Source organism: Sphaeramia orbicularis, unplaced genomic scaffold (genome assembly GCF_902148855.1).
Source record: "Sphaeramia orbicularis unplaced genomic scaffold, fSphaOr1.1, whole genome shotgun sequence".
NCBI classification, from domain to species: domain Eukaryota; kingdom Metazoa; phylum Chordata; class Actinopteri; order Kurtiformes; family Apogonidae; genus Sphaeramia; species Sphaeramia orbicularis.
Window position 1 is genome coordinate 279,148 of NW_021941558.1, and position 72,089 is coordinate 351,236.

The 72,089-nt window shown below is 40.2% G+C and overlaps 1 protein-coding gene across 2 annotated transcripts; it reads right to left on the minus strand.

Moving 5' to 3' along the window:
- Window positions 1-7,464: 7,464 nt before the first annotated feature.
- Window positions 7,465-41,487, minus strand: LOC115416089 (protein FAM83C-like). 2 transcript variants are annotated; one of them, XM_030129796.1, is made up of 5 exons: window positions 40,106-41,487; window positions 30,086-30,253; window positions 22,589-22,713; window positions 9,330-9,572; window positions 7,465-8,376 (listed from the first exon to the last, which is right to left on the minus strand). In XM_030129796.1, exons 1-5 carry the CDS (start codon window positions 40,613-40,615, stop codon window positions 7,551-7,553), a joined length of 1,872 nt encoding a protein of 623 aa, XP_029985656.1. In that variant the 5' UTR covers window positions 40,616-41,487; the 3' UTR covers window positions 7,465-7,550. The 2 variants fall into 2 exon arrangements, with proteins under 2 accessions (XP_029985656.1, XP_029985657.1); XM_030129797.1 differs by having other exon boundaries at window positions 7,551-8,373; window positions 40,106-40,615.
- Between the last annotated feature and the right edge of the window lie 30,602 nt (window positions 41,488-72,089).

Here is a 72,089-nt window from a genome sequence, read left to right on the forward strand (position 1 = left end):
CGACATTTCTACTGTTAGCAGACCATGCTAACATGTGAAGGCTGCACGACCTGATCCCAGTCCAGGGGACCAGAAAAGGTGCACATACAGAAAAGAAATAATACTGCTCTATCCAGAAATCAGACAGGCCATTTTATTTGTCTGATATTTGTCTTTTAAAGTCCTAAATCTGTGTGTATTCTGGTGTCTCCTCTAAATGTGTCAGGCTTGTACCCCTGTCAGATCACACATTCTTGGCTGTACGGACACTCCAGCCTAACAGCCTCCATATTTAATGCCTACACACAGATACAAATGTTTCAGACCTCAGCAGAATCATGCATTGTTTCTTGCATAGATGTGGTGTCCAAAGCATGCCTGCTGAAAAATGCCATATATTGACAGAAACAGTCAAATCAGAGCCACATATTTAGAATGTGGTGTACGGACACTACTGGTGTACGGACTCTAGCAGATGTGAATGGAAATGTGTCTGAGCACATGGTGGCATCTGTGTTCCATCTGGAACTAAGTCTTCTGGTACAGGAGGACACAAACATGTGGAACCAGTGAGAACAGTAGATCTGTAAGGCATAGAGTCCAGATTAGTGATGGAAGTATATTGGTGTACGGACACTCCAGGAATTTGGGTGAACAACGCACCATTGAAAACATGCGCTTCCACGTAAACATCCGTTTGACACATTGTTCCAAATGTTGTGCAGCATACCAGGGAGCAGAGCCACATCTGTCTAGTTGTGCAGATTTAGTCCTAATAATACTGAAAGAACAGGTTCCCATTCTATTATTCCAATTAAAGGGCTGGAAAAGAAGGGGTTAACAACAAAATGGTGGATTGTCTTAAACCTGAAAAGAAGAATTGATAATCAAACAGCTGTTCAACAAAAAGGATCAATAAATGAAAAGCAATGGGATGTGTGTGTTTGGAATAAAACAGACACAGGAGTTGAGGAGGAATTCTTTATTGTGTTCCAAACATTCTGGACAATCATTCTGCTCTGTTATAACAGTCAAACTGTGCCCATGTTTTCCCGCTCATTGAGTCGACATTTTATTAGTTTTTATCTGATTTTCTTCAAATTTGGAGGATTGACAGATCTAGTAATAAGATGGACAAAGAAACATTTAGGGAATGGTTTTGGAGGATCTGTTTGAATACTGATTAAGAACTGATGCACATATACGTGTACAGCTGGACTGGGATCAGGCTGTGCAGTTCACCACCGCTGGGTGAATGGAGTCAGACTCAGACCAAACACATACATGCTCTTCCCATCATGCCTCACATGTTGGCTCAGATTATCACCTGCACAACACAGGATTACATGGTGCTTTACAAACGGACGGTGGTGGCAGACTACTTCTACTGATCATACTGTTGTACATGACATTTCCATAAGCTGGTGGCCATCACCTGTACTGCTGTAAAGCAGCCAGTGTGTGCTGGTGTTCAGTCCCTGTTCTGTTCACCATGGGATGCTGACACTTGAGTCAGCAGTGTGTGTGTATTTATCACCAGATCCAGACAGGTCAAGTGCCAGCTGATATTCACTGGTGGACTCTCACTGAAAATCTGTCCTTTACAAAAATGTAGAGGCACTTCTCACACAGTGGCACCACGGGTACAATGCTGCTAGTGAACAAGAAACAGAAGAAAACAAGGGGTGGGCTTATCATTTTTTCTGCGACTAGGAGTGTAATTTTCCTGAGGTAGGTAAAATGTGGACCTCTGCTGATCCACATTTATCCTGGAAAACATTCATTGTTCATCCAAACCTGGGTGGACACTGTCCTCCATAATAATGTAGTTTTTTTTGTTTTTCCAGGTTTTGTGACTGGATGATGGGTTTCCACTGTGCACTGACCTCAGTCCAGTCCAGGCTGGGCTCTGTTTGTCTACACGTTCATAGATGCTCCATTGTTCATATTTGTGTCCTTGGGGGTGGGGGTTATTGGGCCTAATTGTTCATGCGGGGGCCGCTGACCCACAGCCTGGGCTGCATTTCCTGACAGGAACACATACAGAGGCTGAGAGTTCCTGTTCTACTGACCCACAAGAACCCACAGGAACAGTGTGGACAACAAACACAGATGGACCTCCACTGTGGACGCCTGATGTCTTCTGGAACCACTGAAGAGTTACAGCTTTGAGGGAGGAGGAGTTCAGCTTTTATTCATATCTGCTAGGATAAGGTGGAAATGGTATTATCATATTAGTGTATGTTGGAAAAAGGATGTGTGATACTGTTATACTAGTATTATCATTGTTATTGTATTTTGTTGGTTGATTTTTGTTTTGATTTCACTGTCTACATGTTCGAAATAAAGATTTCATTCATTCACTCATTCTGTACTGTAATCACAGCTGTTTATTATTCACATAATGTTTAATATTTAATTATTTATTGCGTTCATAGTAAATCAGTGCAGCAGGTTTTAGGTTTTCTGTGGAGGTACACTGTAAAAATCTAAATCTGTCCCAGTGGATTTGTGTCATTTCTGTTCCAAATATCTGATCCCACTGAAAATCTGACAGAATCACCTGCAGAGAACTGTACACTGAGACAGAAGAAGTGATTTATACCTCTGCCAAGGAACAGCACAGGGTGTGTTTGCATCTGGGTTTGTTTGTTTGTTTGTTTGTTTGTTTGTTTGTTTGTTTGTGTGCAAGATAACTCAAAAAGTTCTGGACAGATTTGGATGAAATTTTCAGTAAGTGTTGATACTGGCACAAGGAACAAATGATTACATTTTGGTGGTGATGGGGGGGTGACCTGCCTTGGCGGAGGTCTGTGCTGTTTATTATTCACATAATGTTTAATACATTTTGATGCATTTGATTATTTCTTGCATTTATGACAAGTCAGTGCAGCAGGTTTTAGGTTTTCTGTGGAGGTACACTGCAAAAATCTAAATCTGACCAAATCTATTTGTCTCATTTCTGTTCCGAATATCTCGTCACACAGACAGTCTGACACACACTGAAACATGAACCAGGCTCCAGGAAATAAACTGATGATGTCACAAAACTGACCCATGAAAAACAAGAAGAACGCAAAACGTGTTTAATTCTGAGGAACTGAGTTCACTTCATGACAGATGGGTTTGGTTTTTCACTACTGTCATATACAGGGAATACTAATACTAATACTAATAGAAATACTAATACTAATAGAAATACTAATACTAATACTAATACTAATACTAATAGAAATACTAATACTAATAGAAATACTAATACTAATACTAATACTAATACTAATAGAAATAGAAATACTAATACTAATAGAAATAGAAATACTAATACTAATAGAAATACTAATACTAATAGAAATACTAATACTAATACTAATAGAAATACTAATACTAATAGAAATACTATACTAATACTAATACTGATAGAAATACTAATACTAATAGACATACTAATACTAATACTAATACTAATAGAAATACTAATACTAATACTAATAGAAATACTAATACTAACAGAAATAGAAATACTAATACTAACACTAATACTAATAGAAATAGAAATACTAATACTAATAGAAATACTAATACTAGTACTAATACTAATAGAAATACTAATACTAATACTAATAGAAATACTAATACTAACACTAATACTAATAGAAATACTAATACTAATACCAATAGAAATACTAATACTAGTACAAATAGAAATACTAATACTAATACTAATAGAAATACTAATACTAGTACAAATAGAAATACTAATACTAATACTAATAGAAATACTAATACTAACACTAATACTAATAGAAATAGAAATACTAATACTAATACCAATAGAAATACTAATACTAGTACAAATAGAAATACTAATACTAATACTAATAGAAATACTAATACTAGTACAAATAGAAATACTAATACTAATAGAAATACTAATACTAATAGAAATACTAATACTAATAGAAATACTAACACTAATACTAATAGAAATACTAATACTAATACTAATAGAAATACTAATACTAGTACAAATAGAAATACTAATACTAATACTAATAGAAATACTAATACTAGTACAAATAGAAATACTAATACTAATAGAAATACTAATACTAATACTAATAGAAATACTAATACTAATACTAATAGAGATACTAATACTAATACTAATAGAAATACTAATACTAATAGAAATACTAATACTAATACTAATAGAAATACTTATACTAATAGAGATACTAATACTAATATAAAGAATCAACACAGTCAGATTTAAAGAAATAAAAAGGAGCCTTTTAAAGGCCACATGAGGCTGTTGGTGTGTGTGTCCTCCCTTCAGGACATTTACAGCCCCCGTCTCAGCCCAAAGACCTCCAGAAGTGACCCCACCCACCTGTCTGACAGACAGCTGCAGTCTGTTACCAGGACCAGGACCAGGACCCAGACCTGGACCAGGACCAGCAGACTGTAGGACAGTTTCATCCAGTCTGTCTGGAAGCTGAACCCCCCCCCCCCCCCCCCCTTGGTTCTTCAATTACAGTTTTTTCATGTTCTTTTCCATTTGACATGTACAATCAGTCTGTTTTTGTCATTTCATTGATATTTTCCTGGATCTTGAAAATGCAGGAAAAATCTGTCAAATAAACAATGAAAATTCTGTTAAATTGCAGATTTTTTTACAGTGTATATTCTGTCTATCATTATAAGTGTTTATAGGTTATAGTTCTATTCTATTTTTTGATATTTTTTTCTGTGTTCATTTACACTGTGCAGTCTTAGACTTGTAATTTCAGTTTTCTGTATTTGATGCACATTTGCCAAAAACTTTGACAGATGATATTAAAGTGTTTATGTCTGTGTATTTTTGATAAAGACAATAATGCGTTTTTAACTTAATCGTTTGGTTTTTATTAAATCCTTAACTGTTCATCCTACAAATTGGGACCAACTTGAACACAGATATTCAACTTTACATTCACATTCTCAACTGAAGTAACATCATGTAAAAATAACAGCAGTGTTTCTTCAACATTAACCCAAGTTCCTCAAAGGCAGTTCACAAAACATTACACAATATACAATATGTACATTATCAGCGTATGTCAAACAAATAGAAAGTTCAATCTGTCTGCGAAATGCCGGGCAGATTTCAGTAGTAAGAACAAAAACAAATGCCCACAACACCAAAAACAGCAACAACCTGCTTCAGAAACGAGCAGGAACACACGAACCAAAAGGATTTGCATCCAAATAGTGACGGTCTGTGTTTATTGCTTCGGTTGAACAGGAGGGGGAGAAAAATAACTAGGTATTAAAAACGGGTAATAAAATCCATTATCCTATTACAAATTTATTCAAACAGTTGATACATGTTCTTTATTCCATGGAAAATGAACGTTAATCTTCATATCAGAATCAAATATCGTACTTATCTCTGAACACATGGACTGAATAAACTGTCTTGGTTAATTCAACAGATGTTTTTAGCTCAGTAGTTCTTATTTTTCTACTTCTTTCCATGTCTAGTTTGCTACTGGACGAATTGGCATAATATCAATAGGTATAATCAACAGGCATAAATAAGCTGCTGCTATAGCTTACGCCTTTTCACCCATTTTAATATAGAAATCCAAACTGTATGTATGGACATATGTTCTGTTAAATGGACAAATAACTTACTACTGCCACTCCTACTAAACACTCAGTTTATTTAAATCCAGGTTAAAGACCCGCCTGTTCTCAGCAGCATTTGAAAAGAGTGTTTATTCTTCTAAGCTTCAAGTTTTTATCTGTTTTATCCGTTTTATCTGTTTATCTGATTTGTTTTTCTCATGCCTATACTTCTTAGTGCTTCTGCTGTAATGCTTTTAATGTTTTTTGTACTGCACTTTGAATTGTCTTGTACATGAAAAGTGCTCTAGAAATAAACCTGCCTCACCTGGCCTGCCTACTTTCATTTTTCCATGGAATAAAGAACATGTATTATTTGTTTCAGTACATTTCTAATAAGGATATGGATTTAACTACCAGTTTTTAAAGCTTAGTTCCTTCTGACCACCCTGTAAAGGTTTCAAACATGCCTCTGATGGTTTCTCTGAGCTGAGGTGAAGCCCTGGAGTGAAGATGAGAACTGATGAAGTGCATCAGAAGGCACTGGAGGCCTCCAGCAACAACAACTATCACTAAAAAGTACGACAAACACACATTTTTTGGTCCTGTACAAAAATTACGACTTTTTGGAAAGCTGTTGGTACAAAAATAGAGCAGATTTTGGGTTTGGGACTGCAGCAACCCATTTTTCTGCTTCTGCCTGGAGATTTCCCCGACGGCTCGACGGTGAATGACAGGTACCTCCTGAGGAGTTTTGGCGGCTGCATGAACCTCCCTGCAGCAGCAGCGGCAGCACGAGCCTCCGTTTCCCACAATGCACATCGCGACAAAAAAATTCCGAAGATGCCCGAGTTCCCTCCCGGCTCTGAATGTAAACACACGGGTTTGTTTCTGGTGGATGGCACTTCGAAATAGTTCACCGTAATGCACGAGATTCAGGTGAGTAATGACAGAAAGACCTACAGGTTCATGATACTGAGGACATAACTGAGGTTCACATCTGATGAAAAATTCCTCATGAAAGTCTCCTGCACCTTTAGTTGGTTTGGTTCCACTGGCGCCGTTGAGGCGAGCACCTGTGGAGCGCTTCTCTTTCGCTCCTCCTCCTCCAGCGATGCCAGCGTCTAGAGCGCACACGTCGGGGCGCGCATCTGCTCCACTCCCTAACCCTAACCCCCCCAACACACACACCCCCCCACTCCCTAACCCTAACCCCCCACTCCCGTCCACTCCACCCCCCCACCCCCACCCCACTCCACACAGGTTGCTGCACACCAGCGTGGCTTTTTGTTAGCCTTTTGTTAGCCTTCCTTTTTTGTTTGTCCAGGTGGATCTGGACGTCCTGTTTTCACTTTTTCTTTGGTTAGGACTTATTTTGTGGTTTGTTTTTTTTTGACAGGCTAGCGGTGCGCTGGCAGCTCCTGCGGCCCTGTACGGGGTTGGCCTGTCCAGCCCTTATGGTTAGTTTGCCAGTCCACTCTGGTCTTTTCTTTTGTTACTTTGGGAACAGGGTTCTAAATGGGTTTGGATTCTGCTTCATTAAAAGCAGCGTGTTTTCAACAGGAAAAAGAAGTAAATCAACGAAGAACGAAACAGAATAAATCAAATACAATAAAAAACGTTCTTTTGAATTATACCCTTTTGACTCTGGTGTCCTTTGTAAATATGTTTCACCTTCAGGTGGTAACAACATTACAAATGTACAGTGTCATCACATGATAAGAGGCATTAAGGTTTAACAGATAATAAGTAAAAGTCAAAAGGGCTGGAATGACTCCACTTTGTAAAATCGTAGAAGAAGACGAGAACCCACCACTGCAGAAAAACTGAACTTTTTGGAAAACAGTCCACAGAGTCTTTTTTTTTGTTTGTTTGTTTTCAGCTGAGAACATTTAAAGGAGTCCGGTCAAATAAACCCCAGCCTGTTTTCTTTGGCGTGCCCCCCACCCCCACCCCCCAGCTCAGTTGGTGCTCTTCAGCTCAAAGCGGCTGTACACCTGCTTGGACTTCATCTTGTTGTACTGGTTGACCAGGTCCAGTTTACTGTGGCCCAGCGTCATGCGCTTCTGGTCCTGACGGTTCATCAGAGTGACCGGAGACGGCGGCGGGGGCGGGCTCTGCTGGCTCTCCGGTTCGGCCTGGGACAGGTCGGGTCCTCCCCACGGCGAGGTGCCGTGGGGGGAGGGTGACCTGCGGAAGTTGTAGGTGTCCTTGTCTTTGGACGGAGGCAGGAAGAGGTCGGACAGCTTGTTGAGGAACTGGTTGGAAGTAGTCCTCTGCTTGGAGTTGAGTTTGCTCTCGTTGATGGGGGAGGGGATCTGGGGCTTTGGGTTCAGGTTGGAGTTTGGAGCTCCAGGAACGAACCCAGAGGTGTGGAACATACTGGGTTTGTGGTCGTACAAACCCAGCGCCTGGAACTTGGAGGCGGTGCCACCGATGTTGGAGCGCATCACGTCCATGGCGCTGGGCTTGTTCCACTCGATGCCCATTGGCTGACCGTAGGTCTGAGACGGCCTATCGGGGACAGGGCTGTGATTGTTGACCCGAGGGCCCGGTGTTATCTGGGTCTGGGGCGTGGGGGTTTGGCCCCCTCCCCTCTCTATGGCTCCGCCCCTCCTCTCGGGGCTCAGGTGGGAGTTGCTGTTGTTGTTGGGCTCCTTCTTGTCCAGACCTTGGGTGACTTTGTAGACGGTGTTGGAGCTCATTCCAGGCGCCGCTTTCACACTGGACACGCTGTTACTGGATTGGCTGCTGGAGTTTTCAGAGCACACCCTGTCCCTCTGTCTGCTGGAGGACGGACACACAGCAAACATCAGCACAACGGGTACTTATTTAAACAAAAGCGTGGACAAATATGTGAAAGATTCATTCATTCATTCTCTTTCTCTTTCTCCAGGGCCGGGTCGCGGGGGTAACAGTCTAAGCAGGGACGCCCAGACTTCCCTCTCCCCAGACTCCTCCTCCAGCTCTACTGTGGGGACCCCGAGGCGTTCCCAGGCCAGCCGAGAGACATAGTCTCTCCAACGTGTCCTAGGTCTTCCCTGAGGTCTCCTCCCGGCGGGACATGCCCGGAACACCTCCCCAGGGAGGCGTCCAGGAGGCATCCGAAACAGATGCCCGAGCCACCTCAGCTGGCCCCTCTGGATGTGGAGGAGCAGCGGCTGGGTTCCAGAGCCTCAGCTGTGTGTGGAGATGAGCCCCACTAGATCTAGACTGTATCTCTCAACCTCCCTCACAAGCTCCGGCTCCCTCCCCCCCAGTGAAGTGACATTCCATGTCCCAAGAGCCAGAGTCTGTGTCCGGGGATCGAGTCGTCGAGCCCCCTGCCGTTGACTGACACCCAATCCACATTGCACCTGGCCCCTACGGCTCCCTTGGTGGGTGGTGGGTCCACCGGAGATGTGTGAAAGACAGTATTGGTTTGGATTTACACACATTTTATTGTAAATGTAGTAGTGGGAAATCCGATTCTTTTTACTAACTCGATTCTTTTGGTTCGTTCTTCTGTTATGAATCGATTCCGAAATGATCCAAACCAGTACTGTTGATTAGAAAATGTAATTCTGAAGTTGTAGCATTAAAGTAACAGCTTATTTTAGATTTATCGACACAATTACTTTGGATTTATTCGTAGGTTATCTTTGCAATTAACTGCAGCATCTTTTTACATTTAAAAAACCATAAATCCAACAAATTCCAACCTTTTCTTTCTTGGAGTGTGTGTTTGGTTTGGTTGGTACCTGTCCGACAGTAGATCCAGACCCAGGACTGGACCCAGGCCCATGTTGAGGCCCATCCCTGGGCCCATCATGGCCTGGTACGCTGGGTAGTAGGGCATCCCCTCCTCGTCCGGGTTGAAGAAGCACTCGATGATCTGCGAGTCGGCGTACAGACAGCGGAACTCCCGGTCGAAGCTGTCCGTGATGCGACCGGAGAAATGCATCACCATGTTACTGTGGACCTGAGCCGACAACCAGGTGAAACTGGAAGGGACACAAGACAGAGGAGGGTCAACTGGGAACACTGGGAAAGGCACACTTCTGCTCTAATTAAACATGTATTCTTAAAGGAAGTGTCTAAATATGGGTTCTTCTATAAACTGGTCCTAAAAACAGGACAGAAGGTTAAACATTCAAACCAGATATAGACCAATGTTCTGAAGCAGATTTGGAAGAACTTTGGGTCCATTTAAAAAAAAAAAAAAAAAATTTACTCAGATAAAAGACGAACTATTTTTCAGATAAAACACATTTTTATGTTATTTTGCATCATATTTTATATATAAATCCACATGTAACACAGTCAAAAGGACACAAAAATTACACACTACTATTATTGTGAATATCTCTTTATTCTCTAACAGGTGCATTTTGGGAACCGTAGTAAATATTCAAGGCAGAGTGTTTGACAAAAATGACAGCTGTTGTAAAATCACTGGTGATTTCTATGTGTTTAAATGTTCAGGTTCTATATGTAACCCCAGTGGACACGATGGGTTCCAGCCTAAACCTGGAATGAGACTCAGATTGAACCAAACCCATGTGTGGATTAGAAAACCCACTGGGATCCACACATTGAACACAGTGTCTGTATTTAGAGTCTATAGAAGAGCATTTACACACATGTTTACACAGCTAATGCACTGACACCGAGGCACATTTAACTGTCTTTTTTTTGGTTACTTATTTTATTTACTTGCACATACAGTATAACATAAGACAAATACACATACATATCTGTCTTAATAGAGAGAGGGGTACAAAAATGTGCAGGTGAGGTGGGAAACCCAAAAGGCTCACAGAATGTCCTCAGCTTGACTTAGTTCTATTTTAAACAAAATAAAAGAATGTCATTTGCATACCTTCCGTGAAGTAGAGGGAGAAATAAAAATGATATAAAAGTAAAAGAAATGATGGTTATATATCTATAAACATCATTTCTTTCAATAACACAAAGAGTAAAAAGACATGAATAATAATGATGATGCAATAATACTAGTTTTAACAGAAACACTCAATACATAGATAAATAATAAATAGATGGATGGGAAGAAGTGAAATTCCAAAGGGAAAGGAACCCTAATACAGCTAAATTAGGTTAAAATAATGTCCATATTTGGGTCCTATTTTTGGACCCAATATTTGATTATAACTTCATTAATTATGGGATGGATCACAGTAAGAGGATAATTTATTTTTGGTGCATTTATCTGAGGCAGGGCTGTCAAACCTGTCAAACCCCCCAAAGGTTCCAGTCCCACCCCTGGGATGAATTTACACAGTGTCTAAACTCCACAGTCCAGGCTGTGGAACTCATGTTAGTGTGGGTTCCACATCCAGACCAATCTGATCTACAGTCCAATAAGAACAGCAGAAGAACCCACACAGAAGAAGGACTGCAGATTTACTACTGGGTTTGATGGAAAAAATAATATGACATTATGTCTGTAAATAATGACAACTGCAAATGTTTGTCTTTGTTTTAGTGAAAAAAATCACATTAAATTGTGAAACTCTTTCCATTTCCAAACTCTCCTGTACCAATAAACTGTGACTAACCTGAACAAATGTGTCCAACCTGAAATGTCTGTATTAAATTCAGTCCAGTTTGAACTCTTTTCTTCCTGTTCCTCAGTGTTTAGTGTCTTTGCAGATCTGATCCAGAATGCACATGGACTAATGAGAAGTGGAGGAAGAAGACTGAGAACATTACACTGATTTTACTGAAGAAATGTCAGTTTTTTCAGGTTCTTCACATCTGTTTTATTTGGATAGTTTATAAACGTAAGTATTTTCATAATTTAATTTTTTAATTTTTTTTTTTTTTTTACTAAAACACAGACATAAATTTGGAGTTGTCATTTATCGGTTCTTCTGTTCTTCTTTTCCTGGTTGGGTCCACTGCAGATCAGATCAGACTGAATGTGGAACCTGAAAGAACAGGAGTTTAGAACCCTGGTTTGAGGTCATCATTAGGTCCATCCTGGGGTAAATCTGTCTACATTTACCTTTTATTATTGGGTCTAAAAAGATGGAAAAACGACGGATACTGAAATAAACCCAGTTTCATATACAAATGTGTTGATGATGGTGTTAATTTCCCATAATACACCCACAGTAAGTGTTAAAATGAGTGGATCAGAAGGAAATTGTCGGATGCAAAATGTGGAACAGGCCAACATTTCCGTCATCTATTTTTAAATTGTCTATACAAAGACTCATATGTGCCAAAGCTGACAGTTGACAAACTTCCACAGCGTCACAGAACACAGAAAACCCCAGGTCTGAGTCAGCTGTGGGCTTTATCTGTGTCCAACTCCAGCTGATAAAATAAATGCACACCGGCCTGAACTCTGATGACTCACAGTGTGACTCATCATCTTAACTGTCAGCTGCAGAACAGGTACACCAACACCCAAGACGTCTGCAAAAGCACCTCACACGCCTTCACCACGAACGTATCGTACGAGTCTGTGGGCGTGAGACGAGTGAAATAACCCAGTGACCCCCCGATAAAACCACGAAAAAGGAGACGCAGCGGTGACGCACAAACCAATAAGTGAAGGGAGGACACAGAGGGAGGACCAGGTCTAGTCTGAAACACATTCAGCCACGACTGGATCCGAGTAAAACATTTATCACATTTAACATCAACAAGATATTCATGTAGAAAAGTCCAGATGTAGGAACCTTCTACTTTTCTATGAGCAGCTATAGAATGAGTTTTATTATAATAAAGACACTGACGGATACTTTGACTATAGATAGAACTACTGAAACAAACAACTTTATGTAACAGAATAAGTGCATTCTCTGTGCACACATAACTGCTCTGCTCTGCTCTGACGCTGGCGTTTAAAGGTGTCATTTAGAGCGTGCAGGAAGCTGCTGTTTAAAGGTCAAATGAGCTCCATTTGTCACTGAAGTCATTAATCTAGAACATGGACTGTCATATTAAAGATCAGCTTTAATCATCTGTACTTCCTCCCTGAACTAATAACACTTATATAAATGCAGTCAGATCACTGACCTAAAAAGACTGTATGGGTTTGGATTAGCAGTGCAGGAGCTGAGTGGATGAAATATAAAGGGTCTGAATTAGGGAAGCACCCATACTGATACCAGTATCAGGTATCAGGTCCGATACTCAGCATGTGTACTTGTACTTGTAAAAGTACTCCGATACAAGTACTCCGAAGTGTACGGTCTTCGAATGACACAAAATCATGTCATTTTTTTCACACAGGCCTCAAGTTGCTCTTACGATTTAAACGGCAACCGTATGAACTACAGAAGACGGCCGTAAGAAACTACTGTTCCCTCCACGAAAGTCTACGAAGTCCAGATTTCACAGGAACCAGGAGATTCGAACCAGAACCCACTGTTCATAAGAATCTTTGTGACTTTGGCACTAGAGCTCATTCCTTGAAAATGACAACAGCTGGTCTCAGAAAATGTGAAAAAAAAAACAAACAAAAAACAAAACAGGTGTCTCTGGTCTGTACTTCCATTTCTGTCAGGTAGTAACTTTAGTTTGTATAAGGATGCACCGATACTGATACCAGCATCAGGTCTGATACTCAGTGTGTGTACTTGTACTTAAGTGATTCCAGGCCCAAACCCCGCCCCTTGTGCGTATTGTATCTTATTTTGGCATCAATCCAGCTGATGTCATCACCTCTATGAATCAGTTGTCTCTATATTTGTGCCAAGTTTGAAGGAAACTGAAACTAAATTAATGTTTTTATAGACATTTGAAATTTCGCCCATTATAAATAAATGGAAGAAAAAAAGATTTTAAAAAATTCATTAAAAATGTGAACTTTGACCTACTTTTACCAAAATGTAACCACATCTATTCTGGGTCACTGGTAAACTACAAACCCAATTAGGTTATAGACCCCACCCCTGGTGGGGGGTGGGGTTGAAATATGAGACCGGGATGCTCAGCAATATATATATATATATATATATATATATATATATATATATATATATATATATGTATATATACACACATATTTATTTATTTATTTTTAACATGTATGTTTTGTAACTTAAAACTTTATTGAGTTTTATATAGAATTGTCACAGTATCCCAAAAGAAAAAAAGATAAACAAAAGAGACCCCACAAAACAGGAGAAAAAAAATTTAAAAACCAATAAAAAGAACAAACAAGATCACAAATAACTAGGGCTGTTAGAAAATATCAGTTCTGCAATGTATCGTGATATTTCATTTCACAATACTGTATCGATATTAAAAAGTACTGTATGGATATTTTTAGGTATTTATTCAAATGCAGATATTGTGGAGGTTCATTTTTGGTTTTTTGTTCCTATTTTATTATTCTTATTTCACACTCTTTAATTCAATAATGTTGGTTCCTTTGTTGGGATTAAACTCAAATCCTGTTCTGATGTTAGTTGTGAACTAATAGAATCTGAACATTTGAACAGGATCTGAAACTAACGTCTGTTAAACAGAATTTCAGTTTGAACACAGTTTGAACATTTGATGATAGAACATTAGATCCTGTTGGGATCAAATACAAATGTGTTTAGGATTTGTGCAGATTTCTACTGGAATTCAGTTCTTCAAGGAAATAATCATTTACTAAAAAAAGAAAAACAAAAAATTGCCTTTTTAACAGTATCATGATATATTGTGATATATTGTATTATGATCCTAGTGTTGGGATTTGTATCATATTGCCAGATTCTCGCCGATACACAGCCGTATAAATAAGTACAAAAGAACACAGTGTGCCCGTGCAGTAACAGTAGGTCTACTGATTTAGTGTAAATATAGTCCATTTATTCCACTTTTTATCCACTTGTCTCAGTCTGTGGCTTCATTTTTCCATTAGAAATATTTCTGCATTTGTGGATATCCACTGGTCCTTCGATTTTTTTTACATCAAAGGAAACAACAGATAATGTTAGTTGAGTCTCCGCCCCCTCTGCGCTGTCATCAGCACTAATGATCACATGATCCAATCCACCGTCCACCTGTGTATAAGTACACACTGGGATTCATACAGACTGAAGTTAAGACACAAGATGGACATGGATGTGATGTACTAGTGCCTTTAACCCTTTCATGTACACTGGTCACTCCAGTGGTCACTCCAGTGGTCAGTTCTTCTCCAGCTGTTCTATTCCTGGGTTTTGTTGTTTTAGTTCCATATCAGCCAACACAGAGGACACTAATGCACCATCCCATAATAATACACTGACATTCATATAATTACTGTAACTTTGCTGTTCTTCATGAACCTGATCTGCACTGACATGTTTGAGTGGAAATCAATTGCTTGTTATTGTTATTAGACTGTAATTATCATTATTATTATTATTTTTTTAAACTAAAAGGTTTCTTCTTTCACATATTCTATCCATGGAATGAGTAATGACCAGTATTAGAGTCTGTTAAAATGTGAGAAAACATCAGATTAGCTGCATTAAAAATGGTTTTATTTCATAGTTTTCACAGTTTATCAGTAAAGATGTTTCTTCGCTTCAAAAATTTAATGTATGATGTCCAGCTGAACGGACATTTCTGCAACTCCATGAAAAAGGTTCATAAAAAAAATGTCAATCCCATAGTTTTTTTTTAATGCCTAGACGAATAAACACACTCAGTAAAAAAAATAAAATAAAATCTTTATCAAGGCTTTCATAATTCATGCATGAAAGGGTTAAAATGAACAGATAAATGTTGGTTTTATCTGTTAAATATCACTGACTCAGTTTCCTATCTGCCTTTTCATCCAGCTAACCTTTCTCAGATATATTTCAAAGAGAACTCCCAGGTAAGGAACTCCTGGAGGTGTACTCCAGTGTTTACAGCAGTTTAACACCAGTGTTTTAAGATGGTTTAACTCTGGCGTTACAGCCAGTTTAACTCCAGTGTTTTCAGCTGTTTAACTCAAGCGTTTACAGCTGTTTAACTCCGGCGTTTACAGCCGGTTTAACTCCGGCGTTTACAGCTGTTTAACTCTGGCATTTTAAGCTGGTTTAACTCCGGTGTTTACAGCCAGTTTAACTCCAGTGTTTTCAGCTGTTTAACTCAAGCGTTTACAGCTGTTTAACTCCAGTGTTTTCAGCTGGTTTAACTCCAGTGTTTTCAGCTGTTTAACTCCAGTGTTTTCAGCTGGTTTAACTCCAGTGTTTTCAGCTGTTTAACTCCAGTGTTTTCAGCTGTTTAACTCCAGTGTTTTCAGCTGTTAAACTCAAGCGTTTACAGCTGTTTAACTCCAGTGTTTTCAGCTGGTTTAACTCCAGTGTTTTCAGCTGTTTAACTCCAGTGTTTTCAGCTGTTTAACTCCAGTGTTTTCAGCTGTTTAACTCCAGTGTTTTCAGCTGTTTAACTCCAGTGTTTTCAGCTGTTTAACTCCAGTGTTTTCAGCTGTTTAACTCCAGTGTTTTCAGCTGTTTAACTCCAGTGTTACAGACACATTAGACCACAGTCCTGTGCAGTTCAGTGCTGTGCTGATAAAACTATATTTGCCTTTCCAGCAGTGTTTGGCTGGTGTCCAGAACCTCACCCTTCATTCCTTTTTTTTTCCCTCACCTTTCATTCCTGTCAGCTTAATGGTTTGATGCCTGTCAGAGCGACCTGCACAACAGGCTCCGCCCACACACCTAACACCATACTTTAAATATCAGCGCACCCACAGAACTGTTTAGGATTAAGACACAAATGATACACAGGTAATAGTATGAGTAATTCTGAAATGTTAAGGGTAAACAGAACAGGACGCTCACGTACACATGTGCAGTATCAGGTTGGAACTGAAACACCGACTGGAGTTGAACAGGATTATCTAAGGTTCAAGCACAACAAGACTAACACCAATAACTATATGACAGGGAAGTTTTATGAAGCACATTAAATGTAATGCTTAGAGTTATTTTTAATCCTGTCCTCCAATGTGATAATGAAAGTCTTAAAGTCTTCTGTGGTTCCAAGAAGCCAAAGGGTGGAGTCACCACCAAGAAATTATGTTGTCCATGTGTTTATTATTGTCTCTTAACAAACACAAAAAATCCTAAAGCACTGCAATATGTACAAAGGAAAGAACTAGGTAATCATCTCCTTGGTTGGTAAAAAATAAAAACAACTACACTGATGAGAAAAAAAATGCATATTCAACTGACAGAATCTGAGTTTGAACAGTATTACTGTTGTTGACTGTTTCCTTCACACTCACAGAACAGCCTCTAGAATCAGACTGATTTAAGAACATGACAGAAGCATTAAAGGTGTCGTCTGTAGGACTGTGGCCCAAACTGGTTCTGCAGTCCCATTTACATACTGTAGTGAGGTATCCTCTGCCCCCCCCAGACTAGGGGTGGACAGACCCAGCATGAGCGTCTACTACTAGTGTTTCCACTAATGCTGTCCACCACAGCAGAAATGTATACAAAAAACCACCAGACTGATCCTGCATCAGTCTGATACAGAACAAACGGCCTGAACACTGATGAAAGTTCACACACATTCAGGACAGAGAAAAGGAAATGAGCCGCAAGTTTACCTTTGACTTCTGTGAAGTACAAGCAGCACGGACCGCTACTGTACAACCCCCCCGACCAACCCCTGACCGAACCACGGACACCGGACTATACAGTTTCTCAGGCCACCATATATTTGTAGATCTGGCTCTGAAAGAGTCAGTGCCTCCCTAGCCATGAACCCCACTGCACGTCACTGCTACAGACTGCACCTTTAACCCTCTACAGACTGTACCTTTAACCCTCTACAGACTGCACCTTTAACCCTCTACAGACTGTACCTTTAACCCTCTACAGACTGTACCTTTAACCCTCTACAGACTGCACCTTTAACCCTCTACAGACTGTACCTTTAACCCTCTACAGACTGCACCTTTAACCCTCTACAGACTGCACCTTTAACCCTCTACAGACTGTACCTTTAACCCTCTACAGACTGCACCTTTAACCCTCTACAGACTGCACCTTTAACCCTCTATAGACTGCACCTTTAACCCTCTACAGACTGTACCTTTAACCCTCTACAGACTGCACCTTTAACCCTCTACAGACTGCACCTTTAACCCTCTACAGACTGTACCTTTAACCCTCTACAGACTGCACCTTTAACCCTCTATAGACTGCACCTTTAACTGAACTGAAGAACACAAATCCTGCTGTTGTGCACACTGTGTCCTTTTCCTCTTCACATCTGTTTCTGAACCAGTGTAAAGCTTCAGTCAGTGTGAGTGCAGACGTCTGACAGAGCTGACACTGACATGTCCTTCAGACTGGAAAACTAACCCTGACCACGTGGACTCAACTGTTCTAAATACAGCCTAAGATGGAGAACAGACACAGAACACAGGCACTATGCACACTGAGGCCTTCTACAGGGACACTGGAGTGTTAAAACCCCCAGAGTGTTAGTCTAGCAGCTTCACTGGTACAGTACATTCACACACACACACACACACACACACACTTCCCAGTGGGACTAAAGAACAAACAGAAAAAACAAAATGGAGTCGAGGTTGAGAACAGGATGAGTCAGTGTGAACAGAAGTGAATCCACAGTAGTGTGTGTGTGTGTGTGTGCGTGTGTGTGTTTCATTTCTGTTCTCAGTACAGACGGTCACAATGAGAACATATTATCACATTATTAATGAGTGGATTTCTATTTGGAGTAAATATTTAAAGTGCATATAAATATTATAGTTAATATTTAAAAAAAGCTTGAATATGCATGTACACTGAACAAAAATATAAACGCACCACTTTTGTTTTTGCTCCCATTTTTCATGAGCTGAACTCAAAGATCTAAAACTTTTTCTCTGTACACAAAAGGCCTATTTCTCTCAAATATTGTTCATAAATGTGTCTAAATCTGTGTTAGTGAGCACTTCTCCTTTGTCCTTTGCTGAGATAATCCATCCACCTCACAGCCGTGGCAGATCCAGATGCTGATTAGACAGCAGGATTATTGCACAGGTGTGATTTAGGCTGGCCACAATAAAAGGCCACTCTAAAATGTGCACTTTTACTGTATTGGGTGGTCCAGGGGGGTCAGAAAACCAGTCAGTATTTGGTGTGACCACCATTTTCCTCACACAGTCTTCTTCATGAATTCTCTGAAACAGCTTTGGAGATGGCTTATGGTAGAGAAATGAACATTCAATTCACAGGCAGAAGCTCTGGTGGAGATTCCTGAAGTCACATGACCAGTGCATATTCCCTCAAAACTTGTGACATCTGTGGTATTGTGCTGTGTGATAAAACTGCACATTTTGGAGTGGCCTTTTATTGTGGCCAGCCTAAGGCACACCTGTGCAAAAATCCTGCTGTCTAATCAGCATCTTGATCTGCCACAGCTGTGAGGTGGATGGATTATCTCAGCAAAGAACAAGTGTTCACTAACACAAATTTAGACAGATTTGTGAACAATATTTGAGAGAAATAAACCTTGTGTGTACACAGAAAAAGTTTTAGATCTTTGAGTTCAGCTCATGAAAAATGGAGCAAAAACAAAAGTGGTGCGTTTCTATTTTTGTTCAGTGTATTATATGTGTATGTGATCAGTGAGGTTCATTACTAAGATCAGATCTAATGGACTTTATTTTTCATATATTCTGCTGATAAAAGTTAAAGGATAGACTGTCGTGTGGAGAAGGGGTGGGGTTAAACAAGTTCTACTTCCTCCTGCTGCTTTTCAAATGTGTAAATGAAGTCATGCATCCTACTCTATAATCCACGTCCTGTGTCCCATCGCTGTTCCACCACAGGAGTTCGTTTGTACGGTTCTCCTCAGCCTTCACAGGCCCCATCACCACCAAACTCACCAAATGAATACAAACATGACCTGACTATGTACTAGGCACAATTTTATGTCTGTATTCAAATGTTGTGAGGTATGCTGGGAGATTTGAGCCTCTGTCTACTTTGAATTCTTCATCCTTGCTGTTATACTCCATTTTCAGAAGTGCTTCTGCTGCCGTTCATGACATTTCTACTGTTAGCAGACCATGCTAACATGTGAAGGCTGCAGTTCACTACCGCTGGATGAATGGAATCCTGCTGGACAAGACAATATTATAAATTGATGCGACTGAAATAAGCAAACTGCCTAAATGCAGAATTGTGTCTTGAAAATATTCCTTAAATATCCACTCCCAAATAATGTGAACAAATAACATCACGACAATTTTTTACAAAATTGCTGCTGCTCTTGCTGTGTCCATTTACAATCATCTACAGGCACTTTTCACACACGACGGCACCACAGGTGCAATGCTGCTAGTATGTATACATTGTGTTTTGTTGTTTTTTTTCCATGACTTCTTCCTACCTATTTTATTTCTAAGGATTAACACAGATTACTTTGTTTTGTTGCATATTCAAAATAAACTAAATTTTAAAAAAAATTAAATAAAATAAATAGTCTGACTGTGTGTGAGGTGACTTAAAAGTATATGCAAGAAGAAGAAGAAGAAGAAGAGGATCATTAATACCAAATATGGCGATAACAGAGGAGGTTTTCCTAACGTGGATACTACTGTTCATGTTAGAAGGGTAGGTGAAGGGTCTGGGCTCTGCCACTTCCAGCTCTGCTCCATAATGCTGTAGCTGGGCTCCTTGTCCGGCTCCAACCAATGGCAGTACAGTTCCTTAAGTCAGTCGACTTGCAAAGCTCTAATATAAATACGAGTTGTCCTGAAATGTAATTTGAAAACAACAAAAGAGCAGTACCGCGGTACATGCTCATACCGAACCGTGAGGAGCGTATCCAACGGTACAACGGTATGTGTACCGTCGTACCGTTGTACCCCTAAAAACTAAACTATCTAATCTGCTCTTACTGACTGCTTCCACCTACTTCCCCCTCAGTGTGAAATCAGTGTAAAACAAACAAACACCAGGTAGAAAACGCTCTAAAAGCCTTGTGTACAGTGTCTGAACCTGTGCTTGGACTCAACCTGCTCCTGTAGCTGCTGTTCTTCTCACCGTTCATTCTCCATCAGATATTGAACTCATATCTGAGGTTTTTCCCAGAACACATTTAAATACCAGCAGCAGTCTATGACACCAGCGCTGACACACAAAGCTCTTCCTCACAGACACATTTGCAAACGTTTCTGTTCTCCATGTCTTCCTGCTGGGTGTCACACTAGGCCGACTGATCCGGAAGGACACAAAGGAAATGTCAAACTGACTCTGTGTTCATTCCAACAGTCTGAGCCTCTTTATTTCTGCACCAGGAGTCATTTAAGCCTCCTGAAACTGATGCAAAATCTGTCTAACAACATTACGCTTTAAACCAGAACATGTGCCCTTTAACCCTTACAGACCCAAACGTACACCATCTAGCAAATTCATCCACTGATCTAAACTGTGGAATTCCTGTTGATCCACTAATCCTATCAATCCATGTCAATAATTGGTGTCAAATACAGTTCTTCATCTTTTCATGGTCATCAGATATGACCATATTTGGACGTTCAGAGGCTTCGTAGTTACTGTGGAAACACTGTCATCTTAAAAGAGGCAAAGCGATAAATAAAATGAACAAAAAATAATAAGAAATCAACAAAATAATAAGTAATATTAAGAAACTAAGCCACAAACTGAACAAAATTGAAAAAAAAAAAAATAAAACAGACAATAAATGTCATCTTCTCCAACACTGATTCTCCGGTTAAACCCATGCAGTTGGATCAGTGCCAGTGGACGGACACACTGGGTTTATGTTCAGTTCAGAACAGACTGGACTGAAAAAGACACTGTTTATTCAGTTGGATCTGTTTCTGATAGAAGAACCATCAACTGAGCTTTGATGAACATCTACAGGAACAGGGAATTAAAAATAGAAAAATACAGGATTTACACTGAAAAAACCTGAAGATAAAACCACTTAAGGACGGTTAAATCTAGACAGGTTTATGTGTGAACTGTCACAGATGTGCCAGGGGGTCCTTGTGGGTTCAGACCGGTCTGTTTTGCCCTCAGCAGTCAGACGTTAACTGCCTTTACAGGTAAGTGTGTGAAGTCATTTGGTCTGCTCTGCTGCACAGACGGTCTGCAGCCTGTACACTATTAGAACTGCAAAGGTTCACCTAACAACCAGAGTGTGTGCAGAGTAGACGCCCACTGTGAAGGAACCTGGACCAAACATCTGGAGTGTTCAGAAAACTGCAGCCTCTAAAGTACAGCCTGACTGCACAAAGAACTACAGCCATCTGTCATTAACTCTGTATAACAGGGCACCTTAGTGTTATAGGAGGACCTAACTACACTTTATTATGTTTGTCAAATATTTCAACATTTTTTATGGTTATGTAGAAAATTAAGGTCAGTGAAGTTACCATATTTGGTTCCTTACCCATAAGTGATAAAAAAAACGATAAGTATGTATGAAAATACAAGAAAACACATGTAAGGTAAGAAGAAGATCAGTTTTAGAACATTAGAACGTAAGTGCTGGGGTTGACCTGTCAACATCCACATTAGGGCATGGTCCAGCAGGTACATAAGGTAAAAAAAATAATTCAGATGATACTGAGTGGGCCTGCATTTACCTGGAGTATAAGTGGAATACATGGATGGAAAGGGTGTTTCTAGTACTTTGAGGCCATGCAAACATATTTATACAGTTTCAGCCATTTTCACTGAATTTTTTATGAAAAACATCTTGGATACAGAGGGTAAAAAAAAAAAAAAACTACATTAAAAAAACTGGCAAATTTTTATGATATGTTGTCATTAATACAAATGGAAAAGCTTTTTTCAGAGTAGTTCTTATGTAACTGACAGACGTATGAGGACTCATCCATCTGAAGGAGGATCATAAATCTGTAAATGTCACCAGAGGCACACAAGTGTCATCTGATCCTAAATCACACACGTCAGCAGAGGTGGATTTAAGAGGAACGCTGCTGGGGGGTCATGTACAGTACATGTTCAAGAATGTGCCCCCTCACCCCACCCCCCGTGCCCCGCCCCCTTACCTGTACGACCCTGCGATGACCTCTTCACAGTCGATGATCATAAACTTCTCCTGGACCTGACCGCTGAACTTTTTCCCACTTTTGGTGCAGTATGTGTCCCCACTGACGCTGCGAATACGCATGTTCTGCACAAACACACAAACACACACTGTTAGACAAAATACAGACAAAAACACACACACACACACACACACACACACTGTTAGACAAAATACAGACAAAAACACACACACACACACACACACACACACTGTTAGACAAAATACAGACAAAAACACACACACACACACACACACACACTGTTAGACAAAATACAGACAAAAACACACACACACACACACACACACACACTGTTAGACAAAATACAGACAAAAACACACACACACACACACACACTGTTAGACAAAATACAGACAAAAACACACACACACACCACACTGTTAGACAAAATACAGACAAAAACACACACACACACACACTGTTAGACAAATACAGACAAAAACACACACACACACACACACTGTTAGACAAAATACAGACAAAAACACACACACACACCACACTGTTAGACAAAATACAGACAAAAACACACACACACACACCATGTTAGACAAAATACAGACAAAAACCACACACACACACACTGTTAGACAAAATACAGACAAAAACACACACACACACACACTGTTAGACAAAATACAGACAAAAACACACACACACACACACTGTTAGACAAAATACAGACAAAAACACAACACACAACACACACACTGTTAGACAAAATACAGACAAAACACACACACACACACACACACACTGTTAGACAAAATACAGACAAAAACACACACACACCACACACACTGTTAGACAAAATACAGACAAAACACACACACACACACACACTGTTAGACAAAATACAGACAAAAACAAACACACACACACACACACTGTTAGACAAAATACAGACAAAAACACACACACACACACACACACACACTGTTAGACAAAATACAGACAAAAAACACACACACACACACACACACACTGTTAGACAAAATACAGACAAAAACACACACACACACACACACACACACACTGTTAGACAAAATACAGACAAAAACACACACACACACACACACTGTTAGACAAAATACAGACAAAACACACACACACACACACTGTTAGACAAAATACAGACAAAAACACACACACACACACTGTTAGACAAAATACAGACAAAAACACACACACACACACACTGTTAGACAAAATACAGACAAACACACACACACACACACACTGTTAGACAAAATACAGACAAACACACACACACACACTGTTAGACAAAATACAGACAAAAACACACACACACACACTGTTAGACAAAATACAGACAAACACACACACACACACACACTGTTAGACAAAATACAGACAAACACACACACACACACACACACACACTGTTAGACAAAATACAGACAAAAACACACACACACACACACACTGTTAGACAAAATACAGACAAACACACACACACACACACACTGTTAGACAAAATACAGACAAAAACACACACACACACACACTGTTAGACAAAATACAGACAAACACACACACACACACACACACACACACACACACACACACACTGTTAGACAAAATACAGACAAACACACACACACACACACTGTTAGACAAAATACAGACAAACACACACACACACACACACACACACACTGTTAGACAAAATACAGACAAACACACACACACACACACACACACTGTTAGACAAAATACAGACAAAAACACACACACACACACACACACTGTTAGACAAAATACAGACAAAAACACACACACACACACACTGTTAGACAAATACAGACAAACACACACACACACAGTTAGACAAAATACAGACAAACACACACACACACACTGTTAGACAAAATACAGACAAACACACACACACACACTGTTAGACAAATACAGACAAAAACACACACACACACACACTGTTAGACAAAATACAGACAAAAACACACACACACACACACACACTGTTAGACAAAATACAGACAAAAACACACACACACACACTGTTAGACAAAATACAGACAAACACACACACACACACACACACACTGTTAGACAAAATACAGACAAAAACACACACACACACACACACACACACACTGTTAGACAAAATACAGACAAACACACACACACACACACTGTTAGACAAAATACAGACAAAAACACACACACACACACTGTTAGACAAAATACAGACAAACACACACACACACACTGTTAGACAAAATACAGACAAACACACACACACACACACTGTTAGACAAAATACAGACAAACACACACACACACACTGTTAGACAAAATACAGACAAACACACACACACACACTGTTAGACAAAATACAGACAACACACACACACACACACTGTTAGACAAAATACAGACAAACACACACACACACACACACACACTGTCAGACAAAATACAGACAAAAACACACACACACACACACTGTTAGACAAAATACAGACAAAAACACACACACACACACACACACTGTTAGACAAAATACAGACAAAAACACACACACACACACACACACTGTTAGACAAAATACAGACAAAAACACACACACACACACACACTGTTAGACAAAATACAGACAAAAACACACACACACACACACACACACTGTTAGACAAAATACAGACAAAAACACACACACACACACACACACACTGTTAGACAAAATACAGACAAACACACACACACACACACTGTTAGACAAAATACAGACAAAAACACACACACACACTGTTAGACAAAATACAGACAAACACACACACACACACACACACACACACACTGTTAGACAAAATACAGACAAAAACACACACACACACACACACACACTGTTAGACAAAATACAGACAAAAACACACACACACACACACTGTTAGACAAAATACAGACAAACACACACACACACACACACACACTGTTAGACAAAATACAGACAAAAACACACACACACACACACACTGTTAGACAAAATACAGACAAAAACACACACACACACACACACACACAGTGTTAGACAAAATACAGACAAAAACACACACACACACACACACACACACACAGTGTTAGATAAAATACAGACAAAAACAAAGGCAGTTGGAAGGTGTGAACCAACAAACATATGAACTTTTGAACACTGTAAATATGAGGAAGGAAACAGTTTGGAACACAACATATGTGACTCCACATAAGTACGGAAAATAAAACACCTCCACAAACGAACAGAAACAACACAGTCATTTAATTTAATGTCCTCTTAAGTGTTTCTGTCGCTTTAACAGAAAACTATACTATAAAAGAATATGTGGAACCGTTTGATGAGCATACATAACTTGGAAAACATGCAAATATGGGATTATAAAAACAAACGCACAAGTTTCATAAATGTAGACAAATATGAAAAGAACTGGATCTAACAGGATGTGAAGGCGGTTCGCAGAGGCTTACACTCAAGGTTCTTATCATTAACGAAAATTAACGAAATGACAAAAACTAGAATTAAAAAAACATTTGCATTAACTGAAATAAATAAAAACTATAATTAAAATTAAAAAAACATAACTAACTGAAACTGTATTGTGTGTTTACAAAACTAACTAAAACGGATAAAAATGATGGCTAAAATTCCCTTCGTTTTCGTCATTGTCAATGTCAGATTGATGTTAAATCGATTTATTTCCCTCAAGCAATTTAGCTGCTGGCTTCATACGACACTTCATAGAGTCCTGTCTGGGATTAATTTGAAAACGACGGAGAAGAAGAGAAAAGAGACGACAGAACTAAAACTAAACTAAAACTAAACATTTAGCAAAAAATGAAAACTAATAAAAACTATCAAACCTGCTCTAAAATCTAATTAAAATGAACTGAATTAGAGAAAAAAGTCCAAACTAAATAAAACTAAACTAGAATGAAAAACCCAAAACTATTCGAACCTTGCTTACACTTAGAAAAAATGAATTCATGTCATATTATTGTTGAACGTTTCTGTTTTTCCTGACGGTTATTTGCAGATTTCCTACAGTAACTATTATTACACTATTATCAGAACATGCACTGATATTAATCCGTTTTTCTGTTAAAACTCTAACTAATCCTGTGTTGCTAAAAGAAACTTTAGCACAACGAATTAGGGATGTGGGATCGGATTAAGTCGTAAAATCGGGCTGATCGGACCAATCAGGGCCCAATTCTGGGGGGGGGGGTGTTAACAAACGTCCTGCCCCCTCAAACGAAAGTTTCTAAAGGTGTGGAAAAGGAAAATTAGCTGCACAACAAGGAGAGGCTTAAAGGAAATAGAAAAGAGTCTTTAAGTTTGACTTGAAGGTCTGTGTGCACTTATGACGTATGTACGGTAGTGATGTGTGTCGGGTTTTTTCAACCAGTGGGGCTTTTGTGGAATTACCCCCCCACCCCCCAACTAGGGCTGTTAGAAAATATCTGTACTGCAATATATTGCAATATCTCATTTCACAATACTGTATCAATATTAAAAAGTACTGTATGGATACTTTTATGTATTTATTCAAATGTTGATATTAAGGATTTTCATTTTTGTTTTTTGTTTTTCTTTATTGTTTATATGTTATTTATTATTATTTAACACTGTTTTATTAAATAATGGTTAATTGAATCCTCCTAAAAGCACTTTTTTCTGTCTGAGAGGCAGATGGGAGTTCCTTTAGAAACCAGGAGATTTAGAAACATGTTGTGATAGAACATTAGATCCTGTTCTGATCAAATAAAAATCTGTTTAGTATTTGTGCAGATTTCTGCTGTAATTCAGTTCTTCCAGGAAATAATCTTTAAAAACAAAAAAAAAGAAAAACAAAAAATTGCCTTTTTTTTCCAGTATCATGATATACCATGATATATTGTAGTGTGATCCTAGTATTGTGATTTGTATCGTATCACCAGATTCTTGTCGATACACAGACCTAGCCCCAACCCTCCCCATGAGTAACCCTCTGATCCAATCATCACTAGTGAACGGTGTAGACCACACCCCCATAGAACACCTGGACAGACCTGTCCACAGACACACTACAGCAGTGGTAAACATACGGCCCACAGACCAAAACCAGCCCACCACAGGGTCTAATGTGTCCACAGTCTGAATTTGGAAAGAGTACAAAGGATCCCAAAGTTCTTTGGAGTCAAAGGTGTCACAGTTGTTTTAGTTCAGGTTCCACATTCAGACCGACTGGGATCTACAGACAAATAATAGAACCAGTGTTCAGAACTCACAGCTCCTCCTTCTCCCTCAACGCTGTGCGTGTGTGGATCCACTCGTTCTGTTTCAATCCAACAGTTTCCAGGTTGTTCCATACACAGAAACAGTTGAATCTGGTCCCAGTCATGTGTCTGTCCAATTAGATTCAATTCACATCAATATTAGTTGAGTTCTAATTTTAAATGTGTGGGAAATGGGATTTTCAATGTTCAGTGGAAATGGCCACAGAGTCCACATTGGAGGAGAATCGGAGTCGTTTGGAATTTTGGATGAATTTCTGAAAATGTCTCAGTGATGACAGATGGAAAACTGTAGATGTTGTGACCTTGCTGTGACCTTGAACTTTGTCCTACTGGGACCAAAATGGACTGGGTTGGTCCCAGGGCCTAGGCCTATCTGTGGGGAAGATCTGGGAAAGATGGGTGGAAGAGTTTTACACTGAAGATGAGAACAAACAAACAAACAAACAAACACACACACACACAAAGCAAAGTGATCACAATCCCTCCTGGTGGAGGGAACAATAACCTAGAAATAATGACTCCAAATTTAAATCAGAATTTCATTGTAAAAAGTCGGTATTGGATCGGTATCAGCAAAACTATTCCAAAAAATAAATAAATAAACTGGATTGAAAGCAAAAAAATCCAGATGAGGACATGACTAGAACACACACCTATAAATGTGTCCCTGCACTTGAATATTCTCCACCAAATGTTCCATTCATCTGTCCATCCAGCAGACAGTAGGTCCTGTTCCCAGCGTCACTAAAACAGAGGGTTTTCCTGCAGATGATTCCACCGTCTCCAGCCCCTCAGTCTGACACTGAGGTTTGACTTCTAACACAGAACCTTCGACTGCTGACGTTACATAACAGCCTCCACAGTGGAACAAATACATCTGTCTATAACGTCCATGTTCTAGACCAGTTCTGTCAAAGTCCTGTCAGTTCAGTTCCACATTCAGCTCAATCTGATCTGCAGTGGGCCGAACCAGTACATAATAACAGAATAATACAGAAATAGGGTCAACTCCAAACTTTTCTCTATGTTTAAGAGCAAAAAAGTACATTTACACTATGAAAATGTTTCCATCTACAAACTATCCTTTCAAAAGATGTGAATAACATGAACAAACTGAAAAAATAAGTGGCTTTTTTTTAACCTTCTGTTTATTGGTTTTTGTTATTTTTTAACATATAAAAAAATATATAGTTCCATCGTATGATACAAAAGTCCAACACACAGACAAACAACAAGTGGAACAACCCCCCGGCACACATCCCCTCCAAATCGCAGGAAAGATAAAAATAAACAAATAAATAAACAGTAAATAAATACAAAACAGAAGTACAAAATTCCCACTTTAAATGTTACGAAAAAAAAACTGTATAACAAAATAGTCAGTCAACAGACACATGACAGATTGCACTATTAACATCGACCAGAAAAGGAGTCCATGTCTTTTCAAAAGTGCTGGAGGCTCCAGCTAACATCAAATGGATTTTTTCCAGTTTGAGAAAATAAAGTACTTCCTTGATCCATTTTGAGAAGGTTGGAATCAGTGTAATCTGAACACTATTCTGCCTCAGTTTATCACATACACATGTTCATTATAACTTACAGATCACAGTGGATCTACAAACACACAAAACATTTAATAACAGACAAAATATTGTTAAAAATAAACTTATTTCTCTTACGACATTTCAGGTTGTTCATATTTGTTCAGATTATTCACATTTTTTTGCAAAATTATGCTTTGTTTTTGTGTAAATCCATGAAAATATTTACATTTACAAAGAGAAAAATGTGGAGTTGTCATTATTTCTGTTATTCTGATAGTATTTGACTGATCTGACCCACTTTACATTGAATTGGTTTGAATGCAGAACCTGAACTAAAAGGATTGTTAATATCATACACTGTAAAAAAAAAAAAAAAAACATCTGTAATTTTAACAGAATTTTCACTGTTTGAGAGATTTTTCCTGTATTTTTAAGGAAAATATCAATGAAATGACAAAAACAGACTGTGATTTTACATGTCAAATGTAAAATGTTTTCTCCTCTTCAGTGTAAATTAACCCTTTTTTTTTTTTCAGTGCATGGATGTAAAGGTGAGGACAGAAGGTTGTGGACTTACACTCAGGTGTGAGTTCTGGATGCTGAGCGCCGAACACATGTCTGTGAAGTAGCTGAGGTTCTTCTCGTCCAACAGGATGTAGACGGGGACCTTCCGTTTGTTGGACGCCTCCATCAGATCACACATCAGATCCACATCCGTAAACACATCCATCACCAACGCGATCACCTGGAGAGGCGGGGAGACACGGGAGACGTTAGCATCAAGCATTCCATCAACATTTGATGAGCGTGGGCCTCCGCAGCACACAACTGATACTGAACAAGAGTTACAGGTTGAAACAACGAGCACTGAGACAGGAAATAAAATAAAATAAAACAGAAAATAAGAATAATAACAAACACAACTGATACCAACTGAAGGGTTACAGGTTTAAACCAAGAGCACTGAGAACAGACAGACAGGAAATAAAATAAAATAAAATACATGAAATAAAACAAAATAAAATTATTATTATTATTATTATTATTATTATTATTATTATTATTATTAATAATAATAATAATAATAATAATAATAATAATAATAATAATAATAAAATGAAATAAATAAATGAAATAAAATCACACTGTTATGACTAGGGCTGTAAATTGGTTAAGAATCAGGTGATACGATACAAATCACAAAACTAGGATCACGATATATCATGATACTGTAAAAAAGGCAATTTTTTGTTTGTTTCTTTTTTTAAATGATTATTTCCTTGAAGAATTGAATTCCAGCAGAAATCTGCACAAATATTAAACACATTTGTATTTGATCCTAACAGGATCTAATGTTCTATCAGCAAATGTTCAAACTGTGTTCAAACTGAAATTCTGTTTTACAGACATTCCAGTTTCAGATCCTGTTCAAATGTTCAGATTCAATTAGTTCACAACTAACATCAGAACAGGATTTGAGTTCAATCCCAACAAAGGAACCAACATTATTGAAAAAAAGAGTGTGAAATAAGAATTTAAAAAAAGAAACAAAAAACTAAAATGAACCTCCGCAATATCTGCATTTGAATAAATACCTAAAAATATCCATACAGTATTTTTTAATATTGATGCAGTATTGTGAAATGGAATATCACGATATATTGCAGAACAGATATTTTCTAACAGCCCTAGTTGTGAACATATGAACGGATGGGGCCAATATTAAAGGTCTGAAGCAAATACACAAGAGTGGAGAACTGGGACATGTGGTGTCTCTGTTAGTGACTGGAAACAAAAGAAAAATAATTGTAATAATAATAATAAAAAAAGACAAAAAAACTAGTGCTTCATTGACTTTCCTTTTAAAATAGAAGAATTTAAATTTAATTTCAAGACGTTTTTCTTTTTCAGTCTGAAAACAGATAAACCAAATTTAATGAATGGATTGATTTTCATTTTTTCTGTCTACAAAAAATTAGGGATGCACCCATACCACTTTTTTCCAGACCGTGTACAAGTACAAGTACTTTCATTTGAGTACTTGCTGATACTGAGTACTGATCCTAGTCCTTAGTAATCCCATTCCAGTTGTTAGTTCCTTTTGTAAATGTGCTTTATTGTCGTTGTCATTAGTCTGACTGGAACAAAGTGCTGCTACTGACATTTAATGTGTTGGAATGAGCGTTTGTCAATTAATCCACCAGGGGGCGCCGCTCTGAATTAACCATACTGGACAAATACCACGAAGAAGAGGAAAGTTTAATGAGAAGAAGAAGAAGAAGGTCAGTAATAATAAGTGTTCATTGAACTCAGAGCTCCTCCTTCAGCCTGAACTCTGTGCATGTGTGGATCCACTCTGTCTGTTTAAATCCAACAGTTTCCAGGTTGTTCCATACACACAAACAGTTGAATCTGGTCCCAGTCATGTGTCTGTCCAATTAGATTCAATTCACATCAATATTAGTTGAGTTCTAATTTTAAATGTGTGGGAAATGGGATTTTCAATGTTCAGTGTAAATGTCCACAGAGTCCACATTCCACAGTGGATGTGGACAATTTAGTTCCACATACAAGAGATTGTTCTAAGCAAGGTGATTATCATTAATGAAAACTAACAAAATGATGAAAACTAGAACTGAAAAAACATTTTCATTAACTGAAATAAATAAAAACTATAATTCAAAGAATAAAACCATAACTAACTGAAACTGTATTGTGTGTTTACTAAACTGACTGAAACAGATACAAATTCTGGATCAAATTCCCTTGGTTTTGGTCTTTGTCAATGTCAGATTGATGTTAAATGGATTTCTTTGTCTCTCTCAGTTTTCTGTGCTGTCTCCATACGACACTTTTTGCTCCGTCACTTGTGTTCACTGTGGTTTCCAGTCGTCTTCTGGTCCCCACTCTACCTGGAAACATGGAGACTAAAGCAGCAGAGTCCTGTCTGGGATTGATTTGAATAGGAGCACAGAGAAGAAGAGAAAAGAGACCACTGAACTACAACTGAACTACAACTAAACTACAACTGAACTACAACTAAACTACAACTGAACTACAACTGAACTACAACTAAACTAAACTACAACTGAACTACAACTAAACTACAACTGAACTACAACTAAACTACAACTGAACTACAACTGAACTACAACTAAACTACAACTAAACTACAACTAAACTACAACTGAACTACAACTAAACTACAACTGAACTACAACTGAAATACAATTAAACTAAAACTAAGCATTTAGAAAAAAAATGAAAACTAATAAAAACTATCAAACCTGCTCTAAAAGCGAATTAAAACGAACTGAATTAGAGAAAAAAAAGTCCAAACTAAATAAAACTAAACTCGAATGAAAAATCCAAAACTATTAGAACCTTGGTTCTAAGCTACAGGTGGATCCAACTGGAGGAGAATCAGAGTCATTTGGAATTTTGGATGAATTTCTGAAAATGTCTCAGTGATGACAGATGGAAAACTGTAGATGTTGTGACCTTGCTGTGACCTTGAACTTTGTCCTACTGGGACCAAAATGGACTGGGCTGGTCCCAGGGCCTAGGCCTATCTGTGGGGAAGATCTGGGAAAGATGGGTGGAAGAGTTTTACACTGAAGATGAGAACAAACAAACAAACACACAAACACACACACAAACAAACAAACAAACAAACACACAAAGCAAAGTATACCACTATACCTCCTGGAGGAGGGAATTATCCACATGACATCATTCTAACTCTTAATAAACCTTTTTAACACTGACACTTGTTCTGAGCAGAAAAACTCCATAAAACTGTCGGTGTTATGTAACATGAACGACATTAACACACAACAGTAAATGTTACTGTGCAAAAGGTGAAATGAAAATACACCTGCACAGGTACAGACGTGTTCACACTCACAAACATATGCATGAATGTATCTGAGTCTGTTTCTGAAACTGGGTTTATTTCAGTTTCTGTCACTGTTCCATCTGTTTAGACCCAATAATCAAAGGTAAATGTCGACAGATTGACCCCAGGATGGACCTAATGATGACCTCGGAGAAATGATCCATCCCATAATTAATGAATTTAGAATTAAATATTGGGTCCAAAAATAGGACCCAAATATGGACATTAAATCTGCCTCGGTGTCAGTGCATTAGCTGTGTAAACATGTGTAAACGCTCTTCTATAGACTCTAAATACAGACACTGTGTTCAATGTGTGGATCCCAGTGGGTTTTCTAATCCACACATGTGGGTTTGGTTCAATCTGAGTCTCATTCCAGGTTTGGGCTGGAACCCATCGTGTCCACTGGGGTTACATACGGAACCAGAACATTTAAACACATAAATCGCAAATGGTTTTTCAACAGCGGTCATTTTTGTCAAACACTCGGCCTTGAATATTTCCTACGATTCCCAAAATGCACCTGTGAGAGAATAAAGAGATATTCAATAAAATAGCAAAGTGTAATTTTTGTGTCCTTTTGACTGTGTTGCATGTGGATTTTTGTATTAAAACACATTTTATATTATTTTATATTATATTATCTGTAAAATAGTTTGTCTTTTATCTCAGTGAATATTTATTTTTTAAACAGACCCACAGTTCTTCCAAACCTGCTTCAGAACATTCGTCTACATCTGGGTTGAATGTTGAACCCTCTGTCCTGTTTTTAGGAGCAGTTTCAGAAAAACACTCATCTGTATAAATGCAAAAGACTATTAGAAAAACCATCTCAGCCCAGGGCTGAATATGAGTGACTAAAGAGAGTGAAAACATCAGAACATGTGTGTTTCTCTGCTGCAGAGGAAGTAAACCCTCTTCAGTTACAAACACATGCCTTTATCGGCCTGAATGTGTAACTTCAAACAGAGGTCAAAGTTCATTTAGCCTTGAAACAATGGCACCAACGCCCACAGTTATCGATCACCTCTGTTCACTGACTGATGAGCAGCAGACAGACAGACAGAGGGTCATGTGACCTACACCAGCTGACTGCAAACACATGAGAAACAGGTCAGATATATACGGCTAAGACAGGACGGCTCCTGTGGTTTGGTGCACTTCTGCCTTTAGTTTCATAAATGACGCTGAGACGCTTTACATTTGAGTTCTCCTGTGTAAAGGTATTTGAATTAGTCATTAGAGTCACACTTTAAACACAGATGGAAGTAAACCTTTGAAGACAAACAGGAAGTGTCTGAGCAGCACCGAGTCATGAGTGGAGGTCTGGACCGTCTGCCTCTGCAACTGTGGAGCCAATACTGCGTTTACACCACGTAGTACCGACTCGACTCAACTCAGCCTTTTTCTGTTTCCATTACATAAAAGGACCTGGACTCTGGTACCTGGTACTAGTTTTTTGAATCCGATACCTGGTCCTACTTTTTTGAATCTGGTACCTGGTACTAATTTTTTGGTCTCTCCTCCGCTGAGGTTCCAGGACTGGGGACCAGGTACTAAAGGTGACACTGTGTAAACACTGCAGACCTCTGATTGCTCAGAGTGGTGTGTGTGCCCCGCCCTTTTCCAGTAAATCTGTCAGTAGGTGAATCCACATGATGACAGTCTGTAAAACTACACCATGGTTTGTCCAGGAGGTTCAGACGCAAACATTCAGCAGGAGTTTGACCAGACAACAGGCAACCAGTGAGTTTATCAGCAACTGTGAGCAGAGCACACAGAAGGAACGCACCGCATCGCTATGACGACCAGGTACTGGAAAGAGGGAGGATCTGGAATGGAAAGGGTCTGGAATAGGACCTGGTACCAGAGTGGAAAGGGTCTGGAATAGGACCTGGTACCAGAGTGGAAAGGGTCTGGAATAGGACCTGGTACCAGAGTGGACCTGGTCTGGAATAGGACCTGGTACCAGAGTGGAAAGGGTCTGGAATAGGACCTGGTACCAGAGTGGAAAGGGTCTGGAATAGGACCTGGTACCAGAGTGGAAAGGGTCTGGAATAGGACCTGGTACCAGACTGGAACCGGTCTGGAATAGGACCTGGTACCAGAGTGGATCTGGTTCCATGTAGAGGAAACATGGCTCATCTGAACTGGGATGGGATTAGTTCAAGGACCATGGGACAACGGAATGATGAAAAAAAAAAAAAAAAACTAGGGATGCACCGATACCAGTATCGGGTATTGGTCCGATACTCAGCGTGTGTACTTGTGCTTGTACTCACAAAAGTACTTGGATACAACCGCACCGATACCACTTACGGCAGCGTAACATTCCCAGTTCAGTGATTCCAGGCACAACAAACCCCGCCCCTCACACGTATTGTATCTTATTTTGGCATTGATCCAGCTGATGTCATCACCTCTGTGTATCAGTTCCCTCTATACTTGTGCCAAGTTTGAAGGAAATGGAAACAAAATAAATGTTTTTACAGACATTTGAAATTTGAAGTAAAGCAGGTCATGTGACTGTGAGCAGGTCATGTGACTGTGAACAGGTCATGTGACTGTGAGCTGGTGTTTGCCTCTACATGAGTGACGGAGCGGGCAGTCGGCCTTGGCGCTCACAGGAGATAAGAGCTGATCAAACATGGCAGCACGAGGATTTGTTTGGACGCAAACCCAGAGGAAACCACTGGAGGATGACAAACAAAGACATGGGACACAACAGGAAGGATACTTTAAAGAGCGGTTCCTAATGGTTTTATTTATTTATTTAGTTTTGGCTCAGGAGTCTGTGTGGGATTTTCAAAGTGGAATCATTTGAAGTTTTATTTATTATGTCATTTAATTTGTTGTTTCCAGTGGATACTCAGCACAATAACTGTGACATCTTTTGAGGTTTATTTTATTTATTTCCATTTATTTATTTATTTAGCCTTACAGATATATGTATATACATACATACACACACACACACATATATATATATATATATATATATATATATATATATATATATATATATATATATATATATATATATATATATATACATACATACACACACACACACATATATATATATATATATATATATATATATATATATATATATATATATATATATATATATACATACATACACACACACACACACACATATATATATATATATATATATATATATATATATATATATATATATATATATATATATATATATATATATATATACATACATACATACACACACACACACATATATATATATATATATATAAATAAAACATTTTCTGTTTCTTCACTGCTATGTTCAAGATGTTCACAGTGTTTGATGGTTTTGTATGAATGAAAAAACAATAAGTATATGTTTAAAAAAAATGAAATCATTTTAATTCTGTTATTCTTCATATGGTAGAATAATGGAGTCTAATATGTTGTTTTTGTTGTTTTTTTTTAATCTATTCTTGTATTTTATTCTTTTATTTATGTATTATTTATTCTTCTGTACGGCACTGTTTTCTTTTTTTGTACAGTTCTATATCTTTTAATCTATTCTTGCATTTTATTCTTTTATTTTGGTTTTAATTGTTCTATTGTACAACACTTTGGTCCAGTGCAGTTGTTTTAAAGTGCTGTACAAATAAAGTTGGATTGGATTGGATATGGTACATAAGTCATATTTTAATGTCAGTTAGTTGAAACACAAACTAAAGTACACTAGCAGACACATTTCAGAATATTCATTCATTCATTCATTTTCTGAACCCGCTTTATCCTCACTAGGGTCACGGGGGTCGCTTGGAGCCTATCCCAGCCACTTACGGGCGAAGGTGGGTACACCCTGGACATGTCTCCAGTTCATCTCACGGCTGAACATACAGAGACAAACAATCACTGTCACATTCACACCTATGGGCAATTTAGATTAACCAATTAACCTATCAGTGCATGTGTCTGGATGGTGGGAGGAGCCAGAGTACCAGAGAGAACCCACGCAGACACGGGGAGAACATGTAAACTCCACACAGAAAGGTCCCACACCCTGTTGACTGGTGTTGGAATGGAACCCAGGACCTTCTGTCTGTGAGGCACCAGTGCTAACCACTGCACCACTGTGTCGCCACTTCAGAATATGTTCTGCAAAAGTACCAGCTAACCAAGCAGTACCTGAATAAAAGAGCCCACCTTACCCATTATAATAAACCACAGTGTGTTTTCTAACCTCATGCATTAGCAGAAATGTTGGATCTAAAGCCAACGGTGCATCCTCAGAGGACACTGAACATCAGCTCCAGTGTTTGGACCTTTTCTACCTTCAGTCTTCCACTGGTACAGTCATCAGACAGAGTTTAAAGATGCACTCTTTATAGAACAACAGCCTGTACATAGACTACAACACTACAGGAAGTATCTCTACAATAATAATAATAATAATAATAATAATAATAATAATAATAATAATAATAATAATAATAATCATCATCATCATCAGTAGTCTGAGGATATGATCATCCTCCTGTAACTCATAAAACCTAGTAGATATGATAATGTTCTCTTTGATGAATTTTAATATTTGGATTGCACTGTTTTTTTCTGTGTAAATGAGACTCCAGGAACCCATTAACATTTAATAAACAGGTGGTTCCAGGCACAACAAGCCCCGCCTCCCACACCTATGGTAGCTATTTTGGCATCGATCCACTCTTTCATCCATATACAATATTTGATAAACATAAAAATTATACATATGCCAAGTTTGAAGTCAACTGAAACCCAATTTATATTTTTACAGACATTTGAAGTTTCGTCTATTATAAGTAAATGGGAAAAAAAGACTGAAAGATTGAACAAAAAAATGTAAAAACAAGTTAGCACTTAGATATTTTCCAGAGTGATGTCTAAATTTAATTTCTATATCTGCAGCAGTTTAAGTAAATTGAGTTGAAATTGATGTTTTTATAGCGATTTGAAATTATATAAATAAATGAGGGGAAAAAAAAGACTTAAAAAATTCATTAGAATTTGAACTTTGACCTACTTTTCCCAACACGTAACCACATCTATTCTGGGTCACTGGTAATCTACAAAAACAATTAGGTCTGAATTCAACCAATAGTTTTGCTGCTAAAGTGTAAACAAACAAACAAACAAAAACCTTTAAAATAAAATAAGAACAGAGCCTTATTTCTTTAATAGTGTCTGTGTGCCCTGAACTGTGGGTTTGTGGTTTTGTTAACAGAGTTTATTTTTGTTTTTATATGTGTATTATTGACATGAAATGGACAGAGTTTATTTTTTGTTTTTTTTATACGAGTATGGTTAGGAATTGGACAGAGTTTATGTTCGATAAATATATTACTGCTAAGAAATTATGGTTTATGAAATGGACAGAGTTTATTTTAGTTTTTTTATATGTGTATTATTGTTATGAAATGGACAGAGTTTATTTCTGTTTTTAATATGTGTATTATTGTTCTGAAATAGACAGAGTTTATTTCTGTTTTTAATATGTGTATTATTGTTCTGAAATGGACAGAGTTTATTTCTGTTTTTAATATGTGTATTATTGTTCTGAAATAGACAGAGTTTATTTCTGTTTTTAATATGTGTATTATTGTTATGAAATGGACAGAGTTTATTTTTGTTTTTAATATGTGTATTATTGTTATGAAATGGACAGAGTTTATTTCTGTTTTTAATATGTGTATTATTGTTATGAAATGGACAGAGTTTATTTTTGTTTTTAATATGTGTATTATTGTTCTGAAATGGACAGAGTTTATTTCTGTTTTTAATATGTGTATTATTGTTATGAAATGGACAGTTTATTTCTGTTTTTAATGTGTATTATTGTTCTGAAATGGACAGAGTTTATTTTGTTTTTAATATGTGTATTATTGTTCTGAAATGGACAGAGTTTATTTCTGTTTTTAATATGTGTATTATTGTTCTGAAATGGACAGAGTTTATTTCTGTTTTTAATATGTGTATTACTGTTCTGAAATGGACAGAGTTTATTTCTGTTTTTAATATGTGTATTATTGTTCTGAAATGGACAGAGTTTATTTCTGTTTTTAATATGTGTATTATTGTTATGAAATGGACAGAGTTTATTTCTGTTTTTAATATGTGTATTATTGTTCTGAAATGGACAGAGTTTATTTCTGTTTTTAATATGTGTATTATTGTTCTGAAATGGACAGAGTTTATTTCTGTTTTTAATATGTGTATTATTGTTCTGAAATGGACAGAGTTTATTTCTGTTTTTAATATGTGTATTATTGTTCTGAAATGGACAGAGTTTATTTCTGTTTTTAATATGTGTATTATTGTTCTGAAATGGACAGAGTTTATTTCTGTTTTAATATGTGTATTATTGTTCTGAAATGGACAGAGTTTATTTCTGTTTTTAATATGTGTATTATTGTTCTGAAATGGACAGAGTTTATTTCTGTTTTTAATATGTGTATTATTGTTCTGAAATGGACAGAGTTTATTTCTGTTTTTAATATGTGTAGGGTGGGGGGTGTAAATTCAACTTCATCCTGCTCCTTTTCGAATGGTTTTCTTTCTTTTTTTCTATAATTCTTGTGTTGTTGGTTTTATTGCAAGTATTCTTAAAATATAAATAAAGAAACAGACAGACAGACAGACAGGTGTGTGACGTCACAGACCCCCGTGGACCTGGACCCGTACCTTCTTGGCCTTGTTGATGAGGGACCGGATCAGGTCTTTGACGTTGTGGCTCTTGTCCCTCTGGAAGTAGATCTGGGTCTCGGACGGTCCGTACCTGACCGGGGCCTCAGGCCAGCCCAGCTCCAGCATGGGCGGCTCCTCGTCGGACATCATGGGGAAGTAGGTCCCGGAGGTCAGCTCGGACACGGCGTCCCCGTCCCCGAAGTCCCGCTCGGCGGCTCCGGTTCCGTTCCCGTCCGCCTCTCCGCTCTTGGCTCCGTGCTGGCTGATGTAGCGGATCTCCAGGGGGGACAGGAAGCTGAGCTCCCGTTCCTCCGCCAGGACCCTCCGGTACTCCTTCTCCCCGTGCTCCAGGAGCGCGTCCGTGGCCAGGCGGGCCGCCTCACTGTGGCTCAGCTCCAGGGTGGACACCTGCCTCCAGGGGCTCTTCACCTCCTCCAGCCGGGAGGCCAGCTTCCCCAGCGGCTTCCGCCCGTTGGAGGCCGGCCTCAGGCCCTCCGAGCTGATCATGGGGGACACTGGGTCCGGGTCAGCTGGGTCTGGAGTTACCTGGGTCCGGGGTTAACTAGTCCAAGATCAAGTGGTCCGGGATAAACTGGTCCGGGACAAACTGGGTCCAGATCAACTAGTCCGGGATTAACTAGCCCGGGGTTAAGTGGTCCGGGGTACACTGCGTTCGGATAAACTGGGTCCGGGATAAACTGGTCCAGGTTACCTGGTCCGGGATTAGTGTGTCCGGGGTTAACTGGGTCCGGGGTTAACTGGTCCAAGATCAAGTGGTCCGGGATAAACTAGTCCGGGACAAACTGGGTCCAGATCAACTAGTCCGGGAATAACTAGCCCGGGGTTAAGTGGTCCGGGGTACACTGCGTTCGGATAAACTGGGTCCGGGATAAACTGGTCCAGGTTACCTGGTCCGGGATTAGTGTGTCCGGGGTTAACTGGGTCCGGGATAAACTGGTCCAGGATCAACTGGGTCCGGGTCCCCTGGTCCGGGTCTACTGGACTATGTGGGTCTGTTCCACAGGAAGCGAGTCCAAACTGACCTGGGTCTGAAGTGGACCAGCAGCAGAGTTAGACCCACAGACCCACTGTGTGTGTGTGTGTGTGTGTGTGTGTGTGTGTGTGTGTGTGTGTGTGTGTGTGTGTGTGTGTGTGTGTGTTAAAGTCGGCTCAGTCTCGCGCTCCGTGGATCTCCGGTTGATCCGGGTCCTTAGTGGATCTGTTCTGTGGATAACCCCGGACCGTTTCTTCCTGTGTCCTGGTCCTAGTCCTGTTCCCGGTCCTGTTCCCGGTCCTGGTCCCGGTCCTGGTCCCGGTCTCGGTCCTGGTGTAGTTCCGTGTCCTGTCAGACAGGATGTGGATTTCCCAGGAGTCTGTTCGGCACAAACACACTCTGCTTCTGATCATCACACTGCGCGTGGACGTGGACCTGTGTGTGTGCGCGTGCGTGCTCCTCACCTGTTGCTACCTGTCGTGTCATTGGTTTCCACCGGCAGGCTCCTCCCCCTGCCCTCCCCCGCCCCTCCCCCTCCTCTTTGTGTGTCAGCCTTCATCAGGTATTAACACACTATTAGTCTGGACTTTCAAAATAAAAGCCCAGAGAACAGTCAGTGGATTAAACAGATGAAAACACACTCGTCAGCAGGAAAAACAGTTGAAACTCCACAAACACACTTCTGTTTGCACTACATTTACACACCAGCATCTGAACATGACTGTTTTTAAAGCACTTTTCCCCAATTATTTATTTGATTTGAAGAACATTATAAACTCCAAAGCAAGTAAAATTAAAAAAAAGACTATGTTAAGTATACTATCTTATTTAATTTATATAATTTCTATTTTTATGCCTTGAGCTTTTTTATTTTATTTATTTATTTACTTAATTTTTTTTTTTTTTTACATACATTTGTATCTATATATTGGAAATGCTAAATATTTTTAGGAAGTGTGACTATTATTTTTTTTTAATTTTACTTTGATGTAATATTATTCTGTATACATATACTGTTCAGTTGTTCATTGTTCAATAATAAAAAAAAATAAAAGAAAAACACACTTCTGTTGTATGATCAGATACTTGATGCTTCTTATTAATTTAACACATTATACTTTTATTTCTCCCAGCATATTTTCATTACTCTAAAACTGAACAGAAATATGAAATTAATAAATGAAATTCTTACTGTACATGTGCGTTTAAAATTTCATAGTAAAATATGAGTTTTTATTGTTTATTATTGCTGGTTATTAATCTTTATTGCTAATTCTTTTTGCTAATTAGTATTGCTATCATCATGATTATTATTACTGTTACTACTACTGCTACTAATAATAATAACAATAGTTATTATTATTCTTATTCTTATTCTTATTATTATTATTATTATTATTATTAGTGTTGCTGTTATTATGATTATTAGTATTACTTACTTTATTATTATTGTTGTTGTTATTATTATTAATATTACTACTATTAGTAATAGACATAGTTATTATTACTTTATCACTATTAGTATTTCTTCTTTTCTGTTCACTAAGATTATTGTTATCATTATTTTTATTTGATTTTTCCATCCTGATTTTCTCATATATATATATATATATATATATATATATATATATATATATATATATATATATATATATATATTTATTTATTTATTTAGTTATTTATTTAGTTATTTATTTATTTATTTAATATGTGCTGTTCCTGTTTTGTCCATATGGTATTGTTCTGCTGGACCCTGACTCGATTAATAAAGTTCTATCTATTCTAAAGTACTTTATTTACAATATTACTTTTATTTTGAAGGCAGCTCATCCACATCCGGCTTTCCTTTCTAAGTTATTAACAGTAGAACTCTTCCATCCACTCATTCTTTTGAACCAAACCACAGAATTCTCTCTGTACTGAGCTGTTTTCCTCCTTCTTCCTACATCATTATATGTATGCAGTATCGTACCTGTGTGTGGGTCTGAGCTGTTGAATGGACCCACAGTCACCTGTTACTGATCAGCTGTTACTGATCAGCTGTTACTGATCAGCTGTCATTAGTCAGCTGTCGTTAGTCGGACTCATCTGCTTTCATATGGCTGCAGTGTCATTTACACAGAGGATGTTCCAGCTCCATACAGTCCAAACAGGACAAACAGATCAGTCAGTTCCAACAGTTGGGGAAACACACACCTGATCCTTTCATCTTTGATACTATCTGTCCTGATCACATGATGTGTGAAATGTAACCCCCCCCCCCCCCACACACACACACACACACACACACACACACACTCTGTCTCTGTTGGTGTGGTAGTGTGTGTTACATTCCAGCTGTAACCCCAGTCCAGTAGGACGGACATGCTTCCCTCTGTCCACAAAACACACACACACACACACACACACACACACACACACACACAGGTCAGTCAGGAGGCGGTCAGTTCCACAGTGTTGGTGCAGCGACAGCACATGAACGCTCAGCCCGTTGTTTCTCTGTGGGCGCAGACAGACATGGAGAGTGCATTACAGTGTGAGTCAGAAGGACCAGCAGTTACACTCACTTCTGCTCTGACTGAGCTGAACAAAGGTTTGGGCCAACCATGCATGAGTGTCACGTAATGAAGTCTGTTTCCTCCAATAACACACTGAGGTTAGCCTAGAAAAGGTCAAATCTAATAAACCAAGATCATTTAGACTTGTTCCATTGGCAGATTTTTTGCTTAATTCAAGATTTTTTTGGCTTTTTTCAAGATTTTTTTTTTTTCTTAATTCAAGCAAAAACGCTCTTCCAGTGGACCCAGTGTAAATGCTGTTGTTCAGATCAGTGTAACTCAGATGTTGCAGATCTGTTGTCTGTAAATCAGTTCTTCTGTCTCAGTGTACAGTTCCTCTGGAGCTGATTCTGTCGGATTTTCAGTGGGATCAGATATTTGGAACAGAAATGAGTCAAATACACTGGGTCAGATGTAGATTTTTGAAGTGTTTTATCGCTTTCCAAAGACATTCTGTTTGCACTAATAATGAATAAATAAATCTAGAGTTCACAGACCGTTCCAGATAAATGCCTTCCTGAACTCTGAAGTGGAAAACTCTGTTCCATTAGGGGTTTATTTGTGTACATTTAGGAGTAGATTCTTCCTTCACGTGCGCCCACAGTCACAGAACAGATATGAAACAGACTGAGACAGATTCATCCTTTTCTCCGCTGTTCTCCTGAGAAATAGGACAGAATTAATAGATAAAAGGAGAATGGATCAGATGTACTCTGTCCTAAATCCGCTTCTGTGGTAATGGAGTTCAAAGGGTCACAGCAGTCACATCATAAATGTGTGCTTCAGTTCATAAAGGACGCAGACAAATCCAGAAGAAGACCAGGACAGGGCAGTCACATGTCAGAGTACGAAGGCTGTCAGTACTCACAAACATCCGCAAGAAGTTCAGCTGAACCTGCAGTCTAATATTGATTTAACAGGTGAGGTGGAACTGCTTCTGTTTGACCTCATGAGTCTGTATTTGAATATGAAAATGAGCTCAGACTGACTGAACAGGGGACTGCATTTACATACGTCTGTACCAGCTGGGAGGACCTTTAAGAAAGACGTCCCCCTGGACGGAAGGGAACCTGTCAACTAACGAAGAGGAGGACCAGACTGTAAGGCTAACGACCTACAGCCATACATTCAGCCTGTGGAGGACACATGGAGGAACACATGAGGAGATATATATATATATATATATATATATATATATATATATATATATATATATATATATATGTGTATGTATATATATATATATATATATATATATATATATATATATATATTTATATATATACATATATATATATATATATACATATATATATATATATATATATATATATATATATATATATGTACAGTACAGACCAAAAGTTTGGACACACCTTCTCATTCTTTGCATTTTCTTTATTTTCATGACTATTTTCATTGTAGATTCTCACTGAAGGCATCAAAACTATGAATGAACACATGTGGAATTATGTACTTAACAAAAAAGTGTGAAATAACTGAAAACATCTCTTATATTCTAGTTTCTTCAAAGTATCCACCCTTAGCTCTGATGACTGCTTTGCACACTCTTGCCATTCTCTTGATGAGCTTCCAGAGGTAGTCACCTGAAATGGTTTCCTAACAGTCTTGAAGAAGTTCCCACAGATGCTTAGCACTTGTTGGCCCTTTTGCCTTCACTCTGCGGTCCAGCTCACCCCAAACCATCTCGACTGGGTTCAGGTCCGGTGACTGTGGAGGCCAGGTCATCTGGCGCAGCACTCCATCACTCTCCTTCTTGGTCAGATATCCCTCACACAGCCTGGAGGTGTGTTTGGGGTCATTGTCCTGTTGAAACATAAATGATGGTCCAACTAAATGCAGACCGGATGGAATGGCATGTCACTTCAGGATGCTGTGGTAGCCATGCTGATTCAGGTTGCCTTCAATCTTGAATAAATCCCCAACAGCGTCACCAGCAAAGCACCCCCACACCATCACACCTCCCCCTCCATGCTTCACGGTGGGAACCAGGCATGTAGCATCCATCCGTTCACCTTTTCTGCGTCGCACAAAGACACGGCGGTTGGATCCAAAGATCTGAAATTTGGACTCATCAGACCAAAGCACAGATTTCCACTGGTCTAATGTCCATTCCTTGGGTTTCTTGGCCCAAATAAATCTCTTGTGTTTGTTGCCTCTCCTGAGCAGTGGTTTCCTAGCAGCTGTTTGACCATGAAGGCCTGATTCACGCAGTCTCCTCTTAACAGTTGTTGTAGAGATGTGTCTGCTGCTAGAGCTCTGTGTGGTATTCATCTGGTCTCTAATCTGAGCTGCTGTTAATTTGCGATTTCTGAGGCTGGTGACTCAGATGAACTTATCTTCAGCATCAGAGGTGACTCTTGGTCTTCCTTTCCTGGGGCGGTCCTCATGTGAGCCAGTTTGGTTGGAGCGCTTGATGGTTTTTGCGACTGCACTTGGGGACACATTCAAAGTTTTTGAAATTTTCTAGACTGACTGACCTTCATTTCTTAAAGTAATGATGGCCACTCGTTTGTCTTTACTTAGCTGATTGGTTCTCGCCATAATATGCATTCTAACAGTTGTCCAATAGGGCTGTCAGCTGTGCATCAACCTGACTTCTGCACAACACAACTGATGGTCCCAACCCCATCAATAAGGCAAGAAATTCCACTAAGTAACCCTGACAAGGCACAGCTATGAAGTGGAAACCATTTCAGGTGACTACCTCTGGAAGCTCATCAAGAGAATGCCAAGAGTGTGCAAGGCAGTCATCAGAGCTAAGGGTGGCTACTTTGAAGAAACTAGAATATAAGAGATGTTTTCAGTTATTTCACACTTTTTTGTTAAGTACATAATTCCACATGTGTTCATTCATAGTTTTGATGCCTTCAGTGAGAATCTACAATGAAAATAGTCATGAAAATAAAGAAAATGCAAAGAATGAGAAGGTGTGTCCAAACTTTTGGCCTGTACTGTGTATATATATATATATATATATATATATATATATATATATATATATATATATATATATATATATATATGTATATATATATATATATATATGGGTTTTACTGGTGAATCAATGCTGTAGAAGATGACGGTGTTTCCACGGTACCTATGGAGCCTGTGAACTTCCAAATATGGTCATATCTGATGACCATGAAAAGCTGCAGAACTGTATTTGACACTAATTATTGACATGTATTAGTGGATCACCAGTGATCTACCTTTTTGAATCAGTAAATGATTTAGTTCACTGGTGGGTGTTGGGTGTTTATGGGTTAAATAATAAAAGTTGAAGTCCAGTTCAACTTAAAAACACCTGATGCACAGTTCACTGTGGTGGTGCAGTATGAAGTTTAACAGACAGTCAGTCAGACCGGTGGCTCCAGTTTTTAATCTTTTCCTCACATCACATCTGAAACACCGACATCTGTTAGAAGAACCCGTCTATTACATGTCAGTCAAAAAGTGGGCGGTGCTGAACATCACTGTCAGTAGGACAGATCAGTCATACACCTGTCAGTCATCATCTGGAGATGACGTTGAATAAGTTTATTAGAGGCTGGATCTGTCACAGAACATTTGTCCAAAGGTCTTCTCAGGTCCATTAGTGTCCTGCTGGCAGGTGTGTGTCCACGGTCACATGAGTGGGAGGAGTCACAGGTCCAGACTGTGTGGGGAAGAAGTCACTAATGTTTGAGTCCCTCTGATAATGGAAACAACTGTATGTGCATTTATGAGCAGTAGAAACCAGTTAGTCACCTCTGAAAAAACAGAAGGAAGGCTAAAGATAACAGACAGACAGGGGCTGGACGTCAACAGGACATCCAGAGGAGTGACAGGTGGATAATGCTGAGCTGAGAGGGACAAAGACTGTGGTTTCAACACGTGGAGTGAAGAGCAGTCAGCGCTGAAGGCAGAGAAATCCAGCAGAACCAGTGGAAGGACTGGTTTGGAACGGTTGTGTTTTGTACAGTAACAGGGTGTAATCTGACTACACAAACTATAACATATACTCTGTGTTTGGTATGTTTGAAAACACACACACTAATAATTGACCTCCTGCAAACACAGTTCAGTTTACAACAGAGGAGAACTAGATCCTGTTTCTACTGTTGAAGGACAAATAAAATAGTCATATTCCCAATCACGCTGTAAAAAATACTTCTGCTGTTGTGCCTGTTTGGAATTTTCAGGATCTTTAATCTGTTAAAGGGGTCACATTTTTCTTTTTTTTAAACTTTATTTATAGAACTTTTCAACATTTATAGAACTTCTCATTTAACAAATATAACATTTACTATTTCAATTAAAGGTGGGGTGCGAGATGTTTTCCTGCAGCATTTTTTACTATATTCCTTAAAATCCCCTTCACACCCCGATTACAGCCAGTTAATTAAATGCTCTGACACAAAAATAAAAAATAAATGTGGTCACCTGTGGAACGGACAGGACTGAAAAAACACCATCCAATCATTTTGAGCGCCCACTGGAAACGACTGAACAGTGATATGTCTATCAAACTCAACTGGATTTGGACTTCTGAATGGAGTATTTTCAACATGTAGCTGCTCAAACTGTTTTTCTAAGATCTCGTAGCCCCACCTTTAATGTGTTAATGTGTTCATAATACAGAGATTGACACCAGACATAATGAACAAACAGAACCCATGGAAAAAAAAAAAAAGGTAATACAAACAAAACACACATAACAAGGCAGTCAAGACAGTGCATTCTGGTACATTTAAGGAAAGAAAATAAATAAATAAATAAATAAATCTGTTGACCTCTTTTATATACTTAATTGTTAAAATGATCATTTGAATAATTTGGGGTGAATAAACCCCCCACTCGTCTCCTGGTGGTCTTACTGTGTGGTCTCTAACAGTCTGACTGTACGATAACGTCCAAAACAGTCCAAGTCACAGTCGAATCAGTGGAGCAGAAGAAAACTGAGCTCCCACTTTAAATAGAAGATGCAATAAGGTGTCTGTCGATTAGAAAACACTTTGGATTGTGATCAAAGAAAATAACAAAGACAAATAAAAAGAACTGTCATCCCCTCATACCGGTGCTTTTACTTGGATCGCTATCAGCTGTTTAATAATAGCCTGTTGGTGATAGTGTTTTTGTGATGGACAGGGAGGCTATGGTTTACAGGGAACATTTAAAGTACAGATTCAGAAAGTACGCACTAGGTTCAAAAGGTTCTGTAGGACCATCTGTGGAGGAAAACTGTGTGTGCAGATAAAACTAATATATAGTAAGAATGCAGTTTAAAAAAAGATCGAAAGAATTGACTGTTGTGAGGTCCAGTATTTAATAAAGACACTGAGTCCTGTTTGTTTCTGGATGATGTTGAACTGATAAATCTGCTGGAATTATTGAATTAAACTGTTGAACTGTTGAGTCTGTTTGTACGACTGCGCTGACATGAACAGACTGGTGTGTGGAATTCAGTTACTGCAGGATGGATTAGTTGTGGTTCGATGCTAAAATTAGGAAAATAGTGTTTGACTGTTGTATTCAGTTAGTGATAAAGGTGTAAAAGCACTGAGGAGTTGGATTAAATCAGTTTATTCTTCTTTTCCTTTTGCAGAATTCAGACTTGTATGTGCTGAAGATAGATTCTGTTCATTTAAATGTTCTTTTGTTTTTGTCTCAATTTGCTTCGTTTTGTTTTATTTTGTTTCTTTGCATGTTTGAAATAAATCAATCAATCAATCAAATCAAATAGTGTTGTTTGTCTGCATTTACAGTCTTTGGATCAGTAGGTTTCTGTTAGATGTTATTCGTCTACTCTAAATGAATTCAGGAGTATCTTTGGTCTGTTCTTAAACTGATTCGACTTGGACACAGAACAGGAGCTGTGTTGAACCACTGAAGAACTTCAGCGCTGAATACTTTGGCACTTGGACCTGCAACGCTGCATTGTTTTCAAAGCCATTTTGGCGAGCACTCACTCCAGGATTATCGTCAGTACAAAACCCTCATTCCATTCCTGACACTGTACCTACAAATAGACTGTAATTACACAAGGACATTATGTAAGTGTGGAAGTTTCAGAACAGATCAGATGAGTGACGGACGTCTTATCCAAGCCGCTTCAGCCTGAGTGGGTTCCTTCACCACCTCCTGGTGTTCACACCTGAACTCACCCTACAACAGGTACATTTATGGGAGTGTTTATGCTCCGTCATACAGTGGGCGGAGCCTCAGGGTCATCCATGTCTTTACATTAATGTAGCAAGTCTGTAGGTGGCAAGGTTCTTATCGTTAATGAAAACTAACGAAATGACCAAAACTAGAATTGAAAAAACATTTTCGTTAACTGAAATAAAAAAAAAAAACTATAATTAAAAGAATAAAACCATAACTGACTGAAACTGTATTGTGTGTTTACTAAACTAACTAAAACAGATACAAATTCTGGATCAAATTCCCTTGGTTTTGGTCTTTGTCAATGTCAGATTGATGTTAAATGGATTTCTTTGTCTCTCTCAGTTTTCTGTGCTGTCTCCATACGACACTTTTTGCTCCGTCACTTGTGTTCACTGTGGTTTCCAGTCGTCTTCTGGTCCCCACTCTACCTGGAAACATGGAGACTAAAGCAGCAGAGTCCTGTCTGGGATTGATTTGAATAGGAGCACAGAGAAGAAGAGAAAAGAGACCACTGAACTACAACTGAACTACAACTGAACTACAACTGAACTAAACTACAACTGAACTACAACTAAACTACAACTGAACTACAACTAAACTACAACTGAACTACAACTGAACTACAACTGAACTACAACTGAACTACAACTGAACTACAACTGAACTACAACTGAACTAAAACTAAACTACAACTAAACTACAACTGAACTACAACTGAACTAAAACTGAACTAAAACTAAACTACAACTGAACTACAACTGAACTACAACTGAACTACAACTGAACTACAACTGAACTACAACTGAACTACAACTGAACTAAAACTAAAACTAAACTACAACTGAACTACAACTGAACTACAACGGAACTACAACTAAACTAAAACTAAACTACAACTAAACTACAACTGAACTACAACTAAACTAAAACTACAACTGAACTACAACTGAACTACAACTGAACTACAACTAAACTACAACTGAACTACAACTGAACTACAACTAAACTACAACTGAACTACAACTGAACTACAACTGAACTACAACTAAACTACAACTGAACTACAACTGAACTAAAACTAAACTACAACTAAACTACAACTGAACTACAACTGAACTAAAACTGAACTAAAACTAAACTACAACTGAACTACAACTGAACTACAACTGAACTACAACTAAACTACAACTGAACTACAACTAAACTACAACTGAACTACAACTGAACTACAACTGAACTACAACGGAACTACAACTAAACTAAAACTAAACTACAACTAAACTACAACTGAACTACAACTAAACTAAAACTACAACTGAACTACAACTGAACTACAACTGAACTAAAACTAAACTACAACTGAACTACAACTGAACTACAACTGAACTACAACTAAACTACAACTAAACTACAACTGAACTACAACTAAACTACAACTGAACTACAACTGAACTAAAACTGAACTACAACTAAACTACAACTGAACTACAACTGAACTACAACTAAACTACAACTGAACTACAACTGAACTACAACTGAACTAAAACTAAAACTAAACTACAACTGAACTACAACTGAACTACAACTGAACTACAACTAAACTAAAACTAAACTACAACTAAACTACAACTGAACTACAACTAAACTAAAACTACAACTGAACTACAACTGAACTACAACTGAACTAAAACTAAACTACAACTGAACTACAACTGAACTACAACTGAACTACAGCTAAACTACAACTGAACTACAACTAAACTACAACTGAACTACAGCTAAACTACAACTGAACTACAGCTAAACTACAACTGAACTACAGCTAAACTACAGCTAAACTACAGCTGAACTACAACTAAACTAAAACTAAACTAAGCTAAAACTAAACTAAAACTAAACTACAACTAAACTGAAACTAAGCATTTAGAAAAAGAGAAAACTATCAAACCTGCTCTAAAAACAAATTAAAACAAACTGAATTAGAGAAAAAGTCAAACCTCAATCAAACTAAACTACACTGAACAGAAATATAAACGCACCACTTTTGTTTTTGCTTCCATTTTTCATGAGCTGAACTCAAAGATCTAAAACTTTTTCTATGTACACAAAAGGCCTATTTCTCTCAAATATTGTTCATAAATTTGTCTAAATCTGTGTTAGTGAGCACTTCTCCTTTGTCCTTTGCTGAGATAATCCATCCACCTCACAGGTGTGGCAGATCCAGATGCTGATTAGACAGCAGGATTATTGCACAGGTGTGACTTAGGCTGGCCACAATAAAAGGCCACTCTAAAATGTGCACTTTTACTGTATTGGGTGGTCCAGGGGGGTCAGAAAACCAGTCAGTATTTGGTGTGACCACCATTTTCCTCACACAGTCTTCTTCATGAATTCTCTGAAACAGCTTTGGAGATGGCTGATGGTAGAGAAATGAACATTCAATTCACAGGCAGAAGCTCTGGTGCAGATTCCTGAAGTCACATGACCAGTGCATATTCCCTCAAAACTTGTGACATCTGTGGTATTGTGCTGTGTGATAAAACTGCACATTTTGGAGTGGCCTTTTATTGTGGCCAGCCTAAGGCACACCTGTGCAAAAATCCTGCTGTCTAATCAGCATCTTGATCTGCCACAGCTGTGAGGTGGATGGATTATCTCAGCAAAGAACAAGTGTTCACTAACACAAATTTAGACAGATTTGTGAACAATATTTGAGAGAAATAAACCTTGTGTGTACACAGAAAAAGTTTTAGATCTTTGAGTTCAGCTCATGAAAAATGGGAGCAAAAACAAAAGTGGTGCATTTATATTTTTGTTCAGTATAGAATGAAAAATCCAAAACTATTAGAACCTTGGTAGGTGGTGATGGGATATTCAGCTGATCATATCTAGACACAATAAAGTACTAACATACAACATATACCATCAACTATTATATTGTCAATATTCCAGTGTGTTAATATGAATGCAGATGCATCCACTTTTCATAAACACTAAAAGCAAATGTATCACCAAATTTTGTAAATCAATGTCTTTTTTAATTTCAGCGCATAACAGTTTTATACAATGTTGATTTAAAATATAAAAGAAACAAAAAAAAAACAACAACAACATACATGTAAAGACAAAAGAATAACAACATGTGAATAACAACATCAAACATGTGCATGGGAGAGACAGAAGCCAAAAAGGCTGAGAAAACACCACACCCATGTAAACTGAAGAATGAACTGACGACTAGAGAAGCAGAGTGCAGACCTACACTAAGGCAGGGAGCAGAAATGTAGAAATAGAGGAATTAGTAAAGTGTGTTCAGTTTCACTTTCACTGCAGCCCACCCCCATAATCTGTCCACATACTGTATATGTTCTATTCTCAGTGCAGATGGAAATATAACAGACAGTTCATGCAAACACACCGGTTTGTACTCTTTTATTCCTTCATCCAATGAGAATCGATAAGGAATCAGATCGATAAGCAAAACTGATAATAGAATCAGAATTGCTAAATTCTTATTGATTCCCATCCCTACGTATCAGTGATGTATGCTGTAAACCAGTCAAATGTGGTAGTTGTTTTTGTGTCGGGGTCCAGACCTGAACCCAGAAGTTGTATAAGAGACGCTCTGGAGTGATGACCAAAGTGGAACCGAACCTACTGAGATGTTTTAAAACCAAAATGAGCTGGAAAATCGAGTTTGAAGGATGAAAAAGTCTGTTGTGTTGCTTTAAAAACCTAAAACCATTTAATGTTTAATCATCAAAGTAAATTAACAACTCTTAAGTAATCTGTTAAAGTTCCACATGAATGTGAACACAGTGGTTTTCCATCAGATCTGAGGTTTTCAGATCTGGTTTTGGCTCAGCTGAAGTCTTCAGTTCTGGTGAATAGTCCACTGTGTTCCCGTCTGTAGAAGCTGCTGCACCAGCACATGTTTTCTGTGGTTGTACGGCAGCTCCAGGCAGAGCAGGCACATGATGATTAATGCACAGGGAAGATGAACAGAGCAGTGGGGAATCCATGAGGACGGCCCACAGAACCACACTGTGGTCGGTCCAGGAGGTTCAGACAGGTCTGTCACACACGTCATCAGTCCGTCCTCCAAACGTCCCCCCTTGGCTGGAACCAGAGGTGTTCCTTTTCCACAACGTTCCTGAATCCTGGTTCCACCTTCATCAGGGCTCTGTTCCTAACCCTAAACCTCCAGAGGAGTTCCAGAGGTGGAACCACATGATCCACCATCTCATTGACACCAGGGCTGTCCAGTCCTGGTCCTGGAGGGCCGGTACCCTGCATGTTCTAGATGTTTCCCTCTTCCAACACACCTGATTCAAATGATAAACCTACGATCCAGCTCTGCAGAAGACTGACGCTGATGGTGGACTGGAAGAGGAAACATCTGAAACATGCAGGATACTGGCCCTGGAGGACCAGGACTGGACAATCCTGATTTACACCGACATCATTCTGGAATAAAGGTGGAATATTCCTGGAACAGACGTGCTGTGGAAAAGGGGCTGGTGACGTGTACATCTACTGCAGGGCAGTCCAGTCCTGGTGGGCTGGTTTCCTGCATGTTTTATGCCGCGTTTCCACTACGTGGAACCAGCTCGACTCCGCTCTGGTACCAGGTCCTATTCCAGACCCTTTCCACTCTGGTACCAGGTCCTATTCCAGACCCTTTCCACTCTGGTACCAGGTCCTATTCCAGACCCTTTCCACTCTGGTACTAGGTCCTATTCCAGACCCTTTCCACTCTGGTACTAGGTCCTATTCCAGACCCTTTCCACTCTGGTACCAGGTCCTATTCCAGACCCTTTCCACTCTGGTACCAGGTGTTAGAACCAGAGACACAAGACTTGGACCCAAATGCACAACCCACAGACAGGAATACAGTTAATGAGTGTTTATTAAACACGGACAGGAAAAACAGTTCACAAAAAGGCTTTTTGAATGAATCCTCGCTGGTTAGTCTGTGTGGATTCGTCACGACGTCCGAATCCAGTAAAGGGAGCTCTCTGCCCGGGTCGGGAACACACGAGGGGAACCCGACTAGAAACAAGCAGAGAAGTGTCAGGGGACAGACCAGGTCATACACGGGAAGTCCAAAAAACAGGCAACGGTACATGGGGGAAAGGCACAGTACTAACCATGAGTCCAGGCAAAAGGTCAAAACCAGTGAGGCAGAATCAGGCAGAGGTATCAGGAGGGGATCAGGCAGGCTCAGGAAACGAGGAAACAAACCGGGTCAGGAACGAACAGACAGGCAGACGAACAGGTTCAGAGAATCGCTGGTAGGTATCACAACACTAGGAAGGAATACGAACTGGCACAGGACAGGGGAAAACACAGGGCTTAAATACACAGAAGGGAGGGAAGACAATGAGACACAGGTGGAACAAATCAGGGCGGAGACAGGTAATCAACACAGGTGAAAGGTTGGGTCTGATGGGTGATCCTGCAGATGATATGGTCATCCAATGCACGTGCCTCTAGTGGTCGCTCGAGAGAAGACAGGGAGAGTCCCAGCTTAAGGGCGAGTTGATTGTCCATCAGGTTGGCATCTGAACCGGAGTCTATCAGTACCGGATGCTGTAGAGACAGAGATTCAGAGCAGAGGCAGACCAGGGGAAGCTGACGGGACAGGCTAGACATACACACAGTCCGACAGCTTATCCTCACGTTGAGCAGAACCTCTCTTATTGGGACAGGTATTCACACGATGACCCTCCTGTCCACAGTAGAGACAGAGACCCGCCGCCAGCCGGCGCTGATGTTCTTCCGCCGAGAGCCGGGTACGACCTAACTGCCTGGCCTCCCCTCTAGCGCCGTCACCTGCCTCGGCAGCTGGTAGAGGGAGTTGGGGAGAGGTTGAGCTGGCAGCCAGTCGCTCCTCTGCTGGTTCCGCCTGCCAAACCGACATCTGATCCGAGGTATGGATGGCCGCAGCAATGACCTCCTCCAGCGTCCTCAGCTCCTGCCGGAGAGCCATTTCCCGGCCGATGGTGTGATTAAGGCCCGACTGAAAAGCACTGATTAATGATAGTTCCTTCCACCCTGCCTCGACAGCCAGAGACCGGAACCGACACACATATTGCCTGATAGACATACTTCCTTGTTTAAGTCTCATAAGCTGTTGGCCCGCCTGCTGGCCCCGAACTGGGTGATCGTACACACGTTTTAATTCGGAGCATAAGCTATCAAAAGAGTGTGTAGCCAGAGAATCACTCTCAAACAGGGCATTGAAATAGCTTAAAGGGGGGCCTTCCAATAAGCTAGCAACATAAGCAATCTTAGCTGCGTCACCGGAGAAACGGCGAGGCTGAGCCTCAAAAATCAACTGAAGCTGGGTGAAAAAATTTCTACAGGTCTCAGGGTCACCAGCGTACTTATTAGGCGGTGGAATGTTAGGTTCATCGGCGGAATGAATCGATGAAGCCGAAGCCACTGGTTCGACAGGTTGAATAGGCTCAGGGGCCCGGGTGTTGGAAATTTGGGACATCTGAACAGATAATTGGTTCATTTTGTCCATAAGCGAGTGTAGTACTTGCTCATGCCCCCCTAACCGTTGCCCCTGAGAGCAAAGGGCCTCCCTGACCTGGTCTAGGTTGGCTGGGTCCATGCTTGGCCAGTTCGTACTGTTAGAACCAGAGACACAAGACTTGGACCCAAATGCACAACCCACAGACAGGAATACAGTTAATGAGTGTTTATTAAACACGGACAGGAAAAACAGTTCACAAAAAGGCTTTTTGAATGAATCCTCGCTGGTTAGTCTGTGTGGATTCGTCACGACGTCCGAATCCAGTAAAGGGAGCTCTCTGCCCGGGTCGGGAGCACACGAGGGGAACCCGACTAGAAACAAGCAGAGAAGTGTCAGGGGACAGACCAGGTCATACACGGGAAGTCCAAAAAACAGGCAACGGTACATGGGGGAAAGGCACAGTACTAACCATGAGTCCAGGCAAAAGGTCAAAACCAGTGAGGCAGAATCAGGCAGAAGTATCAGGAGGGGATCAGGCAGGCTCAGGAAACGAGGAAACAAACCGGGTCAGGAACGAACAGACAGGCAGACGAACAGGTTCAGAGAATCGCTGGTAGGTATCACAACACTAGGAAGGAATACGAACTGGCACAGGACAGGGGAAAACACAGGGCTTATATACACAGAAGGGAGGGAAGACAATGAGACACAGGTGGAACAGATCAGGGCGGAGACAGGTAATCAACACAGGTGAAACAATCAGGGAGAGGAAGCAAAGACAGCAGACATGACACAAGAGGAGGATTAACAAAATAAAACAGGAAATGACACACAAGACAGACTAAACATACAAGAGTCCAAGTACTGATATGACACCAGGTCCTATTCCAGACCCTTTCCACTCTGGTACCAGGTCCTATTCCAGACCCTTTCCACTCTGGTACCAGGTCCTATTCCAGACCCTTTCCACTCTGGTACCAGGTCCTATTCCAGACCCTTTCCATTCCAGATCCTCCCTCTTTCCAGTCCCTGGTCGTCATAGCGATGCGGTGCGTTCCTTCTGTGTGCTCTGCTCACAGTTGCTGATAAACTCACTGGTTGCCTGTTGTCTGGTCAAACTCCTGCTGAATGTTTACATCGACCACCACAGACTGACTGGTGTAGTTTTACAGTTTACTGTCATCATGTGGATTCACCCACTGACAGATTTACTGGAAACTTCTGCATCTGTTTTATGTGAGAGGGCGGGGCACACACACCACTCTGACCAATCAGAGCTCTGCAGTGTTTACACAGTGTCACCTTTAGGATCTGGTCCCCAGTCCTGGAACCTCAGCGGAGGAGAGACCAAAAAACTAGGACCAGATTCCAACAAACTAGTTCCAGGTACCAGATTCCAGGTCCTTTTATGTAATGGAAATGCAACAAGGCTGAGTTGAGTGGAGTCGATACCACGTAGAGGAAACACGGCAGTATACACACCAGCTGCATTAGCTGCATTGTACCTGTGGTGCCATTGTACGATAGCATGAGAGGCTGAAATCTCCCAGCATACCTCACAACATCTAAATACAGACATAAAATTGTGCCTAATAGATAGTCAGGTCATGTTTGTATTCATCTGGTGAGTTTGGTGCAGATCAGGTCTGTGAAGGCTGAGGAGAACCTGTACAAACGAACTCCTGTGGTGGAACAGCGATGGGACACAACATGGACTAGAGTAGGATCCCTCTTCCAACACACCTGAGATTCAAATGATAAACCTATCATCCAGCTCTGCAGAAGACTGACACTGACTCTCGTTTGGACTGGAAGAGGAAACATCTGAAACATGCAGGATACCCACCCTGGAGGACCAGGACTGGACAGCCCTGGTCCACTGTCTAGTCCAGGTCCTTAACACAGACGTACGGTGAAGGTGCTTGTGTTTTCACTCTGGCATCAAAGTGTGTTCATCCATGTTTAGGTTCTTCTGTCTGGACTGAGAGGAGAACGCACCACAATGAAAATGTGTCTGTTCAAACTCCAACCTGTTCTCATTCTGGTTCCTGTGGCTTCAAAGACTGTGTGTGTTCTGGTTCTGTGAAGGTGGAACACGTCTATGTCATGGAGGGTTTGTTCAACAGACCAGCGTTAGTGAACAGAAAGGGGACCGGATCCAGAACCTGGAGACCCCCATGAGGAACTGGAGACACCTGGGACTGGATCCAAAACCTGGAGACCCCCATGCGGAACTGGAGACACCTGGGACTGGATCCAAAACCTGGAGACCCCCATGAGGAACTGGAGATACGTGGGACCGGATCCAGAACCTGGAGACCCCCATGAGGAACTGGACACACCTGGGACTGGATCCAGAACCTGGAGACCCCCATGAGGAACTGGAGATACGTGGGACCGGATCCAGAACCTGGAGACCCCCATGAGGAACTGGAGACACCTGGGACTGGATCCAGAACCTGGAGACCCCCATGAGGAACTGGAGACACGTGGGACCGGATCCAGAACCTGGAGACCCCCATGAGGATTGAACAGTTTGGAAAATGAAGGACAGAATAAACAGATGACAGCTGTTCTGCTGAACAGAGGAGTCTGAGTGTGAGCGACACATTCCATTGCACATGTTGCTTTTGTTTTTAGCTTCAGGTGAAATCATAAACAGTGTGTGTTTGTGTGTTTGTGACCTGCTGCCAGAACAGACACATCCTTTTACCGTCGAATAGATCAGGTTCAACCTGCCACCGTCAGCCTCGCTCTATTATACTCTCTTTCTCTCTCTCTCAGTGTAACTCTATTCTCGTGCTAAATGGGTTCATTGTGTGTTTTCTAGAGAAGGAAGCAGGTATTTTGGGTAAGTGTGTGTTTTTGTGTGTGTGTGCGCGTGTGTGTGTTTCTGTGTGTGTGTGTGTGTGTGTGTGTATGTGTGTGTGTGTGTGTGTGTGTACTTCTTAGCTCTACACCAAACCCCAGCAGACGTCATCCTGCCGTCTACAGTCCACAGACTCAGTTACATAATGAATCTCAGGTCGGTGTTGGCAGAATCCACACACTGAACATGAGACGCAGCGGCTCAGAAAGGAAACACTGATCTGTGGCCTTTGTCGACTCAAAGCACGACACAATGAGGACTGTGAAGGACTGAAGAGATTTTCAAAATGTCTTTGTGGTGAACAAACAGGCAGTGTTCCAGACTGACTGAAGACCACGCCAACACTTACAGAACCTGTGTGTGTGTGTGTGTGTGTGTGTGTGTGTGTGTGTGTGTGTGTGTGTGTGTGTGAGCCACACCAAACATCCAACACAAACTGTGTGTGTGTGTGTGTGTGTGTGTGTGTGTGTGTGTGTGTGAGCCACACCAAACATCCAACACAAACTGTGTGTGTGTGTGTGTGTGTGTGTGAGCCACACCAAACATCCAACACAAACTGTGTGTGTGTGTGTGTGTGTGTGTGTGTGTGTGTGTGTGTGTGTGTGTGTGTGAGCCACACCAAACATCCAACACAAACTGTGTGTGTGTGTGTGTGTGTGTGAGCCACACCAAACATCCAACACAAACTGTGTGTGTGTGTGTGTGTGTGTGTGTGTGAGCCACACCAAACATCCAACACAAACTGTGTGTGTGTGTGTGTGTGTGTGAGCCACACCAAACATCCAACACAAACTGTGTGTGTGTGTGTGTGTGTGTGTGTGTGTGTGTGTGTGTGTGTGTGTGAGCCACACCAAACATCCAGTTCATTCCATATATTCCACTGGTTCCAACCTGTTTCTACTCCTGACCCTTTTTTAAATCAGTGTCTGTCGACCCCAGACTTTCTGAGACAGTTTTTGTGCTAAACTTCATTTGTTTTTGATCATGTATTAGTTTGCTATCCTATGTTGCAAATAAACATTAATTTTTTTATATGACATTTAGCCTATATAATGTATATAATGCTCCTTTCTGCTGTCTGCTTCAGTTTCTCTTCCATGTCTTAGTGTGTCTGTGCAGGCGCAGACATCTGTCCATTCTGTGTCCAGTTTTCTGTCTGTGTCCAGTTTTCTGTCTGTGTCCAGTTTTCTGTCTGTGTCCGGTTAAAGCATAGGAACACACGTGGTCACATGATCGGGTCAATGAGGATATTCCCTCTCAGATATTAGAGATTATATCCTGAATTTTATTTCAACTTAAAGGTGCGGGAGACTTCCATGACCAGTGTTTCCTCAGATCTGTCCATCCTCAGTCATATCCTCAGTTTCATGAATCTGTAAGTGTTTCTGTCATTCCTCAGCTGAATCTCTTGCATTATGCTGAACAGTTTCTTAGTTCCATCCACCACAAACAAAACCATGTGTTTACAGAGTCAGGAGGAACTAGACATCTGAAGAATGTTTTGTCGTGATGTGCATTGTGGGAAATTGAGGTTCATGCAGCTGCCTGACAGCAGCAGCAGAAAGAGACACGATCAGAAACAGCAGGAGCTCCTTCCCTCTGTGCAGATTCCTCCAGCAGTTTCCATGTTTCAGCCGTTTCTGTGTTTCAGCCGTTTCCATGTTTCAGCCGTTTCCACGTCATGTTTGTTTCATTCATATAATATCATATGGTTGTGCTGACAGCGGCAGCGCAAACCTCAGTTTCCAACAATGGACGTTGCGACAAAATTCCTCAGATGCCCAGTTCCTCCTGACTGAACGGAAACACATGGTTTGTTTGTGGTGGATGGAACTAATGCAGCGTTTCCACTATGTGGTATCGACTCGACTCAACTCAGCCTTTATTGTGTTTCCATTACATAAAAGGACCTGGACTCTGGTACCTGGTCCTAGTTTTTTGGACTCTGGTACCTGGTCCTAGTTTTTTGGTCCCTCCTCCTCTGAGGTTCCAGGACTGGGGACCAGATCCTAAAGGTGACACTGTGTAAACACTGCAGACCTCTGATTGGTCAGAGTGGTGTGTGTGCCCCGCCCTTTTCCAGTAAATCTGTCAGTAGGTGAATCCACATGATGACAGTCTGTAAAACTACACCATGGTTTGTCCAGGAGGTTCAGACGCAAACATTCAGCAGGAGTTTGACCAGACAACAGGCAACCAGTGAGTTTATCAGCAACTGTGAGCAGAGCACACAGAAGGAACGCACCGCATCGCTATGACGACCAGGGACTGGAAAGAGGGAGGATCTGGAATGGAAAGGGTCTGGAATAGGACCTGGTACCAGAGTGGAACCGGTCTGGAATAGGACCTGGTACCAGAGTGGACCTGGTCTGGAATAGGACCTGGTACCAGAGTGGAACCGGTCTGGAATAGGACCTGGTACCAGAGTGGAAAGGGTCTGGAATAGGACCTGGTACCAGAGTGGACCTGGTCTGGAATAGGACCTGGTACCAGAGTGGAACCGGTCTGGAATAGGACCTGGTACCAGAGTGGAGTGGAGTCAGTTCCATGTAGTGGAAACGCAGCATAAGAAACTGTTCACTGTGATGGAACAGGTTCAGCTGAGGAACGACAGACAAACAGATTCATGAAACTGAGGATCTGACTGAGGATGGACAGATCTGAGGAAACACTGGTCATGGAAGTCTCCTGCACCTTTAAATGTGATTTATTTGCCAGTAAAAATATTATATATTATTTAAAAGACACATTTTTTTGCAAATTTTGCAAGAACCAAATGTGTGTCACTTCCAAACCTTTGTCCCTGACTGTACATACACAATTTAAATATACAGTAAAACAGAAAGATATCCAACAATATAAGATTTTCCAAATGACCATCAGCATTAAACACAGACCTTTTATTATATTTAATCTATAACTTTATGTTGACGTCTCCTCACAGTTGTTATTGTGATACTGAGGACATGACTGAGGTTTGACAGATGTGATGAGGAACTGGTCATGAAAGTGTCCAGCAGTTTTAAGTAAATCATGCATTTGTTTCATCTTTTGGCCACAAATGTAGTTTTGTACTTGATCACGTTTATTTCTGTATTTCACCTCCTCAGAGTGAATGTCTTTTGTAAGACTGACCCTCAGGTCTGACACTGACGTACACACACAGACGACTGCACATGTAAGTCCTGGTACTTCCTGTGGACTGCTGGTGGTTTCCAGTGGGCGGTAGAGAACATTAATAGACACTTCTATAAAAGGAAGTAGAAGGAAGAACCCTTGGTATTGACAGTAATTACCTGACAGTGTTGCCGCTGGGTGAGGACCAGACACTTTCACAAACGAACACTCAAACATAAGAAGAAGAACCGCTGAGCTTCACAGCCAGAAGTGAAGTGTGTGAATGTGCCGTTAGAGTCCACACAAACATCCACATCATCTGCAGCAGAGTTCAGCTCAGATGACGCAGATGAAGGAACACGACGAGCAGCTTCATACATTAGATTATTATTAGCCAATAAAAGGCCTGCAGTCTGTGCATTTGCCAACATTTGAGAAAGGCTTTAATTCTGATTTCTATAATAAAGACAACCACTTGTATTAAAGAGGATTATTTGTACACTGACTCATACAAATAGTTCAGCTACTGTGTATATTACTGTGGTACTGTTTTACAGAAAAACTTTGTTAAACTAAGAACACATGTAGAAGAATGACTTCTGGGTAATTTATAGAGCTTGAAATTCAGGAAATGTAAACATAATTATGTGTAATGTTGGTGCAAAGGATGAACTATTGTCTTGGATTAAGATGCATAAAGAGCCAGGGCTACTTTAGTGACTTTCACAAATGATTTTTGTTTTTTTGTAGATTTAACCTTTGTTAAGGGTTAAAGGTGGACGTTTGGGTCTGTAAGGGTTCAGAAAAAACTAACTGTGGCTGGTAATAGTTAAACACCACAGTCTGATTTGTGACACCGGTCTGACAGGGGTGACACCGGTCTGACAGGGGTGACACTGGTCTAACAGGGGTGACACTGGACTGACAGGGGTGACACTGGTCTAACAGGGGTGACACCGGTCTGACAAGGGTGACACTGGACTGACAGGGGTGACACTGGTCTAACAGGGGTGACACTGGACTGACAGGGGTGACACCGGTCTGACAGGGGTGACACCGGTCTGACAAGGGTGACACTGGACTGACAGGGGTGACACTGGACTGACAGGGGTGACACCGGTCTGACAGGGGTGACACCGGTCTAACAAGGGTGACACTGGACTGACAGGGGTGACACTGGTCTAACAGGGGTGACACTGGACTGACAGGGGTGACACTGGTCTGACAGGGGTGACACTGGACTGACAGGGGTGACACTGGTCTAACAGGGGTGACACTGGACTGACAGGGGTGACACTGGTCTGACAAGGGTGACACTGGACTGACAGGGGTGACACTGGACTGACAGGGGTGACACTGGTCTGACAGGACTGACTGGGCCCCCCCCGGTAAATCTATATTTAGTATTAGTGTCAGTCACACATGAGTTCATTCCACAGGTCCTCAGTCTGATCACAGCTGAACTAGATAAAGGTTCATGTGTGATCATGTCAGGAGATCACAGAGGAAATCACAGACTGACTCATGTTTAATTACTCCAATTATTATTTTCCAACAGTGAGGCAGTAGTCGGTCAGACCCAGTCCCGTCCTCCTGTCACACAGGCTTCTGTGGACTCCACAGTGTTAGCCGATCCTCTGGTCCAACAGCTGATGATGCTCATCTGACCCACATGGGTCTGTACTGACCAGGGTCACCAGAGGAACATGGGTCTGTACTGACCCGGGTCACCAGAGGAACATGGGTCTGTACTGACCCGGGTCACCAGAGGAACATGGGTCTGTACTGACCCGGGTCACCAGAGGACATCATGAGGACAGTCTGTGGAGTCAATGAGCGACTGGACCGACTGATAAATGTTGTGACAGACATGAACACTACAGTAAATACATTTATCAACCAGTGAATTCTGGGTCCTTGTCTGTTTATGTGGTTGTTCCTGAATGTCCTCCTGGGCAGAACTGGCACTGATGGGTCCAGGGTTGGTCTGGGTCTAATTGGTTCTGGTTGGTTCTGGTGGTGGATGTGCTGCTGTGGCAGTGGGATGACGTGTCTGTGTGTTCATTGTTCTTCTGTGTATCTCTGATGTGCTCATCAGTCAGAGGAATGACCTTTGTCACATTATTACAGTTTCTCAGTGTCTCCAAAGGTTCCAAACACTAGAAACATGTGAACTCCAGCTGTGGACATGGTGTGAAGGACCTCACATTTCCATGGTCATTTCACTCTCTATACATCTGAACGTGGAAAAGGGCGTACGCCAGCTTTATGTGTGTCCGCACGCTTTCTACATGAGGCCCCAGGTCTGACTGTCAGTGTAGTTTTGTCGTATTCGTCTCCGTCCACACAGTCTGTCACAGACCCTCAGTCAGTCCCTTTTCCCTTCTCCACCCACAGTTCCTCCACCACTCCGACAGCGGTCTGTGGTGAACAACCAAAGGTTACAGCTCCGACCACAGAGCCACAGACTCAAGCACCGTCAGAAAAGACAATGTGTTCTGTTCGACACCAGAAAAGGCCAAATGAAAGGTTGAAATTATAATAAATGTGACAGAAGAGCCTTGTTGAAAACCTGGTGTTCACATCAGAGTTTTAGTTCTGGAATAAAAGCAGCTTTGTGGCTCTGACGTGGTGTGAGTGACGGACAGAAAAGGTCACAGTCTGTGAATTAACTGAAGAGGATCAGGAATTTACAGGAGTTTGTCTCAACATTAGAACATACTCAGCTGCTAATACTGTAACACAGTGTTTCTCAACCTAGGGGTTGGGACCCCACATGGGGTCACCTGGAATTTATAGTAATTGATTTAAAAAAAAGGTACAACAGTGGCAAGGTCTCCCTGTAAAAGGATTGACGTGATTCCAATATAAACGTTGGTGCTGCTGGTGGATGTAGACCCCAGGTGAACCCCTGAAGAAGACCCTCTGTCCTCCTCATTTCAGTTTAACCCCTTGAACACTGGTTTCACATGTTTGTGCTGCAGGATTTGATCAGTCTGAGAAAGAACAGACTGTACCACAGTCAAAAAAATCTGTCATTTAACAGAATTTTCACTGTTTATTTGACAGATTTTTCCTGTATTTTTCAGATACAGGAAAATATCAATGAAATGACAAAAATCAGACCAATGGTCCTGCATCTTAGCGGCCAAATTCAAAGCTTTGGGAAATGTATCCAGATCCATTTCTTCTCCCCCAGTTCTGTGTATTTATTCTATTACAGAAATAGTCCATGTTTTGGTCATATTCAATCAGATCTGTACAAAATTCAAATTCACACTTGATATCATTGATACTGATTTATTGGATCAATCCACTTCCTATCTGTTAGAATGGGAACATTTTTCAAAGTGGCACCAAATCCAGAATCAGTCATGAGTTCACTCCTGGGTGTTTTGTTTTGGTTTTTCCCTTCAGGTCAGAACATGCAGCAGGTGGAACTAAAGTGTTTTAGCATTGGAGCACCCTGGACTCATTTTAGGGACGTACAACAAACCAGTCTACTGCGGTGGTGATCTGTGACTGGACAAAGTTTAGGTTTAGAGAACAGACAAGGACTGGACTGGAAAAGAAACATGGGACATGTTTGTGTTTTTGTACAGTTTGCACTTTAATGTTGTGAGACGTGCAGTGGAAATGGGCTCATTGAAGCCACTGATAGTTAAAATGTTTGTCTTTGTTACCAAAATGTATTTGTTGTTCTAAAAAAAAAAAAAAAAAAAAAAAAAAAAGAACTATACATTATTGTCATAGTTGTCAGATAATTGTGCATTTCCTATTTTCATTTGGACAAATATTGTCTCAGGGTGCAGTCGTGTTGACTTTATTTGTCTTGTTCTCACAAAAATCTAAGTTACTTTTAATTTGCGTAACAAATAATTGAAGGAAAAGCAAAAAGTATTGTTACAGTATTGATGTTTCTTTCAGTAAAAGTTATAATTGCCCCACTGTAACAATCTTGTTGGGGTTGAGGGGGGCCTGGAGATTTTTGGTCCGAAAAAGATTGAACACCACCGCTCTAAAACAACCTAAGGTCATTCCACAAATACAGACAGTATAGAGTTTAGACAGCATCAACAGACATGAGGCAAAAACACACTGACACAGGCTTACAGTCAACTTATTTCAACAGCAGTGTTTCTTCAGTTGCTTTTTAAATCTGGACATGGATGCAGACTCTTAATGGTGTTCTCCAACTCATTCCAAATGTGCAGACCTTTAACTGTCACTGAAGACTTCAGCTTTTCCGTTTCTTTCCCCTTTTATGAGGTTTCCCTCTCGTGTCATGTATGTGAGTACACTGTCAGACCGCATCAGCTGAGTTGACTTCAAAAATCTGAGGTAACTCGTTGCCTTAAAACATGTCAGTAATGAGTACTGAAAACTGGAGTGTATTAAACTGAAATGCTTGATTTGAATGGAATTACTATTTTCAGTCCAACACACTAAATGCCAAGTTAATTTGACTGAAAATTTGTTCCAATGTCAGTTGTTTTGTATAATTATTAACTTCATATCATCAGTTCATTGGACTCAATTCCAAGTAGATTTAAATTAAAATCTTCTGCAATATAAATTGCTTTGTATAATTATTTAACTTTATATATTGTAGCGTGGATGGAAGTTATACAGGCAGTTAACTGAGTGTAATTTATCAGTACAGGAAGTGCTTTTAATTTGGTAAAGCATTAAAATTTCCATTGCACATGATCAGTCCCATGTGATCAGTAAATGCATGGTTGTTCCTGTGGCTGGGACTCCTGCTGCAGCTGGACAAAAATACAAACACAAAAAGGCCAAAAACACTGACACACACACATTCAGTCCAAATGAACACTAACAGCACAACCCACTGAAGCCCTGCACAGAAAAACTACACATTTACAACTACAGCAACAATACCCACAATGCACTGCACAGACCAAAAAAACTGAGTAAAACTAAAACTGAGGGATTTAAATCCATTCAACTGAAACGGTTTTTGTTCTTTACACTATGTCTACAAATGAGTAGAATAGACTGAACATTTTATAGGAATGGAATCAAACTGAACTCATTGAAGTCCATTGGAATTAAAGTATTTTAGTAAATACAAAGTCCAGGCTTACAGTGCAGGTAAATAAATTAGAATGCGGTGACCCCGTCTGTCATTTGGTCTAAATATGACCTCATCCTGGAGCTCAGACAGTCCCAGACTGTATCGTGGACAGACTGGGTTTCAAATGTCAGTGAATGTTAAATATGAAACTAGTCTTTCAGATTCCTTCCAACAGCTCTGTGCTGTAGACGGTGTGAACACTGTCTGTGGTGTTAAGAGTCGCAGAAAAAGGACACTGAGCGAACACAGCGTCTGTAAGAACTTCCCACTTCCACAGAGCAGACACTTTCCAGTTTGTGAAATACACTGGACAAATAAAGAACCCACTGATCTGTGCCAACCGAGGCGCCAAAGCATGAAACTCCGAGAAAAGGAGCCCATGGTTCTGGAAACAGCACCCTGCAAATGTTCCACTAGTGCACTTCATTTCATTACATAACTAATGCGAACATTTCAAAAACAGCTAATTACAGCCAGATACTCCATAAACCACCTTTAAATTAACCCATGCAGACCCAGGGCTACTTCTGTAGCAGTGCCCAAAGGAATTTTTCTCCATTTCTCCCTTTTTTAACTAATTAATCACTGATTTTTCTTAGGATATCATCATCTGTATTTTGCATTTTTTGGTGTAATTCATGTATTTTTCTATGTTTAGTTCATAGATCTTGTAGATATACATGAAAACTCAAAGTAAATTCAAAGTTACTTATATCAAAATAGAGAGAAAATGAAGTAAAAGCAATTTTTTAGCTAAGATATTGCTAACTGAATGTAAAAATAAGTAAAAATAAGTTACTTTAAATTTATGGGCAACAGTGTATTTATCATTTGGCCATTATCACACTATTTGTGTAAATAATGTATGCTTTTTTTTTAAAATTATAATTGTTTTAAATGTTGTCTCCTATAGATTTCAGAATAATTTTTCATCTTCTGACCAAAAATAATCATTGTAAAACCAGTAACTATCTAGTTTGTAGAAGTCTGTAATGTAGGAAGTCCATTACTGAATAAAACACACATTATGTTTGAAAGTGTTTCTTTTTCTGAGCCTAACCTTTGGTGGCGACGTGTTGTGAAAATAGAGGAAAAAGAACAGGTGATATGGAAGATAGACAGGGTAATTATATGAAATTAACTCACCTGTGTCTGTGTTTGGCCCCAGGTGTTCCAGCAAAAACAGTCCCCAGGGAGCAGGAGCACCTTTAAGAAGGTTCCAGGAGGGACCGCTGGGGCAGGAACAGCGGGGGGGTTTGAACTGAAGGACCCATGAACATTATCTTATGGATATTTTAAAACTGTTCACTGTTGACTTAATAAAGTATATATTTTTATATGTTGTTAATGAGGTAAATAGTGGCACTGTTGGGAAATTTTTATCTTTAAATAAATAATTGGGGGGATGGGAAACCTGCCTGTGTAGTTAGCATCGGATAGGCTGGGGGGGGGGGGGGGGACGTCCTATTAAAGGCTGCTCTGTTTCACTGTGTGTGTGTGTGTGTGTGTGTGTGTGTGTGTGTGTGTGTGTGTGTGTGTGTGTGTGTGTGTGTGTGTGTGTGTGCTGCCTGGACTGGACTGGGATGATGCTTTGCACAGACAGTATATTTTAACTTCTTACCTGTGACTTTTTGTAAATATGTTTCCCTGCATTTTGGTGAGAACAAATAAAGGAAGCTGTGGTCTGCACCTGGACACGTTGCCTCAGCTCTGCTCCTCTAACCACCAGGCCTACCGACGACTGTCTCGTTCAAAAACAGAAACAATCAGCCATTAAATTTAAAATATTGGTTTTAGCATTTTTATGAGGATCAAATTTCAGATTAATGGGAAAGGGAGAGTCCAGTCCTTCCATACTGTGTCATCACGTCTACACTGTAAATGTGATCTTTTCTGTCTCCAGAGCAGACTGAACTGCATCACAGCTTCACTGAACTGAAACACAAGTCACCTTTAGGGAATTCTACTGGAATTCAACGTCTTTTAGAGTGAAATAACCCATAAACAGAATCCTGTGAGGGTGCATCTGCTCATCAGATGACAGACGAAAACTGTTAAAGACCGGATTAAATAAAAGATGAGCAGGAAGAGGAAATCAGAGCCATGTGAAGGCTTTCCCACCTGTCCAACACCTGTTCCAACAGGTTCCTGCTCATCATTCAAACTCACTGTTCCCACATGATCTGCTCTGCTCTGACACTTTCTCAGGGAATTATTCCTCAGTTCATGCATGTGAGGGTTTTTTATGTGTATTGGAATGTGAAGAGTCACCTGAGGCAGAAACTGAATGAAAACCCTTCTGCAGAGTGTGACCCATGCAGGATCTGAGCAGCAGTAAATACATGGAATTAACCCTTTAAACCCTGAGCCTAAGGCTGGATTCACACCTGCCATGTTCGGTCCGAGTTCTTTTGCTCCCTTGGTTTGTTCCTTTTGGGCTGGTGTGAATAAAAACCACCGAACTCTGTTCTGGACCAAACACGTGAACCCAGACCCAGCTGAAGGTGGTCCGGACCAGTGAACCCAGACCCAGCTGAAGGTGGTCTGGGCTCAGGTCCATATGAACCCTGGTGCGGTTCGTTTGAGGTGTGAAAGCAGACCGGACCTGATCCGACACAGTTGGTTTTTGGTAGAATTTCTATAATATTCCAAGAATTAAATGTCCCAAAATACAATACAATTCTTGCAGTACTCTATACTTCTTTTTCCTAAGGGTGTTTGTGATATTTGTTTTTTTTCCTCTAGTGTAAATGGTGCATTCTTAGTTCCTATTCACTGTAGACAGGCAGAGGTCAAAGGTCAAAGCCAGTATCATTTTGGTTTCTGTTCTCGGTCATTGAGCTTCAGTGTGGGTATGGGTTGGGTTCAGTGCTTCTGCAAAACAGTAACATGTGGACATTTCATTTTCAGAACTCAGGTTAGATTTGTCTGTTTTGCTTGAAAAGAAAAATAATAAACGACTTCATCAGCCCCAGAAAACTGTACCTGAGTTTAGGAATTCTGTCCCTGGAAAACTGAACGCTGATATAGGACAGATCCACACAGGTCAGCAGTACGGAGCACTAATGCTTTAGGAGAACAGTCTGTGATATACCAGCAGAATTCACACGTCAGACCTGTTACGTCTGCGTGAATAAGAACGGTCACAACATGATGTGCACATGAGCGCTGTCCTCCATAGACGTCTGTCTGTGTCTGCGTCGTCGACAGATGAATTCTACAATATTGTAAACCTGACTTTGAATCAAACGCTCTTGCTGCTCAAACATTTGTGCAAACGTCTGCATCTGTAAAAACCATATCGCTATGACGATAACAAAAACAGCTGAATGTCCATGATTCTGTCCTTTGACTTTGGACTGAGCGCTTTAATGGACACTGCTCATTTCTGTCCAATGGATGAACCACCTCAGCACATGTGGTTTGGTTTACAGATTTATGTCCACTTACAAAAATGTACAATGAGAAAGAGAACTGCACCAAAAAATAAATTAAAAAAAATAAAAAATAAAATCTGATCCGGCCCAAAGCAGGTGGACTATGGGACTGTCCTGGTGTGAATACAGCGTAAGAGTTCTTCATTCAGGATGCAGCGTTCAGGAAGAACAAAGTGTCCAGAAAAGGACGATAGAATGGAGCCCTCTGTTGGAGAAGGGGGAGAACATAAAAGGACAGGCTGTGGGGCCTCCTACCAGACCAGACCAGAGGGGACATCTGCAGGCTCCAGGACTTAGACCAGACCAGACCAGACCAGACCAGAGGGGACATCTGCAGGCTCCAGGACTTAGACCAGACCAGACCAGAGGGGACATCTGCAGGCTCCAGGACTTAGACCAGACCAGACCAGAGGGGACATCTGCAGGCTCCAGGACGTAGACCAGACCAGAGGGGACATCTGCAGGCTCCAGGACATAGACCAGACCAGACCAGAGGGGACATCTGCAGGCTCCAGGACGTAGACCAGACCAGACCAGACCAGAGGGGACATCTGCAGGCTCCAGGACTTAGACCAGACCAGACCAGACCAGACCAGAGGGGACATCTGCAGGCTCCAGGACTTAGACCAGACCAGACCAGACCAGACCAGAGGGGACATCTGCAGGCACCTGACCTGTATGGACCAAACAATACATTCAAGACTATTTTAGCAGTGATGCTAATGCTAACATTAGCATGTAAGTTAATTCATGAAAACTGTTCAAGTACATGTACACCTCTTTTATAGATAAAGGAAAAAGGTAAGCTAACATTAGCAATGCTAGGCTAACATTAACATATCAAAGTGGTTGTGACTGTTGTGACATTTTAAACTCAAAGACAATGCCAAGGCTACGCTAATACTAGCATATGTTAAGCCAACATTAGCATAACTCAAACCTCAGACAAAGCCAATGCTAAGCTAACATTAGCATCTCTCAGACATTCAGACACTCACAGTTCAACAGAAACACAAAACAGAAGAAAAACAGAACCACAACAAAAATAAACAGTGAAACAGTTCTGCAGCGGCTGGCCACTGGCTCCTCCCACACTGGCTCCTCCCACACACCTGTCAGGGCAGCTTTTAAAGTGTCCTGATTAGCCAATTGACATCACATGTGCGGGTGATGCTGCATTTAAGGATCAGAGAGAGAGTGTGGGAAAAACCACCATAGGACCAATATTAGACCTTTGAACCCCGGTTCCACTA

Excerpts from the sequence above, each read along its gene's own strand:
- LOC115416089 (XM_030129796.1), bottom strand. The coding sequence starts at position 40,615 with ATGATCAGCTCGGAGGGCCTGAGGCCGGCCTCCAACGGGCGGAAGCCG. Across the intron at positions 30,254-40,105 it reads TCATCAACAAGGCCAAGAAG|GTGATCGCGTTGGTGATGGA; the intron begins GTACGGGTCCAG and ends CCGCCTCTCCAG. Across the intron at positions 9,573-22,588 it reads GTCATCGCAGGGTCGTACAG|TTTCACCTGGTTGTCGGCTC; the intron begins GTAAGGGGGCGG and ends TGTCCCTTCCAG.